The sequence below is a fragment of the Canis aureus genome, unplaced genomic scaffold, assembly GCF_053574225.1.
Source record: "Canis aureus isolate CA01 unplaced genomic scaffold, VMU_Caureus_v.1.0 ptg000251l_RagTag, whole genome shotgun sequence".
NCBI lineage: Eukaryota > Metazoa > Chordata > Mammalia > Carnivora > Canidae > Canis > Canis aureus.
Genome location: NW_027554508.1, coordinates 1 through 62,187, shown reverse-complemented (window position 1 = coordinate 62,187; position 62,187 = coordinate 1). Strand labels below are relative to the sequence as shown.

General features: G+C 45.1%; 3 protein-coding genes and 2 long non-coding RNA genes across 8 annotated transcripts; 2 read left to right on the top strand and 3 right to left on the bottom strand.

The window, feature by feature from the left end:
* Window positions 1–2,160: 2,160 nt before the first annotated feature.
* Window positions 2,161–6,870, bottom strand: LOC144309914 (uncharacterized). Its single transcript, XR_013375775.1, has 2 exons — window positions 4,004–6,870; window positions 2,161–2,527 (listed from the first exon to the last, which is right to left on the bottom strand). It is a non-coding gene; the product is annotated as an uncharacterized LOC144309914 (long non-coding RNA).
* Window positions 2,197–9,338, top strand: LOC144309912 (zinc fingers and homeoboxes protein 1). 2 transcript variants are annotated; one of them, XM_077890871.1, is made up of 2 exons: window positions 2,197–5,043; window positions 8,421–9,338. In XM_077890871.1, exon 1 carries the CDS (start codon window positions 2,419–2,421, stop codon window positions 5,038–5,040), a length of 2,622 nt encoding a protein of 873 aa, XP_077746997.1. In that variant the 5' UTR covers window positions 2,197–2,418; the 3' UTR covers window positions 5,041–5,043; window positions 8,421–9,338. The 2 variants fall into 2 exon arrangements, with proteins under 2 accessions (XP_077746997.1, XP_077746996.1); XM_077890870.1 differs by having other exon boundaries at window positions 7,731–9,338.
* An 8,484-nt stretch (window positions 9,339–17,822) lies between these two features.
* LOC144309913 (uncharacterized protein C8orf76) lies at window positions 17,823–38,048 on the top strand. Of its 3 annotated transcripts, none has more exons than XM_077890873.1 (6): window positions 17,823–17,984; window positions 20,909–21,004; window positions 21,736–21,879; window positions 26,430–26,836; window positions 31,116–31,248; window positions 37,407–38,048. In XM_077890873.1, exons 1-6 carry the CDS (start codon window positions 17,868–17,870, stop codon window positions 37,602–37,604), a joined length of 1,095 nt encoding a protein of 364 aa, XP_077746999.1. In that variant the 5' UTR covers window positions 17,823–17,867; the 3' UTR covers window positions 37,605–38,048. The 3 variants fall into 3 exon arrangements, with proteins under 3 accessions (XP_077746999.1, XP_077746998.1, XP_077747000.1); XM_077890872.1 differs by having other exon boundaries at window positions 26,379–26,836; XM_077890874.1 differs by lacking the exon at window positions 20,909–21,004 and having other exon boundaries at window positions 17,824–17,984; window positions 26,379–26,836.
* Window positions 38,049–38,095: 47 nt separating this feature from the next.
* On the bottom strand, window positions 38,096–41,024 carry LOC144309915 (uncharacterized). The gene is made up of 2 exons (XR_013375776.1): window positions 40,199–41,024; window positions 38,096–38,614 (listed from the first exon to the last, which is right to left on the bottom strand). It is a non-coding gene; the product is annotated as an uncharacterized LOC144309915 (long non-coding RNA).
* Window positions 41,025–43,688: 2,664 nt separating this feature from the next.
* LOC144309911 (protein FAM83A-like) lies at window positions 43,689–57,467 on the bottom strand. Its single transcript, XM_077890868.1, has 4 exons — window positions 57,303–57,467; window positions 56,729–56,896; window positions 55,019–55,143; window positions 43,689–47,749 (listed from the first exon to the last, which is right to left on the bottom strand). Exons 2-4 carry the CDS (start codon window positions 56,879–56,881, stop codon window positions 47,215–47,217), a joined length of 813 nt encoding a protein of 270 aa, XP_077746994.1. The 5' UTR covers window positions 56,882–56,896; window positions 57,303–57,467; the 3' UTR covers window positions 43,689–47,214.
* Between the last annotated feature and the right edge of the window lie 4,720 nt (window positions 57,468–62,187).

The window sequence follows — 62,187 nt, the reverse complement described above, 5'->3', positions numbered from 1 at the left end:
CTCAGGGCATGTTGAGTTTCTTTTATTTTTTATTTCAATTTCTTATTTAAATAGTGAACATATATGCTAATATTAGTTTCAGGTGTAGAATTTAGTGATTCATCACTTAAATACAAAACCCAGTGCTTGGGACGCCTGGGTAACTAAGGGGTTGGGCGTCTACCTTCAGCTCAGGGTATGATCCCAGGATACAGGATGGAGTGCTGCATCGGCTCCCTGCAAGGGAGCTGCTTGTCCCTGTGCCTGTGTTTCTGCCTCTCCCTCTGTGTATTTTATGAATGAATAAATAAGTCTTTAAAAACAAAAAACAGGGGCAGCCCTGGTGGCTCAGCGGTTTAGCGCCACCTTCAGCCCAGGGCGTGATCCTGGAGACCTGGGATCGAGTTCCGTGTCGGGCTCCCTGCATGGAGCCTGCTTCTCCCTCGGCCTGTTTCTCTGCCTCTCTCTCTCTCTGTGTCGCTTATGAATAAATAAATGAAATATTTTTAAAAAATAAAAACAAAAAAACAGTGCTTGTCACAAGTGCCCTCCTTAATCCCCATCACCCATTCAGCCCATCCTACACACACCTCTCTCCATCAGCCCTTAGTTTGTTCTCTGTTGTTAAGAGTTTCTTATGGTTTGTTACCCCTCTTTTTCCCCTTCCCTTATGTTCATCTGTTTTGTTTTTTAAATTCCACATATAAGTGAAATCATATGATATTTGTCTTTCTCTGGGACTTATTTTGCTTAGCATAATACTCTCTGGCTCTGTCCACATTGTTGCCAATGGCAAGATTTCATTCTCTTTGATGACTGAGTAATATTCCATTGTATATATGTATACATCTTTTTTTTTAAAGATTTTATTTATTGATTGAGTAGAGACACAGAGAGAGAGGCAGAGACATAGGCAGAGGGAGAAGCAGGCTCCCCACAGGGAGCCTGATACAGGACTCAATCCCAGGACCCCTGGATCATACCCTGAGCCCAAGGCAGACACTCAGCCGCTGAGCCACCTGTCCATTCATCAGTCGATGGACATTTGGGCTCTTTCCATAATTTGGCAGGGTATGTTGAGTTTCATAGGACTGTTTTCCTGTTCATTATAGTTCAAGTTAATAAACATTTAATGAGTCCCTACTTCTAGGCTTTTTGTATGCAGAGGGGCTACAGAAATAAATGAGAAGGCAGCCAAGATAGTTCAGCTGAAGATAGTTCAGCTGGGAGAGCATTACACTGAAGATATAAAGGTCCTTGGAAGAATGAGATGCACTGTAGTAAGGAGACCAGGAGTATGGATAGGTTGTGGGATAGAAATGTAACACTCCTCTGCCACAATATGGTAAGTGCTAGACCAGAAGATAAATTGAGGAGGAGGTCAGGCCAAGTTAAAGGGAGAAGGTGATCTATAGAGCAGACAAAGATCATCACAGCTCATGCACAAACAAGGCTTCTGGCATAGGGAATGACCCCATTGTGTGTCCCTGGACAACAGTTGTGTCTACTGTGTTCAAAGCATAAGAAATAGGAGTCAGGAGGGAGACTACAGGAAGTTGAGGTTGAAACCAGGTGTAAAGAGAACTACATGTGGCTTAAGGAGTTTGGGTTTCATTCTTTCAACACTGGGGAAACTTTAAGTCAGAAGACTGATATGATCATATATGTTTTATAAATTCTAGTAGCATTATGGAGAATGATTAAGAATAATGTCTCTAAAACTAAAACTTTGATCACTCTTACCCATCTTTGCTGCTTCTGTCATACTTGGCTCTACTACTAGAATCGTAAAACAGCCTAGTAGGAAGAAGAGGGCATAAGTGATGGATTGAATTTCTTATATACTTAATGGCTCTGAGTACCTGTGACTACCTTTTAGAGTTTTAAATTTCCTCCCTTATTAACAGATTATCATTTCACATTGATAATAGTGTGCTTGCCAAAGCAAACTCTTCTCCTTTTAAATATAGAGCTGGCTGAAAAATCCAAGTAAACAGCTGGGGGCTGACCATGATACAGTATGTGACTTTCAGTGATTTGACTTGGAGACATATATTTTGATCATCAGATGACTTTTTTTCCTGGTTCTGATCTTATTCTAGATCTTTATAACTTAACTATCCAACAACTTCATATAAGTGAAATATAACTGCAGCTTGTTTAAAAGATCATAATCACACATTTAAAAACATTTTTAAATTTATTTTAATATAGGTGATTGGAGTTGTGCTTCAAAAATTTCAGCAGTTCAACAGTATTTTATCTGCCAACAATAAGCTCTTTACTTGATTGCACCATGAGAAAGCTGCTAATGAAACTTGCTGAACACAAAAATGGACTTGAAGAACCAAAAGGCATTGTTTTCAAATGAAGAATACTGAACAATTTTAAGCCTCGATGCTTTTTAATCACCACTGAGATTTTCCTCATAACATCAGAATGGCAAGCAGGCGAAAATCCACAACACCTTGCATGGTCCTTGCCAGTGAACAGGATCCAGACCTGGAGTTGATATCAGATTTGGATGAAGGTCCTCCTGTACTTACACCTGTAGAAAACACCAGAGCAGAGAGTATCTCAAGTGATGAAGAAGTTCATGAATCTGTGGATTCTGACAATCAACAAAATAAAAAAGTTGAAGGTGGCTATGAATGTAAATATTGTACTTTTCAAACCCCAGATCTAAATATGTTTACTTTTCATGTGGATTCAGAACATCCCAATGTAGTGCTAAATTCATCCTATGTTTGTGTTGAATGCAATTTTCTTACCAAAAGGTATGATGCACTTTCCGAGCATAATCTGAAATATCACCCAGGAGAAGAGAATTTTAAGTTGACTATGGTGAAACGAAATAACCAGACAATCTTTGAACAGACAATAAATGATCTGACTTTTGATGGTAGTTTTGTCAAAGAGGAGAATTCAGAGCAAGCTGAACCTACAGAAGTTTCTTCTTCAGGAATATCTATCAGTAAAACCCCAATCATGAAAATGATGAAAAATAAAGTGGAGAACAAACGGATCACAGTTCATCACAACTCAGTTGAGGACATTCCTGAAGACAAAGAGAATGAAATCAAACCAGACCGTGAAGAAACTGTGGAAAATCCAAGTTCCTCAGCCTCTGAATCTAATACAAGTACTTCGATTGTCAACAGAATACATCCAAATACTGCCAGCACAGTCATGACCCCAGCAGCAGTTCTTCCTGGGTTAGCACAGGTGATAACTGCTGTATCAGCTCAGCAGAATTCCAATTTGATTCCCAAAGTCTTAATCCCCGTTAATAGCATTCCTACCTACAATGCTGCATTGGATAACAACCCCCTGTTGCTTAACACCTACAACAAGTTCCCTTATCCCACAATGTCAGAAATTACTGTTCTTTCTGCTCAAGCAAAATACACAGAGGAACAGATCAAGATATGGTTTTCAGCCCAACGCTTAAAACATGGTGTTAGCTGGACTCCCGAGGAAGTAGAGGAGGCCAGAAGAAAACAATTCAATGGAACAGTACACACTGTACCTCAGACCATAACCGTTATTCCTACACACATTTCCACAGGGAGTAATGGTTTACCATCCATTTTACAGACATGCCAAATAGTTGGTCAGCCAGGACTGGTCCTTACACAAGTAGCTGGAGCAAACCCCTTGCCAGTAACAGCACCTATAGCCTTGACAGTGGCAGGGGTTCCAAATCAAACAAACGTACAAAAAAGTCAGGCACCTGCTGCCCAGCCTATTGCAGAGACAAAGCCAGCAACAGCAGCAATCCCACCTTCTCAGCTTGTTAAACATGAAACCACAGGGGCAAACCCTGATTCATTTGGCATTCGAGCCAAAAAGACTAAAGAACAACTGGCTGAATTAAAAGTCAGCTACCTTAAAAATCAGTTTCCCCATGATTCAGAAATTATCAGACTTATGAAAATCACAGGCCTGACTAAAGGAGAGATTAAAAAATGGTTTAGTGACACAAGGTACAACCAGAGAAATTCGAAGAGTAATCAGTGCTTACATCTCAACAATGATTCCTCCACGACTATTATTATAGACTCCAGTGATGAAACCACGGAATCCCCAACTGTTGTTACTTCACAGCCTAAACAATCCTGGAATCCTTTTCCCGACTTCACTCCCCAGAAATTTAAAGAGAAGACCGCAGAACAGCTCCGTGCCCTTCAGGCAAGTTTTCTCAACAGCTCTGTACTCACAGATGAAGAGTTAAATAGGTTAAGAGCTCAAACCAAACTTACCAGAAGGGAAATTGATGCTTGGTTTACAGAGAAGAAGAAATCAAAAGCTTTAAAGGAGGAGAAAATGGAAGTAGATGAAAATAATGCAGGTAGTTCCAAAGAAGAACCTGGAGAAACTTCTCCCAGAGATGAATCTGGTGCACCTAAGCCAGGAAATACGGGCAAGATCTGTAAAAAAACACCTGAGCAGTTGCACATGCTTAAGAGTGCATTTGTCCGAACCCAGTGGCCATCACCAGAAGAATATGACAAGTTGGCTGAAGAAAGCGGGCTTGCTAGAACAGACATTGTCAGTTGGTTTGGGGACACCCGTTATGCTTGGAAAAATGGAAACTTAAAATGGTACTACTACTATCAAAGCGCCAATTCGAGTAGTATGAATGGGCTGTCCTCCCTTAGGAAAAGGGGGAGGGGGAGACCCAAAGGAAGGGGAAGAGGAAGACCACGTGGGCGGCCGAGAGGAAGCAAGAGAATGAACAACTGGGACAGGGGGCCATCACTCATAAAATTTAAAACTGGAACTGCAATACTTAAGGATTATTACCTGAAGCACAAATTTCTTAATGAGCAAGACCTTGACGAGCTCGTGAACAAATCACATATGGGCTATGAGCAGGTCAGAGAGTGGTTTGCAGAAAGACAGAGGAGATCCGAGTTAGGTATGGAATTATTTGAGGAAAATGAGGAGGAAGATGAAGTGATCGATGATCAGGAAGAGGACGAAGAAGAAACAGATGATAGTGACACTTGGGAACCCCCACGACATGTGAAACGGAAGCTTTCTAAATCAGATGACTGAAATGTAAGTTTCTAATCTGAGTGTATATTCATCAACCATATACATTTAGAATAGTCACCTTATATCTGACGCCTTCACTCTTGACAGTTTTTTCTGAGATGGTTTTCCTTTTAGCTAATAAGAGGACTAAGGACCAAGACTGTGGCCAAGAGACACGTGATTATTATGTGTAGTCTGATTATTATGATTGTTACATTGATTATGTAGAATTTAATGCTGCTATCATTTTTACATAAAATGTTTTTTTTTTTCACTTTGTTTTAAGGGAAAGGTACCCATTCTCAGAGAAGGGAGACTAGACTGGTGGTGGAGTGGAGGGATTCACAAAATACTGAAGATAACTAAAATGTATTGTTTGCAACCCTCCTTCACTAAAGCTTCATTTTTTGCCTATTTAAGGGAAGAATTCAAAAATGAAAATTAAAAAGAAGGGGAAAAGTGTACCGAAGGACAAACTTACCACAGGGGCGAGGATTGCTCAGTTTTAGGAAACTAGGTGAAAATGGGTATCTTTTTTAATTTATTGTATTGCCCCCAAACTATTAGGTTTTTAACTAGAGTTTAAAATGCTTTATGTGGGATCCTTGGGTGGCGCAGCGGTTTGGCGCCTGCCTTTGGCCCAGGGCGCGATCCTGGAGACCCGGGATCGAATCCCACGTCGGGCTCCCAGTGCATGGAGCCTGCTTCTCCCTCTGCCTGTGTCTCTGCCTCTCTCTCTCTCTGTGTGAGACTATCATAAATAAATAAAAATTAAAAAAATAAAATAAAATAAAATAAAATGCTTTATGTGTTAAAATTATTCAGTAATTTTTCTGTTGAAAGCCAAAGGTCTATTTTAGGCTTTATGTAAATTCATATTTGCTTGGAGGGCATCTGTTTTTGAAAACTGTGATATAAATTATTTCTGACTTAGAGATCAAAAGGTAAATAACATATTTGATATTAAATTAACTCAGTTGCCTAAATTGTCTTTTCATTCTTTGATAGAAAACAAACCTGCTACCAGAAGAAATGCTGTATTTGGTTAAAAATACATCTCTTGCTATAAAAGCGCAAGTAAACATGCTTTAAATCTGAAATGTTTGGCATGTTCCTTAAATTTTAACTCTTTTATAGATTGAATTAAAATTTCACTGTAGCTGCAAATCAGACACCTGATTTGGAGTTAGGACTTCAATTCTTAATACTTTTGGAATTTAATAGCATAGTTCTACTCTCTGTTTTGGAGTGTTCTAGGATAAAACTATACTCTGTTGAGTATAGAGTAAACCATATTCTATTGCAAATAATGCACTTGTCACAAAATGTTTGTATATGTCTGTCAGGAGTCCAAAAGCATCTTATTATCAGAGATTACTGCCGTGTTCTCAAACAGTAAAAAAGGAAATGAGGAATAGATCCTCATTATCGTATGAGCATGTTTACTTACTTCCTTAGCTGTTTGCATCCCTACCCCATCCTCTACTTTTATGCTCTATTATTCTGCACAGTATTTCCATGACTCCCCCATGTCTTCCTCACTGGTTTTATTTATTTTGTTAAACAGTTATTTATAGAGAGCTTAATATGTACCAGGCACTTTTCTTTTTGCTTAGCAGTCCTTTTCCAGACTTTCTTTTCATTAACATTTTTTTTTCAAGCAGAAATATAGATGAAACTAAAGCATCTATTTTTGAGTAAATCTTACTCCAGGTTATTGATAATGTAAGTAACAGGAAGTTAAACAATGTTGTATAGCTTTATTCTGAAGTGCAGTCCTCCATTTCCTAATGTCAGAAATTTTCAGGACAGGCTTTCTTCTGACCCAGATGCATAAAATATTTTTACCAGGCTTTTTTTTTTTTTTTTTTTTTGCTAAACACAATTCTCACTCGGCCAAGATTAAATCAACAAATGTGTTGCTGCAGTGAATTGTCCTTGTGGTTGTAGTAACTTCAGCAATGATTCTGTAGGGAGCTGCAATCTTCTAAAAATAACAGGAACTTTTTTGTACAGTTTTTGGCTTTGTGTGGATAATTCTCATGTTCTGTATTGACACTCTAATGGATACTATGATAAAAATTCATACAAAGCCACAGTTTTCAAAAAATTATGTATGTTATTCATGTACTTTCATGGTACATATTCAGGCATGCCTTTAAAAATATTCAAAAGTCTAAAATTTAAAAATGCATTAATTAGCAAGTTACTGTTGGCTTAACAAAATAACTTTTCATCTTATAAGAGGATTCATCTTAAGTTTCCTCTTATTTCTTCACTTAAATATGGTTCAGTTTACCAAAAATAAGTAACCAAAACTTCTCCAAAATAGTTATTGCAAAAAGTGAAATACATATATATCTTTTGCATAAGTGAGACTTGTATATAAATAGAAAAAAAATACAAGAGCCTTTAGATCTCAGTCTGTTTATTACAAATACTGACAGTGAATATACACTTCCTACTAATAATTGTTTTTATAAATTTTAACATAAAGGTGAAAATGTCCATATGCAGAACCTATACATAGGAGTTGCACACAAAATCTACTTTATATAAAATGTATATAGCAAGTGATCTCAGTGTTTAATAAGCAAATACAAAGGATGTATTTTCATGGCTAATTTGTATAATTTTTGTTTCTAAAGTGGTAAACATTAAAATATGGGTTTTAAAAAATTTTAGTTTTTTATTATGTTTTTCTTTTATAGCTGCCTAACGTTGGAGGAGAATCAATTCTTCAACGCAAGATGTCTGATTTACTGTGAATGGGCCCAATCTTTGATGACACTGAAAATGTTTTGGGGCATACACATTCTCAAAAAAATAGGATCCAATACCCAAAAGAAATGGAACTTAATGTTGTGCCAAAGTTAAACTACTGCATTTGGCGGAAGTTCTGCAATGTAAATAGAACACTAATTAAACAACTTGTAAAAATTCGAATTTTAATATAGTACATTTTTATTCTGATATGATGGAGATGTTCTGATTCTTAGACTTTCTGAGGGGGTTTAATGACCACTAGAGCTTGTCCTCATATTTTGTCCAGCTTAATACTGTATGTCTAGTGAGATGGGCCTTATTGCCTATATTCTTTGATATGTGATTAAGCTTATAGCTTTGAGTGACCAAACATTTTACAGAGTAAAAATTGTTAGAAACAGGAAGAGGAAAAACTTGATGTATTTCTATGTCTTATTTATCAGGCCCTGCACTGAGATTAAAATTTGTGCATGGGCTTATACAATTTCAACGTAAGTGGAAAAAAGCAGCCTATTGACACATGTTGAAACAGTAAGATTTTGTGATATCATTGGCCCTTAATGATGGATCTTTAATTTAACACATTCATGGATACCACTATTATTCTGTAATACTCTGTTCATTTTTTTCATTAGAAGCTGAATTTGCTTTGTATTAAACTGAAGATAATCAATTCTGAAGAAGGAAAAGAAAAAGGCATAAGAATTTGGTAGGGTGAAACTCTGAAATAATTATTTTACCAAAAATGTGAAGAAGAACCATTTAGTAAATATATACTTAATGTTTTCTTAACAATCATATAGAAATCAGAAATGTTTGTACAGGTATCATATCAGAATTTTCAAGAATTCTCTTTCAGGGAAATTCTACTTTATGTAGCAATTTCAGTGAATAGAGAGAAAATTCTGAACTGATCATAATGAGTTAAAGGTTAGCTTTTCATTTATGAATCATGGGAGTGTTAACTGTTAACTCTTGCCATATCAGGAGACTGAAAGTTCATACTAACTTATAAACTTTGTAAAGACCGGTGCTGTTCATTCATGTTGAGAAGGACCCTTTTTTTTTTTTTTTTGTGACTTTAGGATCGTTTTTCAAAATGTGCTTTCTTCATAGAAAAAAAATGTTCAGTTTAATTAGCTCTGGATTTTAAAATGTTTTTCCGAATGACCGGATGTAGTGGGCTTGGCCAGTTTCTTTTGTCTAATTTAATGAATAATATTAAGCTCTTGTTTTTACCTAAATGTTTGTCAGCTAATGAAATGTTATGAAAAAGCCTTGAATATGCATGCTGCTTTCATTTTTATAAACTTTTTATTTTTTAACTATAGCTTTATTAGTAATTCCAAAATGCTGCAATTTAGCTGATTTCTTCACTCAGACAGCTGGCTTTGTGGGTGGCTTTTTCATACTACTGTTAACTTTTTTAAGAAGAAGCAATGTAAAGACTGTAACAATTTAATGCACTAAACTGTTCTTTCTTTTACACATTTAAAAACTTCTTAAAGCCCTCTGTATTATAATAATTAAATTGCTCCCTTTTTTAAACCATTGCTAATGTGGTCTGCGTTTTGTTTGACAATTTTCATATTTGAAATGTCAAGTATTAGAAATAAAGCCTTTGAATAATATATTTATATTATGTTTCCCCTGCTATATGTAAACTTTGTATAACCATAAATAACTAGTAGTAATTTCCCTCTCTGTCTCTTTTATAAACTTGACACTTCATTCTGCTCTGATGTTTGCTAGATTTTAAATATATTTATTTGACAGAGCAAAAGCCCTCTTTTCCGGGTTAATGATGTCCTTGAATACAGAATAAAAATTAGCAGTGATTAGTAGGTTTCAGTGATTTTTTTTCCATTTTATTAATTGAGTTTTTTAAAAACTGTGGTAAAATACACATAACAAAATTTGCCACTATAGCTGTTTTTAGGTGTATGATTCAATGGCATTAATTATGTTCACAATGTTGGGCAACCATTACCACTATTAACAAAACATTTTCATCATCCCAAACAGAAACTCCATAACCGTTGAGCATTCCCCCTCCCCCAAGCCCCTGGTAACCTTTAATCTACTATTCTATTTCTCTGAAATTGCCTATTTTTGATATTTCAAGTAAGTGGAATTATACAATACTTTTCCTTTTGTACTTGATTATCATAATGTTTTCAAGGTGCATTCATGTTGTAATATATATCAGTACTTTGTTCCTTTTTTTTTTTTTTTTTTTAAGTAGGCTCCATGCCCAGCGTGGAGCCCAGTATGGGGCTTGAACTCATGAGATCTTGGTCTTGAACCCTGAGATCAAGACCTGAACCAAGATCAAGAGTCGGAGGCTTAACTGATTGAGCCACCCCAGGTACTTCTGTTACTTTTTATGGCAGAATAATATTCCAGACGGTAGCTGTGTTTTGTTTGTTTGTTGTTTTATTTGAGTATAGTTGCCACACGATGTTACATTAGTTTCAAGTATACAACATAGTGATTGAACAATCCAATATATACATTTTATTTATTCTTCTGTTGATAGATGATAGACATTTGAGTTGTTTTTACCTTTTGGCCAGAAAAATGCTACAGTAAACATGGGCGTGTATAAGTATCCATTTAGAGTCTCTGTTTTCAGTTCTTTCAGGTATTTATCTAGGAGCGGAATTGCTGAATCAAATAGTAATTCTGTGTTTAAATTTTTGAGGAACCACCAAACTTTTCTACAGTGACAAAATGTCTTCCATAGTGTCTGTAACCATTTTACTCCAGTTTCTTTGTATCCTAGCCAACATTTTTTATTTTCAGTTTTAAAAAGTTATTATTATTATTATTATTATTACTACTAGTATTACTATCCTAATAGGTATGAAGTGGTGTCTCATAGTTTTGATTTGCATTTCTCTAATGACTAATGATGTTCCACATCTTTTAGCTGTTTATTGACTATTTATAGATTTTCTTTGGAGAAGTAAGTGTGTGTTCAAGTCCTTTGCCCAAGTATAATTGCGTTGCTTTTTGTCGTTGAGTTTTAGGGGTTCTTTGTATATTTTGGATGGAAACCTTTAACAGATTATATGATTTGCAGATACAGTCACTTCTCATTATCCACAGATTCTGTTTATGAAATTTGACTACTCACTAACATTTATTTGCAATCCTGAAATCAATATTCATGGCACTTTTGTGCTCATCCACACACATGTGAATGGTGGCAAAACATTTGAATTGTCAAACTGCGTGTTCCCAGATGAAGTTTAAAAAAAAAAAAGTTATGCTTTGCCTCTTATTTCAACTCTCAGATTATAAAGAAACATCCCTTCTGTAGTCTGTTAGTGCCACTTTTAAAGTATTTTTGCGTCTTTTCTTGGTGATTTAGCTGTTTAAAATGACCCTAAGTGTAGTGCTGAAGCACTGTCTAGTGTTCATAAATGCAAGAAGGCTGTGAGGTGCCTTATGGAGAAAACACGTGTTAGACAAGCTTTATTCAGGCATGAGTTATGGTGCTGTCGGCTGAGAGTTCAATGTTAATGAATCAACAATGTATATTAAATAGGGTATCTTTAAACAGAAGAACACATAAAACAGGTTATGTATTAATCAGTTTATGAAAACGTTATGATCGAAAAACTCCCAGGATTCTCCCTAGGAGAATTTGTTCAGTATTCACTGAATTAGTGACTCTATAGAACATGACTATTGAGAGGAACAAAAATTGACTATATTTTCTTCCTTCTGTGGATTGTATTTTCACTTTCTTGATAGCATCATTTGATGAACAAAAAATTTTCTACTGTGATAATGTTCAATTTATCTATTTTTGTTATTGTTGTTATTTATGCTTTTGATGTCATATCTAAGAATCCATTTCCAAGGGGTGCCTGGCTGGCTCAGTTGGTAGATCATGAGACTTTTGATCTCTAGATTGAGTTCAAGCCCTGTATTGGTCCTACAAATTATTTAATAAGAAAAAATCCATTGCCAAATCCAAGGTCATGAAGATTTACCCCTACGTTTTCTTCTAAGAGTTTTATGGTTACAGCTCTTTTTTATGTTTTTTATTTTATTTTTTATGGTTACAGATCTTATATTTAGATCATTAATGCATTGTGAATAAATTTTTGTATATGGCTTGAGGTAAAAGTCCGACTTCATTCTTTTGTTTGTGGTAATCCAGTTATCCTAGTGCTATCTGTTGAAACAACTATCTTTCTCTTACTGAATGGATATAGCACCCTAGTCAAAAATCAGTTGCCTATATTTATGAAGGTTTATTTCTAGACTTTCACTTCTATTCCTTTGGTATATATACTTATCCTTTTGCCATTGCCACACTGTTTTGATTATTTTAGTTTTATAGTAAGTTTTCACATCAGGAGTATGAGTCCTTAACTTTCTTCTTTTTCAAGATTATTTTGTATACTTGGGGTCCCTTGCAATTATATGCAAATTTGAGGATTGGCTTTTCCATTTCTGAAAAAAAGTTATTAGAAGTTTAAATTATGAACCATGGAAGCAGTTATGTTGAATCTTTAGATTGCTTTGGGTAGTATTGACATCTTAACAATATTCAGTATTCCTATCTATGAAGATGAGATGCCTTTCCACTTATTTAGGTCTTATTTCTTTGAGCAAGTTTTGTAGTTTTCAGTGGATAAGTCTTTCACTTCCTTGGTTACATGTTATTCATAGATATTCTTTAGATGCTATTGTTATTGGAATTGCTGTCTTAATTTGTTCTTCAGATGTTTATTGTACAGAAGCAACTAATTTTTGTTTGTTGATCTCATAACCTCCAATTTTGCTGGATTCACTTATTAGCTCTAGTAGTTTTCTTGTGGATTCTTTAGTATTTTCTATATGTAGGATCATGCCCTCCTTAAATAGATGTAGTTTTACTCTTTTCCCATCTGGATACCTATTTTTCTCATCTAATTGCTCTGGCTGGAACTTCTGACACTGTGCTGCATAGCACTGGTAAAAGAGGACATCCTTGTCTTGTTCCTGATCACAAAAGAAGGCTTTTAACCTTGCCATCAAATATCATTATCTGTGGGCTTTTTATTAATGTCCTTTATCATGTTAGGGAAGTTGTAGTCTTAGTGTTCTGACAGATTTAATTGTGAAAGAGTGCTGGATTTGTGTCAGATGCTTTCTCTGGCATCAATTGAGATGATTGTATGGTTCCCCCCCTTCATTCTATTAATATGATGTCTTATATTGATTATTTTTCTTGCGTTAAACCACTCTTGTATTCCTAAAATAAATCCCACTTAGTTATAGTGGGAGGGCACTGGGAGGGGCTTTCCTGATGAAAGAAGTGGTGAGCTGGGATGCCTGGATGGCTCAGCGGTTGAGCATCTGCCTTCCGCCCAGGGTATGATCCCGGGATCCGGGATCGAGTCCCACGTTGGGCTCCCTGCGTGGAGCCTGTTTCTCCCTCTGCCTGTGTCTGTGCCTCTCTCTCTCAATCTGTGTCTCTCATGAATAAATGAATAAAATCTTAAAAAAAAAAAAAGTGGTGAGCTGAGACCTAGTAAATGCAGGGAAGGTTGTAAGATAAAGGAAAGACTTGGAGTGGGGGTCAGGGGCAATGTAGGAGGCCTATTCTGGAGAGGACCCAGCCTGGCTACAAAGCAGGATTCAGTGAAAGAAATGAGGTAGGGAAGGATAAAACCTTTATAGGTGATGGATATGTTCATCATCGTGAGTGGAGGGAGGGTTTCATAGATATATACCTATGTCAAAATTCATTTTAAATATGTGTAGTTGTTAATTATAACTTAATAAAGTTATATAAACAGAAACACAAAAATAAATAAACAAAAGAATAAAACAGTATGAGTTAGTTTGGTGTCAGACTGTAGATGGCTTTGAATGCCTGAAGAATGTATAGTTAGTAAGGCATTGCGCTTTTTATTTTATTTTTTAAAAGATTTATTTATTTACTCATGAGACACACACAGAGAGGGAGAGGCAGAGACATAGGCAGAGGAAGAAGCAGGTTCCTCACAGGGAGCCCAATGTGGAACTGGATCCCGGATCCCAGGATCAGGCAGGCCCTGATCCGAAGACAGGTGCTCAACCTTTGAGCCACCCAGGTGTCCTGGTATTGGGCTTTTTAAAAGTACCTCTAAGGTCTCCCTTGGGCCAGGAAAGTAGTAACCTCAGACACCCATCTTTGAGGGCTGGATAAAACTTCCTCTTGCTTCATAGAGCATCTGGATTTCTGGGCAGTTCCAAAAACGATTTGAAAACAACCAGTCTTCCCACCTTTGGTTAAAGCCTATAGTCAAAGATAATATTCTGGTGTTCTGGAAGGGAGTATCTTTGAGAGGCAGAAATAGAAATTGAGCAGGGCTCAAGACCGGGAGAGGTGTGGAGGTCTGTAATTTCTAAGTATAGTGAGAACAATCTTGTACTCTGGAAGCACCCTTGAGTCTGTGGAATGATGTACCCAAGAGACTAGACTCTAGCCCAGGGGCTCCCAGCCAATGCCAAAGCAAAGACCCAGCTCTCTGCCTGGCATAGTGACTGCAAATTCCGTAGACCACACATATATGTACACTTGGCTCCCTGCCACCTCCCAGTTCCACAGCCCCCACCCCCACCCCCGAGCCACCAGGAGACCACCAGAACCTTCAGCTTTCAGTTCTTTGAGATGGCGAGGGCATCTCACTCTTTGGCCAATAGAATCTCTTGGCCAATGACCTTGAAAGGGGACACATAGTGATGCTTGTCATTTTCTTAGGCTCAATAAATATTGGTTCCTCCCCTCCCTCTCAGAAAAGGCCTCATTATGTGACTTAAAACTTCAAAGTGCCACTTCCTGTCCATTCAACAAGCATTAATAGAGCAGCTCTGGACCAAGCTCTGTCTGAGGGCTGAGTTTCCAAAGAGTGAGAAAGACACTATCTTTAATTTCCAACAGTCCACAGTGTGATAAATGCCACAGTGGATGAAAGCATGGAGGAATTCGAAGAATGAGGAGGGACAGCTGCCTGGAGGAGGTGGTATCTTGCGGTGGGAAACTCAATCTAATAATCTATAAAAACAGATTTTAATGACAACCAACAAAATCTTAAACACTTGCAGAATTCCCTTTTACTCCCTAACAGTGCCTAACACCTAGCATTTCCTATGTATTTAATAGTTACAAAGTACTCTTCTCTTTTATTTTATTTTATTTTTTACTCTTCTCTTTTATTTTACTCTCTTCTTTTTATTCTTTTAACTAGGCTCCACACCCAGTATGGGATTCAAACTCACAACCCCAAGATTAAGAATCTCTTGCTCTACCTACTGAGCCATCCAGGCTTCCCTCTCTTTTTAAAAATAACATAATCCTAGGGCCTTTCTGTCAAATGACACAGTGATTTAAAACTTGGGGTCTAGGGATCCCTGGGTGGCGCAGCGGTTTAGCGCCTGCCTTTGGCCCAGGGCGCGATCCTGGAGACCCAGGATCGAATCCCACGTCGGGCTCCCGGTGCATGGAGCCTGCTTCTCCCTCTGCCTATGTCTCTGCCTCTGTGTGTGTGTGTGTGTGTGTGTGTGTGTGACTATCATAAATTTAAAATAAATAAATAAATAAATAAATAAATAAATAAATAAATAAATAAATAAAACTTGGGGTCTAGATGCCAGGTCCTCAACAGTGATAAGGGCCCTTTGAGCTGTTTTCATTATTGCCAAAGGCCTGATGTTAATTACATTTAACCTTTCCCCAGGCTTCCTAACAGCTACCTCTTTGCTTTCAACTGAAACTCTAATACACAATGACGTTGGCTGGTAGGCTCAGGCTGAGCAGAAGCTTGTGTTGGCTGTTATATAGAATTTAGATTCAATGTTTTAAAGGAAAATGAAGCAATTATTAGTTAATTAGTGCAGTTTATTGTGTGCACAAATCCTCCATAACTTTGGGGAAAATAACAAAGGCTTCTTAGTGGTGAAAAGGCTAGAAACCCTGCACCTCAGGAATCCTGAGTTCAAAGGCTGAAGAACTCTCTCATACTCATAAGCTGCTGTTCTGTGGCTTCTTGACCACTGTGGTAAGAATATCTAGCTTAGGGCAGCCCAGGTGGCGCAGCGGTTTAGCGCCACCTTCAGCTCAGGGTGTGATCCTGGAGACCCAGAATCAAGTCCCACGTGGGGCTCCCTGCATGGAGCCTGCTTCTCTCTCTGCCTGTGTCTCTGCCTCTCTGTCCCTCTCTGTGTCTCTCATGAATAAATAAAAAAATAAAATATTAAAAAAAAGAATATCTAGCTTAGATAGTTTCATTGGGCCAGGAGGAGGCTAGGAGGCTAGAATGAGGTGGGAGGTAGAGGGCACAGATTCCAATAGGGTGGAGATTCCAAAACCAAACAGCCTTAAAAAAGAAAAAACTGGGAAAAAAAAAAAAGTTCTCTCTGCCTGCCTTTGCTTTGTTCTTACTTTGTACCTGAAACAGGAATTTTGAATGAACATATCTTACTCACTTGCTATCCGACAGGCACTTTACATGCATTATTTTAATCAGTGCCCATTTCACAAATTGGATCACACCGCTAGTGAATAACTAAACCAGGATCATGAACCCAGACAAATCTGGTCCATGAGGCCCTTTCAACACTATACTATATTGCCTTTTCTACTAGAACAGGGCATATTAGGATTAGGGCAAATATCTCTACCCTTTTAGACTCCATTACTTCTGGATGCTTATATTATGGATACCTCTTTTTCTTCTACTTTTCTATAATTTCTAAGTTTTTCCAAATTAGGACTATTACATCTCTGAATGGAAAACAAACATTTTTTTCTTGTTTTTTTTAATGACCCATCTATGGATGAATGCATCAGTAGCTAATGTCTGAAGGCTATCCTGGTGAAGCCTTCCACTCAAGGCTGTTGGATATATGGGCTGATTCTAGATTTGAGGATTGATCAGCAGAGAGATTTTGAAACTTTGGGGAGTAGCTTAGACTCTCCCAGGGTGAATTTGTGGAATAGAAGATTGGGTTAAAGAAAGAAAATTGAGGGATCCCTGGGTGGCTCAGCCCAGGGCATGATCCTGGAGTCCCAGGATTGAGTCCCACATCGGGCTCCTTGCATGGAGCCTGCTTCTCCCTCTGCCTGTGTCTCTGCCTCTCTCTTTCTGTGTCTATCATGAATAAATATAATCTTAAAAAAAAAGAAAGAAAGAAACTTGGAAGACAAATGGTGGAAGAGGAATAGGTGAATGAGAAATAGGAGGAAAGCAAGGAAAAACCTGCTGTCACAGTAGTAGTATGTCACAGTAGTAGTATGTCACAGTAATATTGTGTTGTGCAATATTGGTGGTTATTTTGTCAATTTCTATTTTCCAGTCTCAAGGGATATCTTGAATGTATAAGAAATCTAGTAAATGTTAGTTTTAAACTTCTGGAATTTGGTATTTTTCTCCAGGTAGAATTAATGGTCCTTGATGGAGCATCAGAGTGAATTTCTGTCCTCCATTCTATAAATGCGTGAATTACTCTGGTCTTTGTTTTTGATGGTGGTGGTGTCTCTTTTCTGGAGACATGGGGACTAGTGATTCATTTCTGTATTTCCCAGCTCTTAGCCACATAAAAATTGATCCTGAGCAAGGTACTTAACTTCTCTAAACCCCAGTAGCTTCATTTGGAAAGTGAGAATCACTGCGCCTTTCATAAATTGTTAGGAGAGGATACAAAGTGCAAAAGAACATGCTTAACACAGTGTCAGGAGTATCTTCAGTGGTGAAAAACTGGTATGCACTAGTTTTAAAAAGCTACCCTGGAGCCAGTGCTTTTTGATGCGTGCAGGTAAGGCTCTCTCTGTCCATCTGCTGAAAGGGAGCGGTCAAACATTTTGTCCTGGCTTCGATCAGAGTGAGTCAGATAAAGATCGGAGTTCCACCAGGACTCCACGCCAGCAGCGCAGCCGCGGGCCGGATCCCGGTTTGGGTCCCCCCGCCTCCACCCAGAGACTACAAGTCCCAGCATGCCGCGCTCTGGCCTTGACGGCCCCGCCCCTTCCGCGTTGGCCCGCACGTGGCCGCCGTTCTAGCCCCCCCCCCTCCCGGTACCGCGGCGGCGGGAGCGCCATGGAGACCGGTTGCTGGTTGCTGGGCGGCGAGTTCGAGGACGCGGTGTTCGAAGAGAGGCGGGAGCGGCGGCCGGGACCGGCGGCGCCCTACTGCGCCAAGCGCTGCGAGCCGCAGGTGAGAGGGCGGGGCCTGCCGGCCTGTCTCCCGACCCCCGCAGGCCTGGGGCCCCGGGTCCCGGGCGGCCCGCCGCCCCCGCAGGCCTCGGCTCCCCGAGAGGCCCGGCCGTTTCCGAACCTCAGCCGGTGGGCCTGGCCGGCGGCGCCGCGCTCTCGGCGGCGGGGGTCCCCGCGGCGCCCGGTCCTGCAGCCTCGGGTCACGACGTGCGCCCTCGCTGAGCCTGCAGCCCGGCGGGCAGCACCCACCTCCCGAAGCTCACCTGCTCCCCAAACGGCGACGCCGCACCCGCCGGCCGGCCCCTGTTCGGGCACCTCCCCCAGCCCCGTCAGCCCGGCTCGCGGGGTCAGGGTGTGCAGTTATACCCATCTCGGAGCACACCTTGACTGCCGCTTCCTCCAGGAAGTCTTCTCTGATTCCTCCTTTCCAGCAAATATGTTTGTCTTTGCCTCCCTCCCTCCCCGCCCCCTTCAGTTTGTATTACAGCCCTTGCCTGTACCATAAAGCTAATTAGTCGATCACATTAGAGCGGGGGGCTTAACTTTACGTCCTCCAGTGCCTGGCAGTTTCTGTTCATAACAGGAGCTCCGTGAATATTTTGAGTCCGTAGAATATTACTTTGTATTATTGCACATATGTAAATCTCCTCTCATGTGTAAGAACTACCCTACTATGTATCAGAAACTCACCTGTTTCTGGAAATGCTAGCTAGGTTCCTTTTCTGGTATTGTCTTCATGTTTCCTTAAAACCCATTGTACTTAAAGGTGTCGGGTGCTCAGTAGTGACCAGATTATGTTAGTTTTATTTCACTTCCCTTTTCTCCTTAACGCATAGCTTCTTTCAGAGTTACCTGTAGTAGTTGATCATGCAGACTAAAAACAGGAACGGACTTGGGAAGTCATGTGGCGCAGCATTAAAAGCCATCGGCATGAGACAAGACCCTGAATTGCAGCCTTGGCTTTTACTACTTGCCTTTCAGAGTGTCAATTCCTTATTTGTAGTTCGGGAAAAATAATATTTGCTGGCTCACAGGGTCATTGTGGAGTGCGATGGGTGAGATACTTTGTCAGGTGTGATGTGCTGTACACTCACAGGTAAAACCCAAAATCACTTGTCTTTAGGATTTGTTTGGTATAGGATACTGCTCATAACCTCAAAGAGGCCTTCCTTACTCGAGTCATGTTGATTTCCCTGGGTGAAAAACCTGGAGCCTGGGTTAGAAGATTTCTGCTGTCCCTGCCCAGATTCTTTGTGGGACAGAGGTTGGCCTTATCCAGCACTTCACCTGTTAGTTCCACGTTTGCTCACAAGCTTTCTCTTACCAGAAAGGGAGATTTGAAGCCATTTCTGTCTGAATCATTATGGACCTGCAGCGTATGTGGGAGAATAGAAACAATCATTTGAAAGCCAGTTTTTCTCCATCATTTCCCAGTGGGATCATGAAAATTGGAAGAAGGGTTGCAGTTAGGTGGTTATTGTTCGGCAAGTTGGGGCTGGCACCGTGACTAGAAAGCAGCAGAGCATGAAGGAAAATTATGGATTTAGTACCTAGACTTGTTGACTTAACGCAACACTTAAGGGAAACAGAAAAACAGCACTTACTAGCTTTCTTTGCTGGGATGGAACAGGCCAAGGAGATAAAGTGTTTTACTAAGATGATGGGAGGGCACTGATAGCCAGGCAACTCTTAGAAATAGGACCAAGCAATTTGACATGATGGTACCATCACCACAAATGCAGTTGCATTTTAATAGCATTTACCTGGGGATAGACTACATCCAGCCTCAGTATGTTTTACTGTGAGTAAAAAAGGAGATTGAGCTACTGTGGTGAAGCTGGAAAAACTGGCACACAGACTGCTTTTTGTTATGCCTTTTGCCTCATCTTGACGTTCTTTACTAACCAAGTCCAATGTCACTTTCCTTTCTAATAGGGTTTAAATCAGTAGAAAAGTGAATAAAATATTCCAGAATGGCATTTCCTCAGACTTCTCTTCTATAGGTCCTTGGCATTAGATTGCACAGAAACCTCCTTTCAGCCTTAATTTCAGTCTCTTTGGTTAGAGTCTACCTTTGCTTTTATGACATTTTCATAAAAGCACTGTAAATAAAGGTAATTCCTCTTTCCTTTGTCCTTTCCATAAAGCGTTGTCAATCCCTGTTCCATCTACTCTAAAAGTGTCTCTACAGGGAAATGTGTCTCAGTCTAAAGAAGCATTGGTGGGATCCCTGAGTGGCTCAGCAGTTTAAGCGCTGCCTTCAACTGGGGGCGTGATCCTGGAGACCTGGGATCGAGTCCCATGTCGGGCTCCCTGCATGGAGCCTGTTTCTCCCTCTTTCTCTCTCTCTCTCTCTGTCTCTGTCTCTCATGAATAAATAAATAAAATAAAATAAAATAAAATTTAAAAAAAGCAGCATTGGGAACTGTGCTAGTTAAAAATGTAGCTTCCCAGGCACCACCCCATTTCAAAATGCTCTAGATAGAACCGTATATGCCTGTGCTGCTTTTTCAGTCGAGGGGTTTCGTGTTATTGGTATGTTTATTACTCAAAATAATTTATTTATTTATTTATTCATGAGAGACAGAGAAAGGCAGAGAGACACAGGCAGAGGGAGAAGCAGGCTCCTCACAGGCAGCCCGATGCGGGACTCGATCCCAGAACCCCAAGATCACATCCTGAGCCAAAGACAGACAGACGCTCAACCACTGAGCCACCCAGGCGTCCCAACTCAAAATAATTCTAATGAAAACTAAACCAATGCTAAAATTGTCATTCTTGTTGGATGTTTTCCTGTGAGTCTCATCCTAAAGAAGTATGTCTCTCTTTGAGGTTTAATCAACTATATGTGGGAAATTGCTTCTATTTAAGTAGGTGGAAAAGCAAAACGTAATTTCTGTAACATGCTATTTTCACAATTTCTAGTGGTTTGATGAAGAAACGGGGAACAGTGATGATGTTGAAGCTCTAACTCTGAAGAAATTCAAAGGGGACCTTGCCTACAGACGGCAGGAGTATCAGGTAGAATTCAGCTCCCTGAGGTTGCACTACCTGACATAAGCTCTTGTTCTGTCAGTTGTAGGATGTTAGTTGTGAGCATGTTGTTTGTGAGGGTGAATTTGATCTTCTGTGATAAGTGTTTGTAAACTCAGAACCCCAAGTTTCTGTCCTTTTCTACATGCCTCTATGTCATTTGTTTTGTGTCCTGTATCTACGATATAGGGATCTTTTTGGGATCCTTGCAGGTCTGTTTCCCCAGGTTCTGTTACCTCCTCATTCTGTGGGAGCCTCTAGTACAGATTCCTCACGGAGTCACGGGGTAGGGCACCCCAAAATGTGTAAGAAAAGGGAAGGACAAGTAGATATCATCTTGCTTTACATAGAAGATCTCATTTCTTCGCAAGAGTCTTGTTATTACTTTGCTGATGAGAAATGGCAGGTAGTGTAGCAAGTTAGTGGCACAACCAGGATTCAATCCTGGTCTATTTGGCTTCAGAAAGCTCTTCCTACCCTATGGTGATATTTCCCATGGTGGTAGCGGTTATATTCTCCAGCCATTTCTTTTCTACCTTTTAGAAGAATAGTATTAACAAGTTACTCAAGCCTTCCTTGGTTCGTTGCGGAGTCCATTATCATAATACCTTCTGCCAAGAAAAAAGTCATCCCTATAACTGAATCCTTATTTCTATTATATTTTTGCCCCTCTTTTTATTCCTTCTCTTCATTTCCTTTATGTAACAAATAATTGGCAGAAAGCACTGCAAGAGTATTCCAGCATCTCTGAAAAATTGCCATCTACGAATTTTGCCATGAAGAGGGATGTCCAGGAAGGCCAGGCTCGGTGTCTGGCTCACCTGGGAAGGCACACAGAAGCCTTGGAGATTGCTACAAACTTGGTAAGTGGTTTGGTTGCTTATTTTCCTTTTGCTTTCTTGGGATTTTTGAATAGTTTATTTTCTAAAACAAAAACAAAAACAACTTCTTGCCAGCAGCAAAATCTGCGGGTTTGGATAAGTAGAGGAAAATCGTCAGTGGTGCAAGAACTTTGTAATGAACAGTTCAGAGCTCTAGACAGTCATTTTCTTGTAACATTTTTTTCTTTCCTGTGTTATGCCTAAAAATCTCATTTGTAAAGGTTTTACTCTTGTTAGGAGTAAACGTTCAGAGTAGGAAGATCATCAGTAACGTTTATTTTATTTTATTTTGTTTTGTTTTATTTATTTATTTATTTATTTATTTATTTACTTATTTTAGATTTTGTTTTCCAAAATTTCTACAATGAACATGGATTACTTTTGTAAACAAGAAATAAAGTTAATCAAAAAAAAAAAGCTAGATACAATACTGAGCCAAGCTTAACAGCCTTTTTTATTCTTAAATGGAATTCACAGAATCCCTTTTTAAGGGATGAAGAAAAGCAGTTATTTGCAGTTCTAGATTCTGCTTGTTTTTGTTTTCAGATGAAAGCATTTTTTAAATTTACTTCTGGTTTTTCTCTGTGTAAATTTTATATAAGGATTGGTCTAAAAAGACCAATCTTAGTTTATAGATGACCAGTTTTCTTGCTCAGAGGGAATTAAAATGAGGTGCCAAGACACTGATCCATGATCCCGGCAGTTGAAGTTGCTGGGAGGTCAGCCTAAAGTATGCATCCGATTGAGCTGTCCTCCTCCATTTCACTAAGAGAAATCCCTAAATTTACTTGCTGGTGGGTTTACTGCCTCAGACCTCAGCCTCTTGCAGTGAGAGCAGGCTTGGAATTTGTCTTTAGAATGTGGAAAACAGCTATGTCTTCTTCTTTTTCTCCCCTTTAATAAATGCAGGTTAATTCTTAAGCTGGAAGGTAAGATTAGCTTCTTCAGAAGCACGTGGCACAGTGAACTTGATGGGATTTAACAGCATTCATTCTCTGTCTCTGGGGTCTGCAAATTAGCAGCAGCTTTGGCCCTTTGTGCCTTTTTCTAGACATCAGTCACGCGTCCTTCGTTCCTGTTCTATGCTCTCTCTCCCCTCTCTCTTCCTGGCATCTCTGGCACCACTGTGCTCTTCCCTGCCTAACCTACTGAAGGCAGTGGCAGCAGCATTAGTGTCTGGATCATTTCTGTGGTTCCTTCTAGCTTAGGAAGTCTGTTTCTGTGGCTCAGAGAAACATCTGTTGCCTGTCAGCAGATGCCAGCTGTCCAGAGCTTAGGATGTTATGAAGCAGGAAGAGGGACCAGTCGGAAGACCTTCAGCTCCCCTGCCAGGACTGAGAACTATCCATCAGGCTTGTAGGCCCCTTGTGGGAGAACGAACCAGCAGTGTAGGCCAGTGGCTTTCACTCTTTCTTTGAGTCTCTACATGACCTCCGACCTCTACCAATTTGCATAGTTTCCCATTGCCTGGTACCCCGTGTTTTGTTTTATTTTTTAAATTTCTTCCTTACAGACCTTTCTCTTTTGTTATTAGCTCTGGTCCATTTCTGTTTTTGTCTCGGTGGTTATTGTCCTTTTGTGTTCTGTATGGGGGACAGGTCGGTATATGGCATTGAATAAAATACACAGTCCTAGAGTGCCCCTCAGGATGCGAACACTTTATGCTCACAACTTCTAATTCACTCTCTTCTTAATGATTTTTGGGCAGAATTTGTAATAGAACTCATTTATATTTTATCATTTTAAATAATTAAACATCTTACAGTAACTGATAGGCTCATGAGATAAGCTATGGTAACAATGTTGTTTTCTGACGGTAAATGACTTTTTTTTTTAAATGTGTGTACTCTACAAATGTTGCAGTCCTACATGCCCAGTTCTGGGTTCAGTGCTAAGGTGACAGATGAAGCATATCCATACCCCCCCCCCCCAATACACTGCTCATCTTGTATCTGGAGGGAGAATCCCAAGCCAGCTAACATGCGTCAGCTCTTCTAAAGTACCCTGCATCCTGTGCCTTCTGATATGACTGACTATAGCTCTGCTACTTACTAGCTATGTAGGCAAGCTCTCCAACTTCTCTGCTATGACTCGGTTCCCTCTTCTATGAAATGGGGATAATAATGGAATCTATTTTAAAGGATTGTCATGAGGAATAAATGAGTATAACTAGTGCATGACACATATTAGCACTCAATAAATATATTTTTTTAAGATTTTATTTATTTGGGATCCCTGGGTAGCTCAGTGGTTTGGCGCCTGCATTTGGCCCAGGGCGCGGTCCTGGAGTCCCAGGATCAAATCCCGCGTCGGGCTCCCAGCATGGAGCCTGCTTCTCCCTCCTCCTGTGTCTCTGCCTCTCTCTCTCTCTCTCTCTCTGTCTATCATAACATAACATATCATCTCTGTCTATCATAAAATTTTATTTTATTTATTTATTAGAGACAGAGAGAGAGAGAGGCAGAGGGAGAAGCAGGCTCCATGCAGGGAGCCGGACGTGGGACTCAATATCCGGTCTCCAGGATCATGCCCTGGGCTGAAGGCGGCGCTGAACTGCTGAGCCACCCGGTCTGCCCATCACTCAATAAATATTAACTGTTGTCATCATTATTGCATTTCAGGAGTTGTATTATTCTGGGAAAATCACACAAAGTCATTTAAATGGAATTTAATTTCCATAGAGTTATTATTTATGCTGTAAAAACTCTTCCATCAAAATCATAGTTTGTATGTAACAGCCTCTACCCCAACATACATTCTCAATATGAAATGTTGTTAAATAGCATAAAGCACTATAGACTAGTTGTAGAAGAAAGGTAGTATTTCTTAAAGTCTGTGTGTTGTTCTCCTTATAAATAAACGACATGAAGATGTATTACTTAGTTACTGAATATCTGCTATGTCCATGGTGCTATGCTCTCTACTAGGAATTCAGCATTGAACAGAAAAACTTTTGGGGGGAGAAATGAGAGAAGTAAAAAAGCAAGAAACAGATTCTTAACTACAGAGAACAAACTGATGGTTACCAGAAGGGAGGGGAGTGGGAGTGGAATGGTGGGTGAACTAGGTAGTGGGGATTAAGGAGTGCACTTGTGATGAGCACAGAGTGATGTGTGAAAGGGGTAAATCACTATATTGTACGCCTGTAACTAATAAAACACTGTATGTTAACTAACTGGAAATAAAATAAACTTAAAAAGAAAAAAATTATAGAAGATTTCTGAAGGGAAAAACTTTAGAAAAAAGAGTTTTATATGTGGTCAGAACTAAGGTTGAAATAAATGAGTTTTAAAAAGTAAACAAAAAAAAAAACCCTTTTGGAACCTAATGTTCTGTTAGGAAGGACAAAATGCTAAACAATAGTAATAAAACCAAATATATTTGTCTTTGGGAAGTTGCAGTATCACCAGATAGATTGCATGGAGCTTTATTTTCTGTATTCTCACTTAATATAGAAATATTTAGGATCCTCCCCAAGCTTTCACTCACTGGCCTGTTTCTTCAGGCTGGATACTGGGTAGTTTTACTTGTATTTCTGGCTCATTGTAGTTTTGTACAGGAGTTTGATCTGGATATTAGTAGGCCAAGTTTTCTTTAGGCTTAAAATTAACTGAAAGGTAATTTTAGTCTGCCATCTGCTCTCCACAGACTAACTTAGAAAAAGAAGCCTTGTTTTCCCTAACCCACAGGGCTTTTGCCATATGGCAAGTTAGGCAAGAGGTGGTGGCTCTGGTTAAAGAGACTTGAAAAGCATTTTCTGATCAGAAGGAAACCAAGCAACCCCTTCTGGCCAAAAATAATTGGCCTTGGTAATAGTTACCAGGGACGGCATTTGGATTCAATTATGATGCATCGTGAAGCACTGAGAGCTTCAGGGCTCTCCTGTTTAAGATGTCTAAGCCAAATCAGATTTGGAAATGGAGTCCATTTGAATCCTCAAGGAAATTACCATTTGGATTTTTAGAAAACCTGGAATATTAAAATGGAACCGCTAGCCCAGGGTTAAAAAGAGTTGGCTTAGGTCTTTCGGCTTTCTGGCTAAGACAATGAAGATTACAATAAAAATTGAAGATAAACTGCCATTTTATGATTTGGGTGCTGAATTTTGTCAGGCCACTGTCACATGAATTATGTTACAGTTATGACAGGATGTTTGGGAGTGTCTGGTGGTTATTTTGGTAGGTAGTATGTATTTCTCTAGGTTTACAGCTTCAAACAGTTCTCTGTACTTGTAGCTACAGAAAGATACCTCTCATTTACAGCATACCAAGTTGGGTTTTTAGGCATCTCCATTTTTACATGAAAAACATTCTGCAGTTTAAAGTTTTTAACTCTTGGAGCCCCTGGCTAGCTGAGTCGGTGGAGCATGCAAGTATTGATCTCGGAGCTGTGGGTTTGGGCCCCACATTGCGTATAGAGATTGTTTAAAAATAGAATTTTAAAAAAATAATAAAGTTTTTAACTTTTTTTTTTCTCCTTAGGAAAATAAAGCAACTAACACAGACCATTTAACCACTGTGCTCTATCTCCAGTTGGCTATTTGTTCAAGTCTGCAGAACTTGGAGAAAACAATTCTCTGCCTACAGAAACTAATTTCTTTGCATCCTTTTAATCCTTGGAACTGGGGCAAATTGGCAGAGGCTTACCTGAATCTGGGGCCAGCTCTGTCAACATTGTGTGCGTCATCTCAGAAACAGAACAGTTTCACCTCCAGTGACAAAACTATCAAATCCTCCTTTCCACACTCAGGAAAAGACTGTCTTTTGTGTTTTCCTGAAACGTTGCCTGAGAGCTCTGTGTTTTCTATGGAAGCAAGCAGCAGTAATAACCAGAAGAATGAGAAAGCCATGAAAAATATTCAAAACTGTATGGCAGAAAAGAGAGAAGCAGTGTTGCTAGAGACTCAGATGAAAGCGTGTGCCTCTTTTATACGAACCAGGTAATGAAGATGGATTAAACAACACAGGAGACTAGGCCAAGGGTAAAGGTGTTATTTTTCTAATTTTAAACTTCAAAAAGTTATAGGCTAGACATTTGGTATGTTTTTGAGATTATTTTCCCTATAGTCTAGATGGAATCCTTTGAACATGTCCTTTTAGTAAGATTTAAAAACAAAACTATGTTTGCTCAAGAATATGATTTGTTACCATTGCTCCAGATAAAATGTTAAAATTCAAAAACATTAAAACTAGAAAAAGAAAACTAAATGTATAAAACATTAACAGAGGGGAAGAGGTATTTTAAACAAGGAATTTTTCACTTGCAGTTTCCATAGAAATCTACTAAAGACCAAAATTTGTTCTTGTGTTTGAATCACTATTAATAATATGAATAAACACTGTTTAACTCATTCTACAGAGAATTCCTGTGGTTTAGGGACTCCAGACACTTTAAATCCATCGTAACAAGAGTTTAAGAGAAAAAAAAAAAAGTTTAAGGAAAAGGGGAACATACACTTGACCAAATCCCATAATTTATGAAAGAAACAGATTCTCTTAGGTCTCACATGATGCCAAAAAGGGAGTGCTTTTGTTGTTGTTGTTGTTGTCGTCATTGTTTTTAACTCTGGAGAATTCTAGAAATATGAACAGTGAGGCTCACTGAGAAGTGGTATCTCTGAGGCAAAATTGTAAACTTTATTCAGCAGATGTTTAGTGTTGACTGTGTTACTTTGTGAATCAGAAATATGTTGAATCAGTGGTATGCCAGGCACATGCGGGGTGCTGGGATCGTAAAGATTGTTAAAAAGAGGCCCTTTTTGGGACCCCTGGGTGGCTCACTCAGATAAGCACCCACCTCTGGCTCAGGTCATGATCCCAGGGTCCTGGTATCCAGCCCCACATCGCATCAGGCTCCCTGCTCAACAGGGAGTCTACTTCTCTCTCTCCCTCTGCTACTTCTCCTGCTTGTGCTCTCTCACTCTCTTAAAAAAAAGATTTTATTTTTCTTTTTTAAAAAAGAAAAATAAAATCTTTTTTTTTTTTTTTTTAAAAGGCCCTTTCCTTACACCACTCAGTGCTCTGAGGAAAATACATGAAGAGTCAGTGACAGGTGGCACAGGTGCTAACGGGTAGGTGAGTGGAACCCTATGGGGACAGGTAGCAGGAGCTGTTTAGTGTAGCAGGAAGAAGGAAGCCTTTACAGAGGGAGTGATGCTTCTGCTGAATGTTTCTGGGAACCTCCATCAGCTGTAGAGAAATGTGTGCTAGAGCTTTGTATACCTTATTTCACTCGCTGCTCCCTGGGGTGGACATTTGGATCCCATCGGGGAGACTAGGCATCATAACTTAGAATTATGCCCAAAGTGGCACAGCTAGGAAATGCTGCCATGTTTTGGACCCAGGCCTTTGATTCCACAGCTTGTGTTCTTTCTGGGATATCTTGCTGACTCTGGAATACGTCTCCAAATGAGAAGAGGCTGGGTAAAGAGAAAGAAAGCCGAGTCCACGGGGTGGAAGGCCTGGTGTAACACAATCTGCTGCAATGACAGCAGCATTGGTGGTGGAGCTGGAGAGGTGCGTTGTAGACCATGAGCCAGGATGACATAGTGAGAAGGAGGAAGAGGGGTTTTGGAGTTAAGGTGTTAAAGAACCTAATAAATTGTTACTAAGTGAATGAGTGTGGACTCCTCCACTTGCTAGTGGTCTGATCTTGCACAAATTACTTAAACTCTCTGATCTCCAGTTCCTTCATCTTCATCTTCATGGAGAAATGGGGAAATGCCTTCTTCATGGGATCGTTAGAATTAAAGTATCTGAAGCTCTTGGTGTAGTGCACAGTATTTGGACAGCATTTGGTGAAGGCTGTACTTCTGTACTATTAGCATAAGATGTTAAACGTCATCTTAAAGAATTTGGTCTTTAGGCTGAAGGCCTGAATAGTATTTGAAAGTTTTAAATGTCCAAGTGGTATGACAAGAGCTGTGATTTCAAGAGAGAGATCTGGTGGCTGGCAGGATATTTTGGAAGAAGGAATAGGGATCCCGGAACACCGGTAAAGGAGCTGTGGAATCATCAGTGGATGGCAATCAAGACCTGATCTAGGACCTGACCCAAGAGGAAATGGACATCACTGCAGGGTGGAATAGCCCAAACTGAGTGACCAGCTGAGGGTGTAGGAAAGACAAGGAAGAGAGAAAAGGAGTCCAAGACCAGTCAAGGGTCTACCTTGGGTGGATGGTGGCACCTTTTGCTGCGACAGGACACACGGGACAAAGAGCAGAGCAGACTTAGGATGGCAGTGAAGATTTTCGTTCAGTGTGCTGACATTTGAGTGCCTGTAGGACATCCAGCTGGAGCTTTTCACAAGGAGGAGTTCAGCTCAGAAGAAGGGAGCTAGAGATGAAGGAGTTTTCAGGAAAGAAAATAGCAACCAGATGATAAAAGTCAGGTAGGATCGATTCTGAGATTTGAAAGTGAGGTCATTGCAGCCTTTGAGAAGGCAGTTTGAATGGTGATGGATGACGAGGCAGAGGGTTGAATGAGCATGACACGGAAGGAACGAGTGTAAGCTGTATTTTCAGGTACTTTCAGGAGGAAGAGTAGAAATGTACATCTTTGATATCCATCAAAGATAAAAGGGGTCACAAATATACATGCCTCCAGAGGCCAGGTAGGTCATATAAGTAAGCAGGTTTGAGTGAATGGGGGAATGTGGGTCAGAGCATGCTCTCCTACCAGGCTGTCCGGTGACTTCCCGTTGCACTTACATAAACGCCCCGCTTCTTTCCATGGCCTGCAAGATGTTGACCTTGCCTTTCCTTTTCTCCTCACTTACTGCAGTTATTTTTTCCTCTCTGTTCTAGCCACAGTGATCTTTATGATTTTCAAACACATCAAGCTAATTCATGTGTCAGGGGCCTCCTTCCGCCGGATATTCTGGTGGCTGGCTCATCATTAGATCTTAGCTTGAGTGGTAACACAGAAAAGCCTTCCTTTACTTCCCCACCTAAAGCAGACACTTTATTCCCCCTGCTTGGGTTGTTTTGTTTGTACAGCAGTCCTCACTGCCTGAAGTCATCTTATTTATTTGTGATATCTCTCCTTCTGTTCCATGAAGCAGGACCCTGTTTTTCGCCTACCAGTATCTCCCAATGCCTAGAATAGTGAGTGGTCCATTCAAGACGTGAAATGAGTGAATGGAAGAGTCGAGTGCTTATGGAATAGCAATAGAGACCAGTGAGGCCTGAGGGAAATTGGGAAATTTTACACACTCAATATTTTTTTTTAAAGATTGAAATTTTTTTTAGAGTGCGTGAGTGCGCAGAAGCCAGGAGATGAGCAGAATGAGTAGAGAGAATCTCAAGCAGACTCCCCCTGCTGAGCAGGGAGCCCGACATGGCTCAATCTCATGTCCCTGAGATCATGACCTGAGCCAAAAATCAAGAGTCAGCCACTCAAAGGACTGGGCTACCCGGGCACCCCCACATTCAATTTTTTTAAAAGATTTTATTTATTTATTCATGAGAAACACAGAGAGAGGCAGAGACAGGCAGAGGGAGAAGCAGGCTCCATGCAGGGAGCCCGACGTGGGACTTGATCCTGGGTCTCCAGGATCATGCCCTGGGCTGAAGGCAGGCACCAAACCTCTGAGCCACCAGGGATTCCCCCACATTCAATATTTTAAGAAACAATGAAGAGAAGAGCTGTGTGAAGAGGACACGAGGGAGGAGGAAAGAGAAAACCAGGTTATGCTCATGATGGGAAGGTAGTGGCGAGGCGGTTGCCAGATGGTCATCAGAAGCTTGTCAAAGATTTGACCTTGCTTGGGGTAATTAAAGTATGCTGGAGGATCTAATTAGTCCTTGAAGTTGAGTGGCTGTGGGTTTGGAGAGATTTAAAGGGTCACAGAACACGGACTTCAAAAGAACGCATCCCAGACACTTTGTGAGGAGGAGCCTTTGATTAGGAAGCTTGTCCTTTTCACTCCAAATTGTTTGTGCTTTCAATCACTTGACTTCCACAGGAAGCCCTTTTGAGATTTTGCCCTCTAAAGATTTATTTGAGAAGCTTTGGTCTATGAATTTTAGAAAAGATGTCTCTCCATTGCAGTTTGCTCCATTTGCTCAGGTAAGAAGCTTTAGGGATTAAAACGAAGGTGAGGATCTTCCTTTATCCTGGTAGGACTCCCATCCAGCCCAGTACCTGTGCTCTCTGCAAACATTTCCTCACTGCTTTCCCTTACCTGTTGCTCACACGTTGGAACTTAATGTTTTTCAGGCTTTTGCTTCAGCTCACCCAATCTCAGCAAACATCATTTGCTTTGGAGAAGAACTTAAGGACTCAGCAGGAAATTGAAGATAAAATGAAAGGGTTCAGCTTCAAGGAAGACACTTTGCTGTTGATAGCTGAGGTGAGTGTTCACATAAACCTCCAGGCATCAGAGGTATTTTTCTTGGCTCTGGTACCATTTTTTAAGAAACAGCCAAATCTCTACGAAGGGACTCTTTTTTCCCTGCTTCACATGCCTTTTGATCACTCAATCCCTGAAAGCAGCCTCTTCGTCATCTCTCTCCTGCAGCATGCTGGAGGCAGGGACTCTGTTTCATTTTCTTGTCGGTGCTTGTTAGTACCTGCCTGCTTGAACATCGTAAATGCCCAGTAACTGTTATTTGAGTGCTGATTAAACGAATGAATGAATGTTGACATTCTTGCAGCATTTCCGTACCTTTTTTCCTCCATTTGTCCTCAGAACCCTCAGCACGGCCTGTGGGACAGGTGAATCTGGGAGTGAGAATCAGACAGGTTAGGACCTGCCTAAGGTGAGATCATAAGCTGCAGTGCTAGATGGGAGCCCGTCCCACCACAAAGTCCATATTCTTTATTGCCCACTTTTCAACTACCTTGATGGTTGCAGAAAAATTGAAATGTCAAGGTTTTGACATTTGACTGTAACTGAAACTTGACAATACAGGTGCTTTTCCCATGCAGTTAGTCTATATCCATATCCATCCCACCGTCATTCTTTAAGAAATACTGCATATCTCAATTGTCTGGCTCCTTTCTTCCTTCAAACTAAGTGTCCACTTGGACCCCTTTTCTCTCTTATGGGGCCACGCTCTCCTTCCCGTTCTCTGTGAGCCTTTTTCAACCTTTTCCCTTTCATGGGCTTTTTCCCTTGAGCCCACAGACCGGTGTAACAGATAGTCTGTCCATCCTCAGTTTCCTGTAGCCTTCTTTAGCCTTTGCTTTCCTTCATCCTTATGTGGCATTTATAGCTATTAGCCACCCACTTTTTGTTTCCACTTCCCTTTACTTCAGAGAGGCAATATTAGTCTAATTTTCTCCTATTTTCCTAATAGTCCTCTGCCTCTTGGAACTTGCTGCTTTCCTCTGGGTCTTAAGTAATGACATCATCTGAGGTTCTACTTAGGTTCTCTGTTCTCTTTGCCATCTCCCACAGAAGTCATAACCACACTCATGGTTTCAGTGGTCACCTCTGGGTTGATTATCCTCCAGTCTGTATCTTTAGTCCCATCTCTGGAACACTTGTCTCACGTCTCAGACCAGTTACCTGGTCTGTGATTAAGTGATTTATCTGAAATGATAACTGATGATCCTACTGTCACTTCAGGTACAAAGTGTCTAAAATGGAGCTACTCATCAAAACACTTTCCAGTCAATCTTCTGTCAGTATCTAGCAGAGAGAAGTTGGAGAGAACCCTCTCCATGCTAGACTTTGTTTTTTTCATCACTGCTGTCTGTCATTCTGTTATCTAGACCTGGGGCCTCGCTAGCTGTGAGCCATCTCCCCTCCTGCAGGCACGCAGTCACCCTTCTTTCAGGTCCACCTTTCATTTCTCTTGCACCTCCAGCACCCTCATCCCTACCACCTCTGCTTGGCTCACAGTGACCTCCTGGCTTGGCTCTCCTTGCCTCCTTACTTTCTCCCCTCAGATCTGACTGAAACGTTGCTGCTGCTAGCTTTCTCTTACAACATTGCTTTGAGCGTATTACCTGCTTGCCCCAAAACCAAAGTGTGTCACCATCACCTCAGAGGTCAAGTCTATTTTAGGTGCCTCCATATGATATCCAAGGCCTCCCAGAGAGTAACCCCAAACTTAGGACCTAGTAATTCCTTACACAAATCTTTTGCATCCTCTAAACTGATCTGCCACATCTAACAGACTTGTGGGTTTTCTCATCTCCACCCACTTACTGTATTTCCATCCTCAAAGACCTCACTGAGGTTCTTCCCTGTAGGAAGCTTTCCCTGAACGTTCCTGTCTGTGGCAATGGCTCCCTCCTCTCAGCTCAGGAAGAGTGAAGTATTGAATAGGTAGCTCTTTGGACCCTATAAGAAATACAAGAATATGTCTTAACTTTTCAACTAGATTTTAGGTTTCCTTATAAGTAAGGTTATCCTTAAAAATAAGACATCCTTACAAGATGTCTTAAAAATCTTCATACTCTTTATCTTTACCACGCTCAGTACATCTGTGGACTGAGTGCAATAGTAGTTCTCCACCTGGACAATGCATGTGAAGTACCTGTGGAGCTTTTTAACAAAGACTAATGTCTGGGGGCAGCCCGGGTGGCTCAGCAGTTTGGCGCCACCTTCAGCCCAGGCATGATCCTGGAGACCCTGGATCGAGTCCCATGTTGGGCTCCCTGCATGGAGCCTGCTTCTCCCTCTGCCTGTGTCTCTGCCTCTCTCTCTCCTCTCTGTGTTTCTCATGAATAAATAAATAAAATATTAAAAAAAAAAGACTAATGTCTGGACCCTCATTGGGATTATAATATACACTTCATTTTGTGCTCCATAAATCTTACTTGGTGACATGAGCATGACCCTGTGTCCTTAAATATCCTTTGATTGTATACATTTTTTTCTTCTTATCACTGTTTATTTGAATTAGGATCTAGGGCACCTGGCTGGCTCAGTTGGTAGAACATCCAACTCTTCTTCTCTAATGTGGGTATAAGCCTCATATTGGGTGTGGAGCCTACTTTAAAAAAAAAAATTAAAGGATCCATATAAGATCCACGGACTGTATTTGGTTCTTCTGTCTCTTACAACTCTTTTATTCTTTTTTTTTTAATTTGTTTTTATTTATTTATGATAGTCACACACAGAGAGAGAGAGAGAGAGAGAGAGGCAGAGACATAGGCAGAGGGAGAAGCAGGCTCCATGCACCGGGAGCCCGACGTGGGATTCGATCCCGGGTCTCCAGGATCGCGCCCTGGGCCAAAGGCAGGCGCTAAACCACTGCGCCACCCAGGGATCCCCATCTCTTTTATTCTATAAAAGCTACCCTTCTCTACTTTTTTAAGATGAAAAATATATAACATAAAATTTGCCATCTTAACCATGTTTAATGTACAATTCATTAATCACATGCACGGTGTTGTGCAACCATCAGCACTACTTCCAAAATTTTTTCATCATCCCTAAGAGAAACTCTAACCATTAAGCAATAATTTCCATTCCCTCCCAACCTCTAGTAACCTCTAATCTACTTCCTGTGTCTATGAATTTGCCTATATTAGATATTTCAAACAGTGGAGTCCTATAATATTTGCCCTTTTATGTCTGGCTTCTTTCACTTAATGTAGTGTTTCAAGGTTCATCCATTATTGTAGCATGTGTCAGAACTTCATTCCTTTTTTATAGCTGAATAATGTTCCATTGCATTTATGTATATGCCACATTTTGTTTATCCATTCATCTGTCAAATGGCACTTAGAGCATTTCTACCTTTTGGCTATTGTGAATAATACTACTATGAACATTGGCATACAAGTATCTGTTTGAATTCCTGATTTAAATTCTTCTGGATATATATTCCTAAGAATGGAGTTTGCTGGGTCACGTGGTGATTCTGTTTAATTTTTGAAGAACTGCCAAACTGTACATTTCACCTTATACTCTTATTTTTACCTGACATAGTAACATGATTGTGTCCCCGTATCTTTTTTTTTTTTTTTAAGATTTATTTATTTTAGAGAGAGAGCATGCCTTGGGGAGAGGTAGAGGGACAGGGAGGGAGAAACTCAAGCAGACTCTGCACTGAGTGCAGAGCACAAAGCCTGATGTGAGGCTTGATCCCATGACCCTGAGATCACAACCCATACCTCTATAGGGTTGTTTAAGTATGTCCTTTTTTTTTTTTTTTTTTTTTTATTCATGAGAGACAGAGAGAGAGAGAGAGAGAGAGAGAGGGGCAGAGACACAGGCAGAGGGAGAAGCAGGCTCCATGCAGGGAGCCCAATGTGGGACTCCATCCCGGGTCTCCAGGATCACACCCCAGGCTGCAGGCGGCGCTAAACCACTGTGCCACCAGGGCTGCCCAAGTATGTCCTTTTTAATGGTGGGATAGTGGTCCAGTTATAGCTTTGGATGAGCTATCATTTATTTACTTAAGTCCTCTATATTGAACATTTAACAAATATTAACTACCTATTTTAATAACTCTGCAAAAAAAAAATCAGTGTATTCCTTTTAGAATAGATTACTAGGAATAGAATCACTGGGTTAAAATATATAAACATTTTTAAAGAAACTCCTTTTCCAAATTATGATTCAGAAAGCTGGTTCAATTTACATATCCTGTATGAGAATACTGATTTTCCTTCTCTAAATCCTATTTAGATTGAACCATATGAAATTGTCAAGTTGATCATTTTGACCTATAAAAACAGTTTTATATGTATTAGTCAACTTATTTTTCAAAATCTGCAATTTGATTAGTAAAAATGGCACTTTTTAGTGTTAATTTACTTATTTGATTACTCTTAAGATGAACAGTTTTTTCATGTTTATGGGCCATCTGTATTTTGTGAAATACCTAGTCATGCTTTTTCTTCATTATTCTGTTTGTATGTTTCTGTTTTTCTTAATAATTTTTAAGAGTTCTCTCTATACTAGGCTTACTAACCTTTTATATGTTGTAGTATTTTCTGAAGTTTATGATTTTTTTTTGATATATAGAAGTTTAAATTATTTTATATGGTCAAATGTTTTTGCAGATATTTTGACAACTGTGAATTATGCACCTGCTAATCCCTCTTTCTGGAATATTGTATTATTTGGATATTACTATTCAATTCTCTTTTTATTAAAAAAAAAGACTTTTAGGGTTATATCCTAGATTTTAAAATACTTCATTTAATTGAGTCCAAGAAATCATCAATTGTAAGACACATCATTATTTGATGGGCCACTAAAAAGAAAATTAAGATGCCATTTATGCTGTGACATGCTGGTGTTGCTTGATGTCAGAAATGTTAAAATACAAAACAAAAATTGTCTTAGAATTAATGAAAATACAGGGGGATCCCTGGGTGGCGCAGCGGTTTGGCGCCTGCCTTTGGCCCGGGGCGCGATCCTGGAGACCCGGGATTGAATCCCACGTCGGGCTCCCAGTGCATGGAGCCTGCTTCTCCCTCTGCCTGTATCTCTGCCTCTCTCTCTCTCTCTCTCTCTCTCTGTGTGACTATCATAAATAAATAAAAATGTAAAAAAAAAGAATTAATGAAAATACAAAGCTATAATAAATGCTGATAGTTGACTGGGAAAGCTATTCATCTTGTTAGCTCCTGCCTCAAATAATAAGTAGTCTTTGAAGATTTAAAGTCAGTGGAAACTGTTCTTTGGATGTGCTTATTAATCCACTATAATTTGAGTATTCATGAATACATTGGATCTCAGGGTTTGCAAGAAATTTAGGCATAATCTAGTCCAAATCCAAGTGACTTAAATTCTCTCTACAGCATCCCTGCCAGATGGTTCCCTAAACCTTTTGTGCCAATGGTATGAAGTGTGTTGGAACTTAATTTCAGTTCACTGTCCTTACCAAAGATGGGCTGATCACTTAGTGGGTTCAGGTGCAAGCTTTCCACATCTTAACTTTTGCGTGTCTTATCAGAGAAACTAACAAAATATCTGGGCCTGATTCTGACCAGTAGGGAGCAGTGTTGTGCCTTGGGAGGGTAAACAAGCTCCTCCAGGTCCTGGAGGCTGCTGTGACCTCTCCAGAGGGATTGAGTACTCTCTGGGTCAGGAGAGGGTAGGCCCAGCTACTTGCTACTTGCCTATTTGCTGCCTTTGACTTCTTTGGAGAACTTCTAAGAGGGAGAATCTATGCCCCCATCTCACCCCCAGCAGCAGTTTTCTGCCCAAGCTCTGCTTTCTGATTATTTTATGAGGAGGGAGAAGTACTCACAGATGTGTTCTTGCCAGCAAAAGATCATCTTTGATTTGAGATGGTTGACCGGGCACTCTCTGTAGGCTGAATAGCTGCCACATTGGTCATTTCAGTGATTTGTTCACTCAGGGGAAGATAAGAGGAGAAATAGGGGTATTTTACTTATGTAGTCCTTGGATCACTACTTCTGAACAAACATCTTTTCAATATGTTGGAATTGTTGGAATTATCCCCTAGCTGCTAAAATATTTCTGCTTGCTTTTTGGTATGAAATCCTTTACACTTGATGAATAGCATAGTCTTCTATTCCACGTCTGCTGCCCCTTTCACTGGGACATGTTTTGTTTTTTTCCTCCTGCTGCAGGTTATGGGAGAAGATATCGTCCCAGAAAAAATAAAAGATGAGGTTCATACAGAGGTGAAGTGTGTTGGTTCTACAGCCCTGACTGCCTTGGTGATTGCATCTTCGAAAGAATTTGAAGACAAGTGGTTCAAAAAGATCAAAGACCACTTCTGTCCCTTTGAAAATCAGTTCCATACAGAGATACAAATCTTGGCTTAGTGGTCCCTTTAAAAACAAAAGAAAACATCCTGCATGTTTTAATTGTCCTTATTTATTTCGGATAGAATCCATACTAATCATGGAATATAATAAATTTATTTATTTATTTTTTAAAAATTTTTTTGGAATATAGTAAATTTAAAATGATTGTTTTATAAAAATAGCTTCTCTTCCAGATTATTTCTACTGTGTCATTTCTTGATTTTTTTTGTTTCCATTGTAGATTTTTACCATTCACTTATCTTAAACCTACTATCCCTTTAGAAGGTACCTGTTGGGAAAGTGAATAAAAGAGGCTTTTAGATATTAATAGTTTTTTTTAAACAGGTACTGTGTTATAATCAGCAATAAAAGTATCCACATTGTTTAGGTAAATTCATCAGGAAAGAATGAGAATGTTGAAACATAAAGGTAAACCATTTCTAAGAAGGATGTGTCAAAGTCTTTGAAGGCTCTGAGATTTTGTTTTTTGTTTTTTTTTTTTTTTAATATTTTTTGTATATTTATTTATTTATTTATGATAGTCACACAGAGAGAGAGAGAGAGGCAGAGACACAGGCAGAGGGAGAAGCAGGCTCCATGCACCGGGAGCCCGATGTGGGATTCGATCCCGGGTCTCCAGGATCGCGCCCTGGGCCAAAGGCAGGCGCCAAACCACTGCGCCACCCAGGGATCCTGGCTCTGAGATTTTGTATATGGGTCTGAACAAAGAGTGCGCATGGAGTAGGCTGTAGTATAGAAACTCAGGTCTCTCTCTCGTGGGCAGTACTCAGCATGCTGGCCTTGTGCTCCAGCGGAGGACACCTTCTCTTTTGTAAGGCTGTTTGCTGTGCAGGCATCATTGAAATTACAGTGTGGAATGAAGGGCAGTCTTGCTCACCAGAGGCACAAAAACGCAAGGCCCACAGGGCACTGTCATCTATGGTGATGGTCTGTCCTTCCAGCCACTTGATTAGAGTCACAGTCTCTAAAATCTTCCATACAAAAGGCCATCATCTTACTCGCATCATCTGGAATGGAAGAGCGCCCTTATGAGGAGTGGAATTTAATAGTAAACCAAAAACTTCATCAAGTGTTGTCCCACACAGCTTTTTATTCTCAGCAGAGGTAAAAGAATTCCAGCCCTGGGCAAAGAAGTGGAATCCTCGAGATTTCCCTTTCACTTCACCGGCTGCTTCACCCCTTCCCAGGCCCCTTCACAAAACAGAAATGTCTGATTCTCTTTCTATTTTGACTGGTCTTTTAGTATGTATGATAGCTTGACTAGCAATTTTAAGTTGTCATTTATCTCTAATGTGAAACAAAAGATTGGTATGATTAATAGACATTTTAATTTTTAGGAACCATTATATGGAAGCCTCTCAACAGCTCCCCATTGTCCTCCATCCATCCACTCACGGAGTCATGAACAATCACTGTGGAGCTCCTGTTCAATGACAAGCATTGTGTGGTTGCCGTGGAGACACTGGCTCTGGGAGTTTATGGTCTAGTTGCGGATGGCCCCCAAGGATAGAGCCCAAACAGAAACCTGGTTTGCCAAGCCTTTGGCTCCCAGGCTCCCTCCTTCCCGGCTCCCCAGCTTTAAATGTGCCATAGCTTTTGCCTTCAGGCCTTCGCATGGCAGTTTGGCCTGGCACCTCTCCCCATCCCCTATCATAGGGCTGCTTCTCTAAGCCTTTCCAGTCTCTACTTCTTACAGCTTCCCAGAAGTCTTGACCTCCAGGTGGCAGTAGGTTTCCCTCTTTCATGCTCCTTCACTGTTTCACTCCCATATTGTTTCTCACTGCTCAGTTGTGATCACCTGCTTGTTTTTCACCGTAGACTTTAAAATTGTAAAACTAGGGACTAAGACTGTCTTTTTCATAGAGGTATCCTCAGGACAGAATACTCGACATTTCATTAAATATTTGTTGAATTTCTGAATTAACTGCATTAATTCAGTTAATTACAAAACAGCATCTTATTTTGTTGGCACAAAAACTTAATTCCCCAAAGACCCAACACAGTGCTGAGGCACTGGAAACACCCTGCCTGTTTCTCTTTCTGGAACTGAACACCTTCCCCCTGTTAGTCTAGGCCTCCTAGAAATACCCTTTTCCCTCCAGTCTGGCTTGGCTTCCCATCTCCATTCTAGTGCCCTTCTTGCTGCATCCATGCTTTTAGCTCTCAGCCCTCTGGCAGTCCTCCCAGATCCAGTGTCTGTGCTGTCCTGAACTCCCTGAGTGGTCTCCATGTGAATCTTCCCGCACCCCTGCCCCACCTCACTTTCCTGGCAGCAATATGATGATGATGTGTGTGAGAAGCCAGCCTCCTTCACCATGATGCTTGGCTGTAATGCAAGGCGGGGAAGGGCACTCAGAAATACTGGGCACCTCAGAGTTTCCTCACACACATCATCTTGATCATTTCCAGCACAGATGGTGAAGGGCAGGGTTAACTGAGCAGTGATTATGCTAAAGAAAAATCTCAGGCCTGCCTACTTAGAGACCCCACCCTCTTGTCAATGAGTGAATCACAGGGAAGGTGAGCAAATGTGAACCAGGGGGATGACTGCACTCCAGGTGGGTGGGGTGGGACCCAAGGGCAATCCTCACCTCTTGTGACTCCCAAAAGGTCTGTCTGCAACATTTTCTCCCAAGGTGGAGTTTGTAGCTGGCATTTGAGCTGGTGAAAGTCCTTTGTCCTATATGCTCTCACACATCCACAATCTTCATACTGTAGCCAGAGGGTCTTAGAAAGATCGTTTTCAGTGCAGTAGTGGACTTCCCAATTCATTCCCACCCAAGCCCTTTGCCCATGCAGTTACCTCTACTGGGAACATTATTTCCCGTAGTCTCCCAACCCTGCCATTAGTTTCCCCTTCCTACAGATCTCAGCTCAGGGGTCATTCTCATACAAAATGTTCCTGATCCCACACTAGCTTAGGTCCCCCTTTAAATTTCATAGTGTTCGTGCTTTTTCCCCCAAAGCACCAGATGGGATTATAATTGAAAAAATAGAGGACTGGCCTTTGTCTATTTGGGACTCACTCTTGTCATTTTTCTCCCTCCTTAGCAGAGTGACTTTACTACCTAAAGCTTCAGTGTTGGGTCTGCTCAGCCCTTGAGTTAACAACCACCCGACCCCCTATCTCTGGGAACTACCCTCTCACCCTCACAGGTGGGTACCCGGCTGCCATATTTGTACTCAGTGACTCTAATTGGAGAGAGGATGGAGGGTTTACCTGGAAATGTCTCAGCCAATCAGAATCTCACCCAAGAGATTTAGAAATCAAAGACTCTTCTCCTGTCTGAAACTAACAGGGTCAAAACCTGGGAGTGGCTGTGTTCTGCCAAAGTAGACTGAGGAACGGACAGAGAAAGTCTACAGAGAAGGAGGAAAAGTAATGCCCAGATGCCCGGCTACTTCCTGATTGCAAGCCCTTCCTGTTCTCTACCGCCAGCTACATTCCTGGCTGAAGTCTCCATGAGACACCTGGAGTGTGGCGAGCAGAATAAGAGCCACCCAAGGATGTCCATGTCTTAATTCCCACAACCTGTGAATACATTAGGTTACACAGCAAAGGGGAATTAAGGTTGCTAATCAGCAGACCTAAAAATAGGGAGACTATCCTGGATTATCCAGGTAGGCCCAGTGTAATCACTGGGATCTTTCCAAATGGAAGATGGAATGTATTAGGGCTCTCCAGAGAAATAGAACCAGCAGGAGATATCTGTATATCTGTAGCTATAGATACAGATATATGTATGTACTTATCCATGTATATGTATAAATGTGTGTGTATATAGAGAGAGTTTTTTTATGGGAGTTGGTTCATATGATTATGGAGGCTGAGAAGTTGAAAGGCCTGAAAGTCAATGGGGTTAACGGTCTATGTCCTGATCTGCATACCAAAGCCAGAGAACCAGGAGTGCCAGTGTCCAAAGGCAGAAGATTGATGTCTCAGCTCAAGCAAAGAGCAAATTTGCCCTTCCTCTGCCTTTTTGTTCCATTCAGGCTTTCAGCAGGATGAATGATGCCCACCTGCACTGGGGAAGGTGATCTTCTTTACTCAGTTCGCAGATTCAAATGCTCATCTCTACCAGAAACTCTCAAAACACACCCAAAAAAATGTCCTACTAGCTATCTGGGCATCCCTTCGCCTAGTCAAGTTGACACATAAAATTAGCCATCACATGGAGACAGAAGGAGTGAGTCAGGGTCAGAGAGATGCTATGCTACTGGCTTTGAAGATAGAAAAAGGGTCCACGAGCCAAGGAATGCAGGTGGCCTATGGAAATTGCAAAAGACAAGGAGATGGACTCTCTCCTAGGGTGTCCTGCTGGCCCAGTGAAATGCATGTTGGAGTTCTGAACTAGAGAACTGTAAGGTAATGAATGTGTGTAATGTGTGTTGTTTCAAGCTATGATGTTTGTGGTCATAAGTTGACTGCTTGAGCTAGTTTCAGCTCCTGTTACTTGCAACCAAAGAATCCTAATACAGGCCACTTGGGCCTCTTCAATCTCGGTTTTAGAATAAGAATTTGATTCTCAGAAGGCAATTTCTTTTATACATGACTTTCCTTTTTAAAACTTTGATAGAACATTATTGTAGAAGGTATCAAATAAAAAATGCAGCACCTGCTTTCAAGAGCTTCCATTCTCTAGCCGAAGTAACGGGACATCCACGTAAATAGTAGATAATGGGCAGGAGGAAGGTCTGGCTATTGCAGGGTACAGAGGAAGGTGGGGCTTCCAAAGAAGTTTCATGAAGGTGGAAACATCCGAGCTGAACTTTGGGAAGGGGAGGGTTTGCAGCAGGGTCTGTGGGGAACAAGAGGCAGGCATGTTGAGTTTCTCAGTAAGAAGATGTAAGGAGCCACCACCTGGAGGACGTGAAGGCTGGTTGTCCAGGTTAGCGGGCATGAGGGGACATGGGAGATGAGGCAGGGCAGGTGAGCCAGCATCACATTATGAAAGGTCATTGATGCCATGTAAAAAGTTTTACTTCACTCAGGGAACAAATACCAAACTAGAGAAAGTTTTTGAGCAGGGTTAGGGTTGTGCTTTGGTCTGATAAATCTGATTTTACTTTCCAAATGTTAAAAGTCTTTGAGCTTCATGCAACATGTGTTTGGGGGCTGGTCTGGGAAAGCTCCAGATATTGGTACCAATGTGGCCTCAAGATCCCCCGGATGTTCCAAGGGCCTTAGGGAATTCACATTGTTGTGAAGAATTTGTTACTCTTCAGGGCTTCCCATTACACTTAGAAGGCCAACTCCAACCAGCCTTTGCCTGCTGTCTGGCACGCTCTTCCCACCTTTTTCGTGGTTGACTGCTTCTCACATTCCAGTGTCCACCCCTGTCTCCCCTCATACAGGCCTTCCCTGTCCCCCGTCACTCTCAGACCCAACAAACCACAGATAGCAAGATGCAGGCAGGCAGCGAGGCCCTTGACGCTGCTAAGCTCATGGAAAGCAGGGAGCACATCCGCTTCCATCCACATTGGCCACCCAGCTCCTGGCACCGCAGAGGGCCAAGTTTGTGATTAAATACATGAATCCAGGCCCTTTTGGTGTGGAAACCGAGGCTGGCGTCCCAGGACTTGGGATAGAATAATTCAGCAAGGAAACGTGAGCTGGACGTTTCTTCACGCCGCCCTGCGGGGAGGGTTCCCAGCACAGCAGTGGCGGGCTCACCCCTCTGTGGGCTGCACTGCAGGGCCTGTGAGGAGCTCACACATGTTCTCGAAGAACAGCCCCCAGAGTAAGCCCCTGACTCTGCTGGCAGAGTTTGAATGGAGAAGGGCCGTCTCCGGAGGCCTAGCTGAGCTGACTCAGCTGTCTGTTGTCCCACGGCAGGGCAGGAGGGGAGTGCCGTGGGGACAGGCGGGGGGGCAAGGGCGGGGCTGGAAGGGGCAGCCCGGTGTCCAGGCCAGGCTGCTCTGGCCACGTGGGCCTACGTGTCACAGCCTGTATTCCGTTCCCCCATCCCGCCCCGAAGTTGTATGTTGAAGGCCTAGCCCAGTACCTCAGAATGTATTTGGAGATAAGGCCCTTAAACGCCTGGCACCGAAATCAGTGTTAGCCAGGGTTGTCTGGGGCAACAGAACCTCAATATGCCTATTTGTACTTGTATCTGTACCTGTGGCTCTGTCTGTCCAGAGAGATCTAGTACATGCACTGGCTGATGTGATTCTGGAGGCCGGCAAGTCCCAAGGTCCGCAGGGTGAGCAGACAGGCTGGGACCCGGGGAGTCCGGCGTGAGGTTCCAGTCCAAAGGCCAACAGGCTCCAGGCCCAGGGACAGCCAGGCTTTCAGTGTGAGTCTGATGACAGGAAAGACCTATGTCCTGGTTCAAAGGCAGTCAGGTAGAAGGAGTGTCTTCCTCGGGGAGGGTCAGCCTCAGCGTGGCTCCTGCAGACGCCCCTCAGCACGCCCTCCGGAGGGGAGAGGGAAGGGACGCGCCACCCACCTCGGAAGCGACATGTCTGCCTCAGGCGAAACACAGCAAACAACAAGAAGAAAGGAGGTTGTGTTTATGCTCGTGCATGTGTGTCTGCGATATTTATACTCTCTGGTAACAGTTTTTCTGACACACATACGCTCTTCAGGAGGAAGCTGAGAAAGTGAGTGGCAGTTTCTCTGTGTCCAACAACTTCTTGGACCAAGTCCAGCAAACGAAGTGTTTGAAGATGTGGCTCTGGCACCTTCCGTGACAGGCCAGCATGGCAAGCAAGGCTGGAGACAGGGAGCCCACGTCGAGGTGAGAGCAGGAGCCGGGAGAGGAGAAGTCATCCTGCGCTGTGTCAGTGTCCCCAGCAGGAGCCAAGCCCCTCCGGCAGTCAGGTGGCACTCACTGTGGGCTGGGACCACCCAGGCGCTGAGGTTAGGGCCCCCGGGGCCGGCAAAGGTAACCTTGGCCTCTGGGCTCTTACGGTGCAGACAGGGCGATAAAAGGTCAGTATCTGGTGAGGAGCACGTGAGCACAACAGATAATTTCTAGGAGAGGCTTGTGGGACTAACATTTCCAGTCAGTCCTGGCTGATAATCCTTCTGGGTAACATGAGCCCTCATCCCCGGTATGGGGCGTGCATCTGGCCGTCAGTGACGCCCCCTCCGCCCCCCACCATGCCTGTCATACTATTTCATTCTCTCATGTTCTTCACGATGGTGGTTCATGTGGGTGTCACGCCTCGGCCACCTTTGGAGTTCTCCAGGACAGACGTGAGTCTGGGTCCCTGCCTGGAGCTGAAATGGTGTCAGCACACACATGGCAGGTGTCCCCTGGCTACCGTCGAATTTCACACGGTGGCAGAGATGCCATGTGTTTAGGACAGCCCCCAGCGAGCAGGGCGGCCAAGGCAGGTACAGGTGTGGTTTTAGCCCAGAGCAGAATTAGAGACAGGGCATACTGGGTTTGGGAGGATTGGAAACTTGGATTAGCATTTGCTTTGATCCTCAGTCACCCCCTTGCCATGTGTGTAAAACCCTCCTGGTGTCTGGTGGAAATAGCGTCTTGGGGTGAGAGCCCAGGGCTTGGGGGGCCCTTGGGAATCCAGTTCCACAAAGGAAGGGCCCAGCCTCACGTAGGCAGGTCCCAGCGGGCTAGGGTGGATCATGATGCAGTGATAAATAATCCCAAATCTCGGGGCTTGCACAACAAAGGTTGATTTCTGGCTCGTGCTACTTATCCACTGCAGGGATCGGAGGGTGGGAGTGGGAGGTCCTGCTCAGCACCGTCCCTGGGGAATCTGGGCTGGCGGAGGGGCTCCATCGGAGGAGAGCTCCTGCACGGCCACCTGCACCCAAGTTCTTAAAGCTCGGGCCGGAAGTGATCCCCACCGCTTTGCCCATATTCCACCAACCACAGCTAACTTCCCTGGCAGGCAGGGGTCACACATGACAAAATGTCCAGAGGAGGAAAAACCTTATGTGTGAACCGCTAAGAAGACCTCGGGGGTGAGGGGTGACTGGCTGGTGCGGAGTGAGTGGGGGCAAGGGGGCTCGTTCCTCTCCGTTCAGACTGAGCCAGCTGCAGGCCGAGGCGGAGCCGGCCTTTGGGGCTCTTGGTCCCTGGCAGGCTTTACCTTCCCGAAGCTTTCTCAGCAGACTGGAATCCAGCTTAGAACCTTCAGCGGCCCCTGGCCGTTCCAGCCTTGTTAGGGCGGTCAGCAGGAAAACAGCACATCAGGCCTGGGGTTTAAAGAACCTTCAGGAACCAAAAGGGTTTTTTGTTGTTGTTGGAGTTTTAGGAACTAAGGAGGGGAAAAGTGAAATGAGGACAGGAATACTATTTGAAAGAAGCAAAGATGCCTTTGCCTTTGCCTTTGCCTTTGCCAGGAGTACTGGGCAAACACAGGGATGGGCTGAAGGGAGGTACCCTCTGGGGAGCGTGACTTGGGCTGCCAGGAGCTGCCGGGCTTCAGAAGCCATCAGGACAAAGGGCTCTGTCCTCGCAGCCCTTCATGGTGAAGGCAAAGCTTCTGAACCAGGCTCCAGCAACAGGAAGACATTGGCTCGGGTGATCTGGTGGCAGAGGGAGGGAAACGGGGATGCCTGTGGGGCTTTCTGTGCCTGCCTCCGTGGGGCTGGAACAGTCTGAGTTGTCGTCCCCCCACCACCACCTTTCACACCCGTGTCCATCAGGTCTCGTTAACTGTCACTTCTCTGGGAAGTGTCCCCTGACCTCCCCAGACCCGGCTGCCCGGCCCTTGCCTTACTTGCTGTGAGTCTGACAGTAAGTGCATGATGGGGCCTGCAAGGGCCCAGCGTCCTTGTTTCAGAGGCCCCTGGGTATGACCTTGCAGTTCAGCTGAACGCCCCCCTGGTGGCTCCCAGCTGCCCTGGGCACTGCGGCGGGGATCTCTCTAGACCCTGACAACGCCAGCCCCTGGGCCTGGCCAGACTCTGGGACCTCTTGACCTGCCCAAGGCTCCCTGAAGCCAGAACCTGAGCTCATGAACAGCCTTGCCCAACTCCACCCCCAGACACCTCGGCTTGCCCCATCCCTGGTGGCTACCATTTCAACTGACCCACCACTGCTTAGAGGGGCACATCCTGCAGCCTTACCCCTAATTCACCAGCCCAGGGGTAGTGGTATGCCTTCACCACCCTTCCCAGAAACATCCACAATGTTCCCATACCTTCTGAATCTCTGTGGACTGGGCTATCCCTGGGCACTGGGAAACAGAACTACCTTAGTCACACCCACAGTCTACCTCTTTGTGCCTCAGTTTACCCATATGTAAAACCTGGGCCACATCTGCCCCTTCTTACATTACAGAGATTCAGGAAACATTATTAAAGCGCCAGCTGTTCTTTGGAAGAAAAGGGCTCTATTTTCATGCTTTTGTCCTCTACCTCCTCACCCATCCCCACCTCCCTGGAACTTTCTGGAATGTGCTCCATAGGCCAAACTAAAGAGGCCAACACCCCCAGGACTGGTGGGTGTTGGCCAGCGAATGGTCGCAGGCCTGGAAACATTCAAACACAGGCAACGATGTTGTCCAAGCACTTTTAGTTCAAAGCTAAAGTTCAAAGCTGCTAGTCCTTGAGGTGGGGTCCTTGGGCCGGACAGTCCCGGAATGTCCAGCCCTGGCCCTGGGGAGGGCTGCTGGGGGAAGCGACCCTTCAGAAGTGAGGGGAGGCCTGTAGAAAGGGTCTCCAGATGTGGGCCACCCTGGGTACCAAGCCAAGCTGCTCGAGCTGCAGCCGCGTGGGCCTGTAGGCATTGAGGTTGCTGTAGGGAGCTGCTGTGCCGTCGTGGGGCCTCGGGGAGAAGTGGGCCTGCGGGCTCAGGGCCCCCCACGGGCCATGGTGGGGCTGAAGCCTGGCGGGCAGAGGTGGGTTGGGGGCCGGGGGACTGCTGGGCCCCGACGCCGCCGACACATTCCGGTTCTGGGGGTTGCTGCCCGTCGACGGGCTGCTGAAAGGGTTGGAGGACGTGTGGTCGCTGGCAGAGCTGCTGCTGCCACTGAGGCGGCCAGGCGGGGGGCTGCGGCCGGCCCTGGGCTGCAGGGGTGCCCCCAGCCTGGGGGACTTCGGGCCCATCACGGGCTTGGAGGATGCGTATAGGTGGCGGAACTCCTCGTCAAACAGCTCCACCGCCGGGCCCGTGAACTTGGAGAGGATGTTCCGGTGGACGTGTCCGCAGAGCCAGGTGAAGCTGCAGGGGAAGAGGAGAGCGGGCTGGCAACGGGGAGGCCCGCCGAGCCCCCACAGGCCGCTCCGGTGGCAGTGGGCTCCCGGCACGGCTGCCCGGAGGGACCGACCACTAGCCAGAGGGGACCGGCCAGTGTCCGCAGGTGAACCCTAAAGACACCAGACCGAAGCCCTGGGTCGGGCCAGGCTCCCTCCTGGGGCTCGAACTCTTGCGCTCCCTGCCCAAGTGCAAGAGGGCTAAGTGACAGCCGAGTCCCCGGACTGCTGAGGCCACCTGTGACATGTGGGAACACCTGCCTCTTCTAACCAAAGGGGGGGTCTGGGGGAGGCTGCTCCTTAGAAGGCAGGGCGTGTTCTCAGGAAAGTCTTGAGGGTGTGGCCACACTTGAGGCCCAGGGACCCCAAGGGGCAGGCGGCAGGGGAGGGGATTCCCACGGGAACCAGAGTGCACTTTGCCCCGACCCCCAGGGAGGTGGGCGGAGGCCTCGGCCCTCCCTCCATTAACTGGTTTCAAATGAAAACAAAATGCTGAAGGCATTTATGGATTGCGTTTTATGATTCCTTGATTTAACTGAGTTCCTTTTTATCTCTGATGGAAAAGTCCCCTTATTAACCCCACTTACACACACCCACATACTCAAACCCCTTGAAAAGTCCTGGTGGACAGCACAGAGGACCCACCCAAAGGGTCAGGGTAGAGATTCCTGGGTCCCTAATAATGGGAACCCAGGCATAGAGGGCAATAGTGACAGGATGGTCAGAGGGACACACGGTCAATGTGGGGGACAGGAACGACCCCCCACCAACGGTCTCAACCTTCCCCCCCACCCCCCACCGGCCTTGCTACCAAAAAAGGCCTGGCCCAACCAGCAGAGTCCCCACTTGGTGAGGCAGGGCAGGTGAGCAAGGCTGAGCAATCCCGGGAAGAACAATGAGGCTTTGTTCAAACCTCACCTCCGGCCCACAAGCCACCCACACACCCCAGAGAGGTGAGCAACTGACGAAGAGCCTAGGGCCAGCCAGGTGACAGGGAAGGCAGCAAACAGTGGGGACAGCAGGACTCGGCTCCACTAAGAAATCAGTCGCCTGGTGTTGCTTGGAATCAGACGAGATTAGGCCAAGCAACTGCATGCTTTATGCAACAGAACAGTCCCACAGGTGCCCTGGCAACTTTTCAGGCTCCCACACCCCGGTGGTCTCTGCACCTGCCCCCCACCCCAGGTCCTTGGTGTCCCTGCAGCCCCTGCACACCTATGAACCTCCTTTACACCCTGCATTGCCATTCATTCTATGCCCTTTTACACTTTCTCTTTATCACCACCCGAGGTAAGAAGTACACTTCATTTCTATTGCTTTTTGGCACTTAGTACATGGAACTGATGTTGTCACAATTTTTGGCTCAAGAACCACTCTCATGACTGGTCTATTCCTCGCCCGTTTTAATCTATTCAGCTATTTACTTAGTTATTTTAAATAACGTAATAAGCACCAACAAACCCAGCACCTAAAAAAAATAAAAAGCTAGCATCTTGGCAATAATCAGCATCAAACCATACAGTCCCTCCCCAAAAGAAGGAATCATCACCCTGAATCCTGTGTCATAGTTCCCATACTTTCCTTTCTCCTTAAAAAAATGTTTTATGTATTCTGGAAAGAAAGTATTTTCGAGTTTAATATACATGTAATATTTTGGGGGGTTTTCCCATTTAATATTATATTGCTAAGATTTATCCATGTTCTTTCTTGTTGCTGTGCCTCATCCATTTTTGACTGCTGTATAATATTCCACTGGTGGCTAGATCATGGTTTATTCATCCACTCTCCCGTTGACAGGCATTTGGATTGCTTCCACGGTATTTCTGTTGGGACCTGTGCTATAGCAAGCATTCTCATACCTGTCTTTTACTACACCGTGGACTCCCTCTCTTGGAAATACCCCTGGGAGTGGAAGTGCTGGATCATAAGCCAGGTGAATAGTCAGCTTCAGGAGAAATTCCAAACTCTTTTAAAAGTCACTGTCTTGGGGATCCCTGGGTGGCTCAGTGGTTTAGCTCCTGCCTTTGGCCCAGGCAGTGATCCTGGAGTCCCAGGATCGAGTCCTACGTCAGGTCCCTGCATGGAGCCTGCTTCTCTCTCTGCCTGTGTCTCTGCCTCTCTCTCTCTCTCGTGTTTCTCATGAATAAATAATTTTTTTAAAAAATCACTCTCTCGACCTACAATCCCCTCAGCCATGCAGGAAAGATCCTGTACAGCCAGCATCTGGTATCGTCAGTCTTATTTTCTTGCCAGTTGAAAAGGTATAAAAAGGCAACTGGTCCTAGCCTCGATCTGCACTTTCTGGTCACTGAGATGCGAACGCCTCTCCCCGCGTGCTCCTGGCTGGGATGCCCACTCGCACCCCCTATTCTGGCGCTAAGCCTCGGGAACTACTTGTGGCTCTGACACTAATCGCGTCAGGGCATCAGGAAAGCCCGCTCTCACTCTGTAAGCTGACTTTTCCCTTTCTTTCAGGTATCTTTCAATGAACCGAAGTTCTTCATCGGAATACAGTCAGATACAGCGATCTTTCAGGGTCAAGGCTTTTTTTGTGTTGTTTCACACAAAAGACAGGTGTCCGTGTTAAGACACTTAATCCTTATCCTAAGGCCTAAAAAGATATTCATCTATTCTTTTCTATTAAGAGTTTAAAGTTTGTGGGGTTTTTTTGACATTTAAGAGTTTTTAATCTATTGGAAGGTGATTTTTTTTTGTACATGTGTGACATGGAATCCAATTTTCTGTGTGCAGAATTATTGTTTTCCAGTTTCTCCTTTCCCCACTGTGCAGACATGCCCCATCATGTGTGGGTCTGTCTCCGGGCTTTCTGCTCTGTTCCATTTGTCAGTTTGCCTGTACCTCCTCCGATGCCACATTGTCTAGATTATTCCAGCTCCACGACACAGCCTGATCCCTGGCAGGAGCAAGTCCTCCCTACCTGTTCTTCCTCCGACTTACCTGGCTAATCTTGGAGAGATACATTTAATGTCTTGACCTACTCACATAGACAAACACATACATAAGTACACAACAGTTTCCAGAACATTCCTGACCTCAGGAATGCTCTCTGTATGTTTATTCTATCCTATATCATTATAAAAATAATTCCAGGCATCATCCACTAACTTGATTTCATATCCTGCTAATGGATAATGATGCACATGGTTTGAAAAAACTTTGTTCCTCTAGCTACATTGGATGGCCAGAACCTTATATAGACTTTCATTAATTTATTTACTCATTCATTCAACATATATTATGATCATATATAATGTTCGGGCACTGGGTTAGCTATATTTCATTCCAGGGATATAACAGAGAGAAAACAGACTCGATCCAGGTTCTGACATCATGTTTACGATCTTGGATAAACAAGTCCACAGAGAAGCTCTCTAGGAGATGATCTGGAAACTCCAAGATAAGGAGTTAGCAGGATAAGACAGCAGGAATTACCTCTCCAGCAGAGGGCATGTACAGCAAGTGCAAAGGCCCTGAGGCCTGAAAGAGCATGAAAGACCTGGAGGAACACAGTATGGCTACAGCACAGTGGAGAGGAACGAAAATCCTGCAGAGGCCATGGTAAGAATGATTTTTTTTTTCTTTTCTAGGAGAAGTGACAAGCATAGAAGTATCTTAAGGAGGCCAGTGATTTGATCTGGTTTTTGTTTAAAAATCTTTCTGTTCCTGGTACAGAAAGCCCAGAAGTAGAAGTGTGGGTCAGGGCAGGAATGGATTCAGGGGTGGTTCAGTTCTCACGCTGTGGCCACCAAGGCCCAACCCCAAAGGCACCAACCTCCTGGACTTGCCAGCAGAAGTGGGAGCTCCTTCCTGGCTGACCACAGAGCACTTCCTAAGCTCATACTGACCTTAGAACACACGCCACACCGCTCTGTGGCCATTTGTCCATGTTTTTTCATAAGAGAGAAGAGCTCTGTGTCCCCAGCACCTGGCATATTGCCTGTGCTGGATAAGGCTTCACTTTTTTTTTTTTTTTTTTAAAGAGTTTTGTTATTTATTCATGAGAGACATAGAGAAAGAGAGGCAGAGACACAGGCAGAGGGAGAAGCAGGCTCCATGCAGGGACTCCAGGATCACGACCTGAGCCAAAGGCAGATGCCCAACTGCTGAGCCACCCAGGCGTCTCTGGGTAAGACTTTCTAACAGAGCTTAAATGTTCAAATGTACACCCCCCCACCTCACCCGCACCCCTCAGCTAAAGATGTGCACAGAGCACCTCAGTTTGGGAGAACTGTATACAACCAGGGCCAAAATATCCGAAGCCCAAGGACAGCTGCATTGAAAGAATGGGAGGGAGACATGTTTTGTTTCAACTGGAGACAACCTTGAGAGTCCCCACGGAGAAGGATCTAACTGAAGGCCAGCAAACAGATCTCCTCTGAGCGCTGAGTGCAAATGAAGTTACAGGTGTCCTGCCCTCTCTCCAGGAGCTGGGTTCTTCGGTTCTCAGGAATGGCCCTGTGTGTCTTCAGGCCCGGTGCCACCCTCCTCCCGGCACCTCCCATATCAGGATGACAAGCTCAGAAGGCACTAGAGAGCTGGAGATCCTAGCTGAGAAGGCTGGTGACCCTGGGCCAATCACCTACCCTTGCCGTGCCTCAGTTCCCCCAACCGTCATTGGGAAGAATAATGCCTCCCTCAAAGGGTTAAATCCTTCCTAAAAGTCTCATCACACCCGGCCTAGGGCCTGGCACAAAGCTCAACAAGGTTAGTTCTGCTTCCTTCTGCCCCCACCAAGGGCAAAGACCCCCCACCCCCAACCCACCCCCCTTGCCAGCAGCATAATGAGCTCCGCAAGGGCAAATACAAACAAAAACAAAGAAGCATAATTCTCCCAATTGAAAACAAGAGGAGACACTCTCATTCCTCTGCATTTTCTCTTTCAGAATTTCTTTCTCTGGCCCAGAAGACAAGGGAGGAATCCGAATGAGTGGGCCTTGCTACATTTCCCCAGTGACAACCTTTAGCTCGTACCCTTTTGCCCTACCATGTTTTCCAGGACTTTCCTTGACTCTGCTCTTCATCAAAGCTCATATAAAAACGCCCAGGCTGGAGGCACCTGGGTGGCTCAGTGGTTGAGCGTCTGCCTTGGGCTCAGGTTGTGATCCCGGGGTCTCAGGATCGAGTCCTGGATCAGGCCCCCCTGCATGGAGCCTGCTTCTCCCTCTGCCTGTGTCTGCCTCTCTCTCTGTCTCTCATGAATAAATTAATAAATTTTTTTTAAATGCTCAGGCTTAACCATTTCTTAGGATCATTTCTTTCTGGAGGTCCCATGTCACATGAAACTTGGAAATAAATCCACATGCTTTTCTCTTGTTAGTCTATCTTTTGTCCAGTTTACAGGCCCCAGCCAGAGCACCTAGAAAGGTAATAGGAAAATGAGGGTTTTCCTCCCCATATACTGGGTATGGGTTTTTTTTTTTTTTTTTTGAGGTGATAAAAATATTCTGGACCTAGGTAGCAGTGACGGTTGCACACACAGGGAATGAATTAAATGCCACTGAATCACACATTGAAAATGGCTAATTTTAGGTTATGCGAATTTCCCCATAATAATAAAAAAGAATGAAGGAGGACTCTTCAGCTCTGGTGGGCCCCTGACTCCAGCTGCCCATCCAGGTGGTGAGCTAGGTCTCTAGTGGCAGCTTAGCTAAGGTCAGAGGTCAAGGTCAGAGGCCTCCAGTCCTGATGTGGGGTTTGAGGCTGAGCTCCCACCCAGAGCTTATGGCTTGCTGGCTTGCTGCCCAGCGGCCTTTGTCACTTTCAAATCTGAAAGAACAAAAAGCTGAGAAAGTGGCTTTGGCCACTTGGGGAGGGTAACTCAGCCCCATCTCAGCCTCTTACAAAACAACCGAGCGCTAATGCGGGGCCCTAGGATCAGAAGTACATGGGGTCCCTTTTGCACAGGTGCCCCAGTGAAGCAAAACAATGAGGAGAGAAGCTGTGGGAGGAAATGCACATGGGGCTCAGTGACGCCCGGACACTGGGTGTCCCCTCAGGGCTGTCTGGTCTCAGAGCCCCTCCTGGCATAGGAGCTAAGGAACAACTATTCCCCCTGCAGATGGACCACACCTCATTCAGCTCAGGTGCAGTCTGTGAGGCAGAGAGCACAGGCCCATGCACAGCCGAGGAAACCAGGGCCAGGAAAAGGTGGAGACAGCCAGAGGGGAGTAAACGGAGCTTTAGGCAGCTCAGCCCCCCTCCAAAGACCCCCTCCCTCCCCCCATCACTCTTCTTTCTCTGTCTGTCTGTACGGGTTCTCCTTCTTCTTCCTTCTTCTTCCTTCTTCCTTCTTCTTCCTTCTTCCTTCTTCTTCCTTCTTCTTCCTTCTTCCTTCTTCTTCCTTCTTCTTCCTCTTCTTCCTCTTCTTCCTCTTCTTCCTCTTCTTCCTCTTCTTCCTCTTCTTCTTTCTTCTTCTTCTTCTTCTTCTTCTTCTTCTTCTTCTTCTTCTTCTTCTTCTTTCTTCTTTCTTCTTTCTTCTTTCTTCTTTCTTCTTCGTCTACACCCAACATAGGGCTTGAACTCACAGCCCCAAGATCGAGAGTTACACACTGTACCGAATGAACCAGCCATGACCGGCTGTAGTCTATCTCCTTGGTTTGAATGGCAGCTCCAGAGGGGCGCCCCAGCCTTGAAGCATGCCTACTATGTACCCAGTAGGTCTCTACATAGCTGTCGAATGAATGAAGGAACAGAGACACATGGTGACTTGCTCAAGGTCACCCAGCCAGAAAGCTACAGAGCTGGGAATTGAACCCAACGTCTAGTCCAGGCTGCTGCCACGTCCAGTCTCTAGCACTAGCCTTAGGTCCCAGTGAATTGGGACACACTTCTGAAAATAAAATAGGACACACACACACACACACACACACACACAGCCCAAAACAAATTGCATAGTTTTACAATCACGCCTGATAGAGCTGAGGAAGGAAAAAGAAGATTCTAAAAAAAAAAAAGAAAAAGAAGATTCTATGTCCTGTTGCAACCTGAAGGGAAACTTCAAAGTGCCTCTCTACCCTCAAGCCCAGAAGGCCCCCTTCTTCCCAGGCTAGTCCTGCCTCCAGCCTCATGTATGTGATGAAGTCTCAGCTCGGCAGGGACAGAAGCAGCCCCCTGGGAGCCCCTGGGAGGGACAGGCTACGTGCCTGAGCGGCCAGGACTACGCCACACTCAGCCTGGGCCTCCTCGAAGCCTTGGGCCCGTGAAACCCAGCGCTCACCTGTACGATCCCGACAGGACATATCTCCAATCTGAGATGATGAACTTCTCCTGGATTTGGCCGGCGAACTTCCGGCCTGATTTGGCACAGTACACCTCTCCTTCCACACTCCGGATGGAAATGTTCTGTTGGAAGGAGAGTCAAGGCCTCATTTGCTAATTACGTATGTGTAGATATATGTTTGCCTAGGAAAACATCTGGAAGGATGCTCAGCAAGACATGAGCAGGGGTTATCTCTAATTTGTAGGCTCATCGGCTATTTTTATTTTTCCCTTTGCTGAATTTTCTAGATTCTTTTCATTGTCCTGACATTATTTGAGAAATGGGGCGGGGGGAGGGGGAGAGAGATGGTAGGATTTTATTTTATTTTTTTAGATGGTAGGATTTAAACAAAGTGACAAAGAAAAGAAAGATGACGGCCTAATACCCAACTTGCCTTGCAGGGGGCTTCAGTTACATGAGTCCCTGACCCCAAGCTGGTCACAGGGAAGTGCAGCCGGAGGGGTGGCTCTGTGGAGACCTCAGTGGACCTTAGATCGTCCTAAGGAAAGGTGTGTCCACAACCCAAATCATGGCCCTGCGTGTCCCTTCCTCTGCCCCCAGGAACACCTGCTGCCCCAGCCCCTGCCCAGAACCCTTGGGAGGCTGGAGAAATGAAAGGGTGGGTAAAGCCAGGGATCTCTGGGGAAGCCAGGATACTGCTGGGATCCCGTGAATGTCCCTGGTGGCTGGGCAGGCTCTGGGAAGGGGACACCCACGAGCTTCCTAGTGATTCCCAGCCTCCCCATAAGCTCTGTGACCTGTTGAGAGGAGGGTCTCATCTCACTGTCCCTTGGCGGGCAGAGGACTGGCAGCTGTGGCTGGTGTGGGCCATGGATGCAAGGCCTGCGCGGACTCTGCACCTGCCGATGGCCTCGTGTCGAGGAGGTGCGATCCAGGCCAAGCAGGCCTGGTAATCACAGGACCCAGGCCTGTCGCTCCAGATGCCTGAGCTCGGCTGCATCCCAGGCAGTGGGGAGGACAAGGGATGGAGGAAGGGAGGTTGGGGGGTCTCCCGGAGGCTGACCTGTCTGAGCTAGAGCCCAGTCACCGAGGGAACCACCCACCCCTGGTGAGTAGAGCCTGCTTATAAAAACTGGGTGGTTTTACCTTTGACCCTGAAGTAGCTGCCCTAAATTCGACATGATTAAATGACCCTTTATGCCTGGGTTTCTTTTCTCCTTGCCAGAAGGAAGTCCGTGGGCAGTTGGGTTCTGTCCAAAAGGATCAGCTTCCTGGGGTCCTGCGGAGTCCTATACGTGTACCAAACAGCCCGGATGCTGACCTGGCCTGTGGAGCCACGAGGTCCTTCAGCAGAGAAGACAACAGGCATGCGCAGCAGAGATTGCGGCCCACGAGATACCCACGGCCCCTTCCAGTTCCCAGCCCCCGTGGGCTGCGTGAGCCAGAGGGCCTAAGCAGGCATGACGGACACGTCCTCCAGGTCAGGTCCTGCGGCACTCCCCTGCCCTCTCTCCCTGTCACTGCCACCCCGAGGCCACGTATTCCTATGGTGTAGCTACAAGGTGAGGGAGGACCGCCTGTTTTACAGGGCACTTTTGAGCGAGAGACAAACCTTTCTTTACGCTGAGCCATTGAGATGGGGTGTGTGGGAGGGGACTGTTAGCGGGCGCCAGCCATGCTGCCCTCACTCCCACTGGGGGCCCCTACCTTGAGGTGGCTGTCAGAGATCTGGACTTTGTCACACATCTCCTGGAAGAGCTTCACACCTCCCTGGTCCAGGAGCACACAGACAAACACCCCGCGCTTGTTGGCCGCCTCTAGAATGTCACAGAAGATCTCCACGTCGGTGAACACATCCATCAGGATAGCCAGGACCTGGGCCAGGGCAGAGGGGTGGACACAGAGTCAGGGGCCAGGTGCTAACTGGTTTCCGCCCGGCTTCCTACGGCCCCGACCCCGTGGGCCTTCCTGGGAGAGCAGCCCCCACGGCTGCTGCACTGGAGGAGCGAGGGGTGGGGGCTCCGCCAGGGCACATTCAAGGGGAAAGAGCTGGAGGCCTCTGCCCTGACTCCATCGCCTGACCACGGCCCCTCGGGCCTCTTGGCCCACTGCTGGAGTGCAGCACCCACAGCAGGAAGGAGAGAAAGGCAGAGAAAGGAGCAGGAGGGAAGGGCAGAGCAAGGGGAGGCGGCCACGCAGGTTCAGGGCTGAGGGACAGATTTGACGACGGGGCTGCTCAGCCAGACAAGCTCGAAGGCCCCCAGTGGCCACTGGTTTTCACCTGCTATGAAGCCACATGTATTCGCCTCCAACAGAACCCTGGTGGAGGGGATCCCTGGGTGGCTCAGCGGACTAGCACCTGCCTTTGGCCCAGGGCTCAATGCTGCAGCCCAGGCCCGGGATCGAGTCCTGCATCAGGCTCCCGGCATGGAGCCTGCTTCTTCCTCTGCCTGTGTCTCTGCCTGTGTCTCTGCCTCTCTCTGTGTGTGTGTCTGGAGACCCCTACATGCAGAGTAGCCACTGCCACCTCTATCATAACAGGATCTGGGGGATCTGGGGGAGGAGAGAGCCCTAGAAATGCAGCAAAGGGGGGATGTGAGTGTGTGTGTGTGTGTGTGTCTCCCCCTGCCAGGCATCCAGTGTGTGTGTGTGTGTCTCTCCAGTGTGTGTGTGTGTGTCTACCTGCCAGGCATCCAGTGTGTGTGTGTGTGTGTGTCCACCTGCCAGGCATCCAGTGTGTGTGTGTGTGTTTGTGTGTTTGTGTCTCCACCTGCCAGGCATCCAGTGTGTGTATATGTGCGTGTGTGTGTCTCACCTACCAGGCATCCAGTGTGTGTGTGTGTGTGTGTGTGTGTGTGTGTCTCCACCTGCCAGGCATCCAGTGTGTGTGTGTGTGTGTTTGTGTGTGTGTGTCTCCACCTGCCAGGCATCCAGTGTGTGTGCGCGCGCACGTGTGTGCGCGTGTGTGTGCATGTGTGTGTCTCCACCTGCCAGGCATCCAGTGTGTGTGTGTGTGTGTGTGTGTGTTTGTGTCTCCACCTGCCAGGCATCCAGTGTGTGTGTGTGTGTGTGTGTGTGTCTCCACCTGCCAGGCATCCAGTGTGTGTGTGTGTGTGTGTGTGTGTGTGTGTCTCCACCTGCCAGGCATCCAGTGTGTGTGCGCGCGCGTGTGTGCGCGTGTGTGTGCATGTGTGTGTCTCCACCTGCCAGGCATCCAGTGTGTGTGTGTTTGTGTGTTTGTGTCTCCCCCTGCCAGGCATCCAGTGTGTGCGTGTGTGTGTGTGTGCGCGTGTGTCTCCACCTGCCAGGCATCCAGTGTGTGTGTGTGTGTATGTGTGTGTGTCTCCACCTGCTAGGCATCCAGTGTGTGTGTGTCTCCACCTGCCAGGCATCCAATGTGTGTGTGTGTGTTTGTGTGCGTCTCCACCCGCCAGACAGCCAGTGTGTGTGCGCGTGTGTGTGCGTGTGCGTCTCCACCTGCCAGGCATCCACTGTGTGCGTGTGCGCGTGTGTGTGCATGTGTGTGTCTCCACCTGCCAGGCATCCAGTGTGTGTGCGCGCGCGTGTGTGCGCGTGTGTGTGCATGTGTGTGTCTCCCCCTGCCAGGCATCCAGTGTGTGTGTGTTTGTGTGTTTGTGTCTCCCCCTGCCAGGCATCCAGTGTGTGCGTGTGTGTGTGTGTGTGCGCGTGTGTCTCCACCTGCCAGGCATCCAGTGTGTGTGTGTGTGTATGTGTGTGTGTCTCCACCTGCTAGGCATCCAGTGTGTGTGTGTCTCCACCTGCCAGGCATCCAATGTGTGTGTGTGTGTTTGTGTGCGTCTCCACCCGCCAGACAGCCAGTGTGTGTGCGCGTGTGTGTGCGTGTGCGTCCTCCACCTGCCAGGCATCCACTGTGTGCGTGTGTGTGTTTGTGTGTGTGTGTCTCCACCTGCCAGGCATCCAGTGTGTGTGTGCGCGCGCGTGTGTGCGCGTGTGTGTGCATGTGTGTGTCTCCACCTGCCAGGCATCCAGTGTGTGTGTGTGTGTGTGTTTGTGTCTCCACCTGCCAGGCATCCAGTGTGTGTGTGTGTGTGTGTGTGTCTCCACCTGCCAGGCATCCAGGTGTGTGTGTGTGTGTGTGTGTGTGTGTGTCTCCACCTGCCAGGCATCCAGTGTGTGTGCGCGCGCGTGTGTGCGCGTGTGTGTGCATGTGTGTGTCTCCACCTGCCAGGCATCCAGTGTGTGTGTGTTTGTGTGTTTGTGTCTCCCCCTGCCAGGCATCCAGTGTGTGCGTGTGTGTGTGTGCGCGTGTGTCTCCACCTGCCAGGCATCCAGTGTGTGTGTGTGTGTATGTGTGTGTGTCTCCACCTGCTAGGCATCCAGTGTGTGTGTGTCTCCCTGCCAGGCATCCAATGTGTGTGTGTGTGTTTGTGTGCGTCTCCACCCACCAGACAGCCAGTGTGTGTGCGCGTGTGTGTGCGTGTGCGTCTCCACCTGCCAGGCATCCACTGTGTGCGTGTGCGCGTGTGTGTGCATGTGTGTGTCTCCACCTGCCAGGCATCCAGTGTGTGTGCGCGCGCGTGTGTGCGCGTGTGTGTGCATGTGTGTGTCTCCACCTGCCAGGCATCCAGTGTGTGTGTGTTTGTGTGTTTGTGTCTCCCCCTGCCAGGCATCCAGTGTGTGCGTGTGTGTGTGTGTGCGCGTGTGTCTCCACCTGCCAGGCATCCAGTGTGTGTGTGTGTGTATGTGTGTGTGTCTCCACCTGCTAGGCATCCAGTGTGTGTGTGTCTCCACCTGCCAGGCATCCAATGTGTGTGTGTGTGTTTGTGTGCGTCTCCACCCGCCAGACAGCCAGTGTGTGTGCGCGTGTGTGTGCGTGTGCGTCTCCACCTGCCAGGCATCCACTGTGTGCATGTGCGCGTGTGTGTGCATGTGTGTGTCTCCACCTGCCAGGCATCCAGTGTGTGTGTGCGCGCGTGTGTGCGCGTGTGTGTGCATGTGTGTGTCTCCACCTGCCAGGCATCCAGTGTGTGTGCGCGTGCGTGTGTGCGCGTGTGTGTGCATGTGTGTGTCTCCACCTGCCAGGCATCCAGTGTGTGTGTGTTTGTGTGTTTGTGTCTCCCCTGCCAGGCATCCAGTGTGTGCGTGTGTGTGTGCGCGTGTGTGTCTCCACCTGCCAGGCATCCAGTGTGTGTGTGTTTGTGTGTTTGTGTCTCCCCCTGCCAGGCATCCAGTGTGTGTGTGTGTGTGTGTGTGTGTGTGTGTGTGTCTCCACCTGCTAGGCATCCAGTGTGTGTGTGTCTCCACCTGCCAGGCATCCAATGTGTGTGTGTGTGTTTGTGTGCGTCTCCACCCGCCAGACAGCCAGTGTGTGTGCGCGTGTGTGTGCGTGTGCGTCTCCACCTGCCAGGCATCCACTGTGTGCGTGTGCGCGTGTGTGTGCATGTGTGTGTCTCCACCTGCCAGGCATCCAGTGTGTGTGCGCGCGCGTGTGTGCGCGTGTGTGTGCATGTGTGTGTCTCCACCTGCCAGGCATCCAGTGTGTGTGCGCGTGCGTGTGTGCGCGTGTGTGTGCATGTGTGTGTCTCCACCTGCCAGGCATCCAGTGTGTGTGTGTTTGTGTGTTTGTGTCTCCCCCTGCCAGGCATCCAGTGTGTGCGTGTGTGTGTGCGCGTGTGTGTCTCCACCTGCCAGGCATCCAGTGTGTGTGTGTTTGTGTGTTTGTGTCTCCCCCTGCCAGGCATCCAGTGTGTGTGTGTGTGTGTGTGTGTGTGTGTGTGTGTGTGTGTCTCCACCTGCTAGGCATCCAGTGTGTGTGTGTCTCCACCTGCCAGGCATCCAATGTGTGTGTGTGTGTTTGTGTGCGTCTCCACCCGCCAGACAGCCAGTGTGTGTGCGCGTGTGTGTGCGTGTGCGTCTCCACCTGCCAGGCATCCACTGTGTGCGTGTGCGCGTGTGTGTTTGTGTGTGTCTCCACCTGCCAGGCATCCAGTGTGTGCGTGCGCGTGTGTGCGCGTGTGCGTCTCCACCTGCCAGGCCCCAGGCCTCCTCCCGCCAGGGCTCCCGGCCTCCCTCTGAGGACTCCCGCCTCCTCCGCAAGCAAAGTGGTTTGGGCGGGGCCCCGGGGCGGGGAGGGCCCATCACCGCGGCCAGGCCAATGAGAGCGCGGCATCCCCTGCGAGCCACGGGGATTGGCCCGGGGCTGCTCACGTGACCCACGTTATGCTAATGAGAGCCCCGCGGGCGGTCGCTGGGCCGCAGCGCGGGGGAGGCTCCGGCTGCCGTCTCGCCGCCACTTGGGGACAGCGTACGCGAACGTGAAGGCAGCCCCGGCGACAGCCGGGCCGAGCAGGGTCCCGGCAGCATCCTCCGATCATCTGGTTTCGGCCATGCCCGAAGCCGGCCCTACCCTTGACCTTCCCACCGTGGAAGTCAGTGCCTGCTCCTCTCCTTAACACTTGTTTGGGGTTGTTTCCCCCGATATTGTGATTTATAAAAAAATATATATATTTGATCCTTGTCCGTGTTTTGGCACCAAGCTCTAACACACCTGGAATTTGCTAAGTGGTGAGAGAGCGGAGAGAGATAACGGTGCTTTGTTATGTTAATGAGGTGACTTTTGGATGGGGCTGGTTGCCAGGGGAACCCACTTAGGGGTTGGAGGGTTGGAATTTTCTGTCCCTCCCGCCCGCTGCCCCAGGGAAAGGGGGGGCTGGAGGTTGAATCAGCTGCCAGTGCCAATGACGTCGGGGGTCGTGCCTGTGTGAGGCCGGGCTCTGAGTGCCTCTGGGTTGGTGATTTGGGGAGAGCTGAGTGCTCAGAGGAGGCGTGGAAGTTCCATGCCCTTCCCGGTGCATCTCTTCCATCTGGCTGTTCCTGAGTGCTCGCCCTTATAATAGCGGCAATCTAGAAAGTAAAAGGTTTCTTTGTTGTGAGCTAGTCCAGCGGATTGATCAAACCCAAGGAGAGGGCCAGTCTCCAGACTCTGAGCTGGTGGGGCAGAGGCACCGGTGACAACCTGGGACGCCCAGCTGGGGTCTGAGAATTGCCCGGTGGTGGGAGACTCCCACACAGTGGGTGGGAGCAGAACTAGACGGCTGTCACCCAATCGAAAGTCAGTCCTCACACCCGGATCATGGCATATGGACAAGTGGATTCAGCAGCCATTCGCAATGATAATTAAAACC

What these genes read in the sequence shown, in the direction of transcription:
- LOC144309911 (XM_077890868.1), bottom strand. Translation starts at nt 56,881, where the DNA reads ATGGATGTGTTCACCGACGTGGAGATCTTCTGTGACATTCTAGAGGCG. An exon ending in TCTCTGACAGCCACCTCAAG is followed by an intron (nt 55,144 to 56,728) that starts GTAGGGGCCCCC and finishes TCCTTCCAACAG; the next exon opens with AACATTTCCATCCGGAGTGT. An exon ending in GTCCTGTCGGGATCGTACAG is followed by an intron (nt 47,750 to 55,018) that starts GTGAGCGCTGGG and finishes CTTCCCCTGCAG; the next exon opens with CTTCACCTGGCTCTGCGGAC.
- LOC144309913 (XM_077890872.1), top strand. Translation starts at nt 17,868, where the DNA reads ATGGAGACCGGTTGCTGGTTGCTGGGCGGCGAGTTCGAGGACGCGGTG. An exon ending in GCCTCTTTTATACGAACCAG is followed by an intron (nt 26,837 to 31,115) that starts GTAATGAAGATG and finishes AATGTTTTTCAG; the next exon opens with GCTTTTGCTTCAGCTCACCC. An exon ending in CTTTGCTGTTGATAGCTGAG is followed by an intron (nt 31,249 to 37,406) that starts GTGAGTGTTCAC and finishes CTCCTGCTGCAG; the next exon opens with GTTATGGGAGAAGATATCGT.
- LOC144309912 (XM_077890871.1), top strand. Translation starts at nt 2,419, where the DNA reads ATGGCAAGCAGGCGAAAATCCACAACACCTTGCATGGTCCTTGCCAGT.